This window comes from Nasonia vitripennis, chromosome 4, assembly GCF_009193385.2.
Source record: "Nasonia vitripennis strain AsymCx chromosome 4, Nvit_psr_1.1, whole genome shotgun sequence".
Taxonomy (NCBI): Eukaryota; Metazoa; Arthropoda; class Insecta; order Hymenoptera; family Pteromalidae; genus Nasonia; species Nasonia vitripennis.
This window is the reverse complement of record NC_045760.1, coordinates 33,008,190-33,071,199: the sequence shown is the minus strand read 5'-3', so window position 1 is coordinate 33,071,199 and position 63,010 is coordinate 33,008,190. Positions and strand designations below refer to the sequence as shown.

Genomic DNA, 63,010 nt, shown 5'->3' with positions numbered 1-63,010 from the left:
GTATTTTTGGGTTAATGGGTTATGGAAACTACCCAAAAATACGAGTATGATCCAATCGACTCTGAATTTGTTTGTAATCATTTAGGTATACTTTTGCGATACCTACTTTTTTCTGCATTTTTGGGTTAATGGTTTATTGGGTTATTGGGTTATGGAAACTACTCTAAAATACGATTATGGTCCAATCGACTCAGAATTCGTTTCTGATCATTTTGTTATACTTTTTCGGATACCTACTTTTTTCTGCATTTGTGGGTTATTTGGTTATTGAGTCATTGGGTTATGGAAACTACCCAAAAATACGAGTAGGGTCAAATCGACTTAGAATTCGTTTCTGATTATTTTATTATACTTTTTTCCGATACCTAGTTTTTCCTGCATTTTTGGGTTATTGGGTTATTGGGTTATTGGGTTATGGAAACGAGAGCAAATTTCACATGACATCTTTTTCAAATTTTTTCAAATTACCCAAAAATACGAGTATGGCCCAATCGACTCAGAATTCGTTTCTGATCATTTTGTTATACTTTTTCGGATACCTACGTTTTTCTGCATTTTTGGGTTATTGGGTTATTGGGTTATGGAAACTACCCAAAAATACGAGTCGGGTCAAATCGACTTAGAATTCGTTTCTTTATTTTCGTATACATAAGTATACGAAAATAAAGAAACGAATTCTAAGCATTTTTGGACACGAGCCAGTTTCAGATGACATCCGTCTCAAATCTTTTCTAAGTTCAAATTACCCAAAAATACGAGTAGGGTCAAATCGACTTAGAATTCGTTTCTGATTATTTCATATACTTTTTCCGATACCTAGTTTTTTCTGCATTTTTGTGTTATTGGGTTATTGGGTCATTGGGTTATGGAAACTACCCAAAAATACGAGTAGGTGAAATCGACTTAGAATTCGTTTCTGATCATTTTGTTATACTTTTTCGGATACCTACTTTTTCCTGCATTTTTGGGTTATTGGGTTATTGGGTTATGGAAACGAGAGCAAATTTCACATGATATCTTTTTCAAAATTTTCTATGTTCAAAATACCCAAACATACGAGCATGGTCCAATCGACTTAGATTTCGTTTCTGATCATTTTGATATACTTTTTCCGATACCTACTTTTTTCTGCATTTTTGGGTTATTGGGTTATGGAAACGAGAGCAAATTTCAGATGACATCTTTTTCAAATTTTTCTGTTCAAACCACCCAAAAATACGAGTAGGGTCAAATCGACTTAGAATTCGTTTCTGATCATTTGGGCATACTTTTTCCTATAACTAATTTTTTCTGCATTTTAGTGTTATTGGGTTATTGGGTTATTGGGTTATTGGGTTCTGGAAACTACCAAAAATACGAGTAGGGTGAAATCGACTTAGAATTCGTTTCTGATTATTTTCGTATACTTTTTTCCGATACCTACTTTTTTCTAAATTTTTGGAAACTGGAGCCAATTTCAGATGACATCTTTTCTAATTTTTTCTAAGGTCAAACCACCCAAAATTACGAGTAGGGTCAAATCGACTTAGAATTCGTTTCTGATTATTTTAGTATAATTTTTTCAGATACCTACTTTTTTCTGCATTTTTCGGTTATTGGGTTATTCGTTTATTGGGTTATTGGGTTCTGGAAACTACCCAAAAATACGAGTAGGGTCAAATCGACTTTGAATTCGTTTCTGATCATTTTGGTATACTTTTTCCGATAACTAATTTTTTCTGCATTTTTGGGTTATTGTGTTATTGGGTTATGGAAACTACCCAAAAATACGAGTAGGGTCAAATCGACTGAATTCGTTTCTGATAATTTTGGTATACTTTTTCCGATAACTAATTTTTTCTGCATTTTTGGATTATTGGGTTATTGGGTTCTGGAAACTACCCAAAAATACGAGTAGGGTGAAATCGACTTCGAATTCGTTTCGGATAATTTTGGTATACCTTTTCCGATAACTAATTTTTTCTGCATTTTTGGGTTATTGGGTTATTGGGTTATGGAAACTACCCAAAAATACGAGTAGGGTCAAATCGACTTAGAATTCGTTTCTGATTATTTTCGTATACTTTTTACCTATACCTACTTTTTCCTGCATTTTTGGGTTATTGGGTTATTGGTTTATTGGGTTATTGGGTTCTGGAAACTACCCAAAAATACGAGTATTGCCCAATCGACTAGAATTCGTTTCTGATCATTTTGATATACTTTTTCCGATACCTACTTTTTTCTGCATTTTTGGGTTATTGGGTTATGGAAACTACCCAAAAATACGAGTAGGGTCAAATCGACTTAGAATTCGTTTCTAATTATTTTCGTATACTTTTTTCCGGTACCTACTTTTTCCTGCATTTTTGGGTTATTGGGTTATTGGGTTATTGGGTTATGGAAACGAGAGCAAATTTCACATGACGTCTTGTTCAAATTTTTTCAAATTACCCAAAAATACGAGTAGGGGGAAATCGACTTAGTATTCGTTTCTGATTATTTTCGTATACTTTTTTCCGATACCTAGTTTTTCCTGCATTTTTGGGTTATTGGGTTATGGAAACGAGAGCAAATTTCACATGACATCTTTTTCAACTTTTTTCAAATTACCCAAAAATACGAGTATGGCCCAATCGACTCAGAATTCGTTTCTGATCATTTTGTTATACATTTTCGGATACCTACTTTTTTCTGCATTTTTCGGTTATTGGGTTATTGGTTTCTGGAAACTACCCAAAAATACGAGTAGGGTCAAATCGACTTTGAATTCGTTTCTGATAATTTTGGTATACTTTTTCCGATAACTAATTTTTTCTGCATTTTTGGGTTATTGGGTTATTGGGTTATGGAAACGAGAGCAAATTTCACATGACATCTTTTTCAAATTTTTTCTAAGTTCAAATAACCCAAAAATACGAGTATGGTCCACGACTCTGAATTCGTTTCTGATCATTTTGGTATACTTTTTGCGATACCTAGTTTTTTCTGCATTTTTGGGTTATTGGGTTATTGGGTTATTGGGTTATGGAAACTACCCAACAATACGAGTCGGGTCAAATCGACTTAGAATTCGTTTCTTTATTTTCGTATACTTATTCCGATACCTACATTTTTCTGCATTTTTGGACACGAGCCAGTTTCAGATGACATCCGTCTCAAATCTTTTCTAAGTTCAAATTACCCAAAAATACGAGTATGATCCAATCGACTCAGAATTCGTTACTGATCATTTCATATACTTTTTCCGATACCTACTTTTTTCTACTTTTTTCTGCATTTTGGGTTATTGGGTTATTGGGTTCTGGAAACTACCCAAAAATACGAGTAGGGTCAAATCCACTTAGAATTCGTTTCTGATTATTTTCGTATACTTTTTCAGATACCTACTTTTTCCTGCATTTTTGGGTTATTGGGTTATTGGGTTATGGAAACGAGAGCAAATTTCACATGATATCTTTTTCAAAATTTTCTGTTCAAACCACCCAAAAATACGAGTAGGGTCAAATCGACTTAGTATTCGTTTCTGATCATTTGGGCATACTTTTTCCTATAACTAATTTTTTCTGCATTTTAGTGTTATTGGGTTATTGGGTTATTGGGTTCTGGAAGCTACCAAAATTACGAGTAGGGTCAAATCGGCTTAGAATTCGTTTCTGATCATTTTGGTATACTTTTTCCGATAACTAATTTTTTCTGCATTTTTGGGTTATTGGGTTATGGAAACTACCCAAAAATACGAGTAGGGTCAAATCGACTTAGAATTCGTTTCTGATTATTTTCGTATACTTTTTCAGATACCTACTTTTTCCTGCATTTTTGGGTTATTGGGTTATTGGGTTATGGAAACGGGAGCAAATTTCAGATGACATCTTTTTCAAATTTTTTCATGTTCAAATTACCCAAAAATACGAGTATGGCCAAATCGACTAGAATTCGTTTCTGATCATTTTGGTATACTTTTTCCGATAACTAGTTTTTTCTGCATTTTTGGGTTAATGGTTTATTGGGTTATGGAAACTACTCGAAAATACGATTATGGTCCAATCGACTTAGAATTCGTTTTTGATCATTTTGGTGTATTTTTGTTTTATAACGTTTTTTTGGAAATTTTTGGAAACGAGCGAATTTCAGATGACATATTTTTCAAATTTTTTCCAAGTTCAAATAACCCAAACATACGAGTATGGACCAATCGACTTAGAATTCGGTACTGATTATTTTGTTATACTTTTTTCCGATACCTAGTTTTTCCTGCATTTTTGGGTTATTGGGTTATTGGGTTATGGAAACGAGAGCAAATTTCACATGACATCTTTTTCAAATTTTTTCAAATTACCCAAAAATACGAGTATGGCCCAATCGACTCAGAATTCGTTTCTGATCATTTTGTTATACTTTTTCGGATACCTACGTTTTTCTGCATTTTTGGGTTATTGGGTTATTGTGTTCTGGAAACTACCCAAAAATACGAGTAGGGTCAAATCGACTTAGAATTCGTTTCTGACTATTTTCGTATACTTTTTCCGATTCCTAGTTTTTTATGCATTTTTGGGTTATTGGGTTATTGGGTCATTGGGTTATGTGGTCATTTGGTTATTGGGTTATTGGGTTATTGGGTTCTGGAAACTACCCAAAAATACAAGTAGGGTCAAATCGACTTAGAATTCGTTTCTGATCATTTTGGTATACTTTTTCCGATACCTACTTTTTTCTGCATTTTTGGGTGTTTGGGTTATTGGGTTATTGGATTATTGGTTTATGGAAACTACCCAAAAATACGAGTAGGGTGAAATCGACTTAGAATTCGTTTCTGATTATTTTCTTATACTTTTTTCCGTTACCTAGTTTTTCCTGCATTTTTGGGTTATTGGGTTATTGGGTTATGGAAACGAGAGCAAATTTCACATGACATCTTTTTCAAATTTTTTCAAATTACCCAAAAATACGAGTATGGCCCAATCGACTCAGAATTCGTTTCTGATCATTTTGTTATACTTTTTCCGCTACCTACTTTTTCCTGCATTTTTGGGTTATCGAGTTATGGAAACTAAAGCGAATTTCAGATGACATCTTTTTCAAAATTTTCTATGTTCAAATCACCCAAAAATACGAGTAGGGTCAAATCGAATTAGAATTCGTTTCTGATCATTTGGGCATACTTTTTCCTATAACTAATTTTTTCTGCATTTTAGGGTTATTGGTTTATTGGGTTATTGGGTTATTGGGTTATTGGGTTCTGGAAACTACCCAAAAATACGAGTAGGGTGAAATCGACTTAGAATTCGTTTCTGATTATTTTCGTATATTTATTTCCGATACCTACTTTTTCTAAATTTTTGGAACTGGAGCCAATTTCAGATGACATCTTTTTAAAATTTTTTCTAACGTCAAATTACCCAAAAATACGAGTATGGCCCAATCGACTCAGAATTCGTTTCTGATCATTTTGTTATACTTTTTCCGCTACCTACTTTTTCCTGCATTTTTGGGTTATCGAGTTATGGAAACTAAAGCGAATTTCAGATGACATCTTTTTCAAAATTTTCTATGTTCAAATCACCCAAAAATACGAGTAGGGTCAAATCGAATTAGAATTCGTTTCTGATCATTTGGGCATACTTTTTCCTATAACTAATTTTTTCTGCATTTTTGGGTTATTTGGTTATTGAGTCATTGGGTTATGGAAACTACCCAAAAATACGAGTAGGGTCAAATCGACTTAGAATTCGTTTCTGACTATTTTCGTATACTATTTCCGATTCCTATTTTTTTCTGCATTTTAGGGTTATTGGGTTATTGGGTCATTGGGTTATTGGGTTATTGGGTTATTGGGTTCTGGAAACTACCCAAAAATACGAGTAGGGTGAAATCGACTTAGAATTCGTTTCTGATTATTTTCGTATACTTTTTTCCGATACCTAGTTTTTCCTGCATTTTAGGGTTATTGGGTTCTGGAAACTACCCAAAAATACGAGTAGGGTCCAATCGACTTAGAATTCGTTTTTGATCATTTTCATGTATTTTTGTTTTATAACGTTTTTTTGGGAAATTTTTGGAGACGAGCCAATGTCAGATGACATCTTTTTCAAATTTATTCCAAGTTCAAATAACCCAAAAATACGAGTATGGTCCAATCGACTCAGAATTCGTTTCTGATTATTTTCGTATACTTTTTTCCGATACCTACATTTTCCTGTATTTTTGGGTTATTGGGTTATTGGGTTATGGAAACGAGAGCAAATTTCAGATGACATCTTTTTCAAATTTTTTCCAAGTTCAAATAACCCAGAAATACGAGTATGATCCAATCGACTCTGAATTTGTTTGTGATCATTTAGTATACTTTTGCGATACCTACTTTTTTCTGCATTTTTGGGTTAATGGTTTATTGGGTTATGGAAACTACCCTAAAATACAAGTAGGGTCCAATCGACTTAGAATTCGTTTCTGATTATTTTCGTATACTTTTTTCCGATATCTACTTTTTTCTGCATTTTTCTGAATAGCGTCCAATCGACTCAGAATTCGTTTCTGATCATTTTGTTATACTTTTTCGGATACCTACTTTTTTCTGCATTTTTGGGTTATTTGGTTATTGAGTCATTGGGTTATGGAAACTACCCAAAAATACAAGTAGGGTCAAATCGACTTAGAATTCGTTTCTGATCATTTTGGTATACTTTTTCCGATACCTACTTTTTTCTGCATTTTTGGGTGTTTGGGTTATTGGGTTATTGGATTATTGGTTTATGGAAACTACCCAAAAATACGAGTAGGGTCAAATCGACTTAGAATTCGTTTCTGATTATTTTCGTATAATTTTTTCAGATACCTTCTTTTTTCTGCATTTTTGGGTGTTTGGGTTATTGGGTTATGGAAACTACCCAAACATACGAGTAGGGTGAAATCGACTTAGAATTCGTTTCTGATTATTTTCTTATACTTTTTTCCGATACCTAGTTTTTCCTGCATTTTTGGGTTATTGGGTTATTGGGTTATGGAAACGAGAGCAAATTTCACATGACATCTTTTTCAAATTTTTTCAAATTACCCAAAAATACGAGTATGGCCCAATCGACTCAGAATTCGTTTCTGATCATTTTGTTATACTTTTTCCGCTACCTACTTTTTCCTGCATTTTTGGGTTATCGAGTTATGGAAATTAAAGCGAATTTCAGATGACATCTTTTTCAAAATTTTCTATGTTCAAATCACCCAAAAATACGAGTAGGGTCAAATCGAATTAGAATTCGTTTCTGATCATTTGGGCATACTTTTTCCTATAACTAATTTTTTCTGCATTTTAGGGTTATTGGGTTATTTGGTTATTGAGTCATTGGGTTATGGAAACTACCCAAAAATACAAGTAGGGTCAAATCGACTTAGAATTCGTTTCTGATCATTTTGGTATACTTTTTCCGATACCTACTTTTTTCTGCATTTTTGGGTGTTTGGGTTATTGGGTTATTGGATTATTGGTTTATGGAAACTACCCAAAAATACGAGTATGGTCCAATCGACTCAGAATTCGTTTCTGATTATTTTCGTATACTTTTTTCCGATACCTACATTTTCCTGTATTTTTGGGTTATTGGGTTATTGGGTTATGGAAACGAGAGCAAATTTCAGATGACATCTTTTTCAAATTTTTTCCAAGTTCAAATAACCCAGAAATACGAGTATGATCCAATCGACTCTGAATTTGTTTGTGATCATTTAGTATACTTTTGCGATACCTACTTTTTTCTGCATTTTTGGGTTAATGGTTTATTGGGTTATGGAAACTACCCTAAAATACAAGTAGGGTCCAATCGACTTAGAATTCGTTTCTGATTATTTTCGTATACTTTTTTCCGATATCTACTTTTTTCTGCATTTTTCTGAATAGCGTCCAATCGACTCAGAATTCGTTTCTGATCATTTTGTTATACTTTTTCGGATACCTACTTTTTTCTGCATTTTTGGGTTATTTGGTTATTGAGTCATTGGGTTATGGAAACTACCCAAAAATACGAGTAGGGTCAAATCGACTTAGAATTCGTTTCTGACTATTTTCGTATACTATTTCCGATTCCTATTTTTTTCTGCATTTTTGGGTGTTTGGGTTATTGGGTTATTGGATTATTGGTTTATGGAAACTACCCAAAAATACGAGTAGGGTCAAATCGACTTAGAATTCGTTTCTGATTATTTTCGTATAATTTTTTCAGATACCTTCTTTTTTCTGCATTTTTGGGTGTTTGGGTTATTGGGTTATGGAAACTACCCAAACATACGAGTAGGGTGAAATCGACTTAGAATTCGTTTCTGATTATTTTCTTATACTTTTTTCCGATACCTAGTTTTTCCTGCATTTTTGGGTTATTGGGTTATTGGGTTATGGAAACGAGAGCAAATTTCACATGACATCTTTTTCAAATTTTTTCAAATTACCCAAAAATACGAGTATGGCCCAATCGACTCAGAATTCGTTTCTGATCATTTTGTTATACTTTTTCCGCTACCTACTTTTTCCTGCATTTTTGGGTTATCGAGTTATGGAAACTAAAGCGAATTTCAGATGACATCTTTTTCAAAATTTTCTATGTTCAAATCACCCAAAAATACGAGTAGGGTCAAATCGAATTAGAATTCGTTTCTGATCATTTGGGCATACTTTTTCCTATAACTAATTTTTTCTGCATTTTAGGGTTATTGGTTTATTGGGTTATTGGGTTATTGGGTTCTGGAAACTACCCAAAAATACGAGTAGAAATCGACTTAGAATTCGTTTCTGATTATTTTCGTATATTTATTTCCGATACCTACTTTTTCTAAATTTTTGGAAACTGGAGCCAATTTCAGATGACATCTTTTTCAAATTTTTTCTAACGTCAAATTACCCAGAAATACTAGTATGGCCCAATCGACTCAGAATTCGTTTCTGATGATTTTGTTATACTTTTTCGGATACCTACTTTTTTCTGCATTTTTGGGTTATTTGGTTATTGAGTCATTGGGTTATGGAAACTACCCAAAAATACGAGTAGGGTCAAATCGACTTAGAATTCGTTTCTGACTATTTTCGTATACTATTTCCGATTCCTATTTTTTTCTGCATTTTTGGGTGTTTGGGTTATTGGGTTATTGGATTATTGGTTTATGGAAACTACCCAAAAATACGAGTAGGGTCAAATCGACTTAGAATTCGTTTCTGATTATTTTCGTATAATTTTTTCAGATACCTTCTTTTTTCTGCATTTTTGGGTGTTTGGGTTATTGGGTTATGGAAACTACCCAAACATACGAGTAGGGTGAAATCGACTCAGAATTCGTTTCTGATCATTTTGGTATACTTTTCCGATACCTACTTTTTTGGGTTATTTGGTTATTGAGTCATTGGGTTATGGAAACTACCCAAAATACGAGTAGGGTGAAATCGACTTAGAATTCGATTCTGCTTATTTTCGTATACATTTTCCGATACCTAGTTTTTTCTGCATTTTTGGGTTATTGGGTTATTGGGTCATTGGGTTATTGGGTTATTGGGTCATTGGGTTATTTGGTTATTGAGTCATTGGGTTATGGAAACTACCCAAAAATACAAGTAGGGTCAAATCGAATAATACGAGTATGGTCCAATCGACTCAGAATTCGTTTCTGATCATTTTGTTATACTTTTTCGGATACCTACTTTTTTCTGCATTTTTGGGTTATTTGGTTATTGAGTCATTGGGTTATGGAAACTACCCAAAAATACGAGTAGGGTCAAATCGACTTAGAATTCGTTTCTGATTATTTTCGTATACTTTTTTCCGATACCTACATTTTCCTGTATTTTTGGGTTATTGGGTTATTGGGTTATGGAAACGAGAGCAAATTTCAGATGACATCTTTTTCAAATTTTTTCCAAGTTCAAATAACACAGAAATACGAGTATGGTCCACGACACTGAATTTGTTTCTGATCATTTTGGTATACTTTTTGCGATACCTACTTTTTTCTGCATTTTTGGGTTATTGGGTTATTGGGTTATGGAAACTACCCAAAAATACGAGTATGGTCCAATCGACTCAGAATTCGTTTCTGATCATTTTGGTATACTTTTTGCGATACCTACTTTTTTCTGTATTTTTGGGTTAATGGGTTATGGCAACTACCCAAAAATACGAGTATGATCCAATCGACTCTGAATTTGTTTGTGATCATTTAGGTATACTTTTGCGATACCTACTTTTTTCTGCATTTTTGGGTTAATGGTTTATTGGGTCATTGGGTTATGGAAACTACTCTAAAATACGATTATGGTCCAATCGACTTAGAATTCGTTTTTGATCATTTTGTTGTATTTTTGTTTTATAACGTTTTTTTGGAAATTTTTGGAAACGAGCGAATTTCAGATGACATATTCTTCAAATTTTTTCCAAGTTCAAATTACCCAAAAATACGAGTATGGTCCAATCGACTCAGAATTCGTTTCTGATCATTTTGTTATACTTTTTCGGATACCTACTTTTTTCTGCATTTTTGGGTTATTTGGTTATTGAGTCATTGGGTTATGGAAACTACCCAAAAATACGAGTAGGGTCAAATCGACTTAGAATTCGTTTCTGACTATTTTCGTATACTTTTTCCGATTCCTATTTTTTTCTGCATTTTTGGGTTATTGGGTCATTGGGTTATTGGGTTATTGGGTTATTGGGTCATTGGGTTCTGGAAACTACCCAAAAATACGAGTATGGTCCAATCGACTCAGAATTCGTTTCTGATCATTTTGTTATACTTTTTTCTGCATTTTTGGGTTATTTGGTTATTGAGTCATTGGGTTATGGAAACTACCCAAAAATACGAGTAGGGTCAAATCGACTTAGAATTCGTTTCTGACTATTTTCGTATACTTTTTCCGATTCCTATTTTTTTCTGCATTTTTGGGTTAATGGGTCATTGGGTTATTGGGTTATTGGGTCATTGGGTTATTGGGTTATTGGGTTCTGGAAACTACCCAAAAATACGATTAGGGTGAAATCGACTTAGAATTCGTTTCTGATTATTTTCGTATACTTTTTTCCGATACCTAGTTTTTCCTGCATTTTTGGGTTATTGGGTTATTGGGTTCTGGAAACTACCCAAAAATACGAGTAGGGTGAAATCGACTTAGAATTCGATTCTGCTTATTTTCGTATACATTTTCCGATACCTAGTTTTTTCTGCATTTTTGGGTTATTGGGTTATTGGGTCATTGGGTTATTGGGTTATTGGGTCATTGGGTTATTTGGTTATTGAGTCATTGGGTTATGGAAACTACCCAAAAATACAAGTAGGGTCAAATCGAATAATACGAGTATGGTCCAATCGACTCAGAATTCGTTTCTGATCATTTTGTTATACTTTTTCGGATACCTACTTTTTTCTGCATTTTTGGGTTATTTGGTTATTGAGTCATTGGGTTATGGAAACTACCCAAAAATACGAGTAGGGTCAAATCGACTTAGAATTCGTTTCTGATTATTTTCGTATACTTTTTTCCGATACCTACATTTTCCTGTATTTTTGGGTTATTGGGTTATTGGGTTATGGAAACGAGAGCAAATTTCAGATGACATCTTTTTCAAATTTTTTCCAAGTTCAAATAACACAGAAATACGAGTATGGTCCACGACACTGAATTTGTTTCTGATCATTTTGGTATACTTTTTGCGATACCTACTTTTTTCTGCATTTTTGGGTTATTGGGTTATTGGGTTATTGGGTTATTGGGTTATGGAAACTACCCAAAAATACGAGTATGGTCCAATCGACTCAGAATTCGTTTCTGATCATTTTGGTATACTTTTTGCGATACCTACTTTTTTCTGTATTTTTGGGTTAATGGGTTATTGGGTCATTGGGTTATGGAAACTACTCTAAAATACGATTATGGTCCAATCGACTTAGAATTCGTTTTTGATCATTTTGGTGTATTTTTGTTTTATAACGTTTTTTTGGAAATTTTTGGAAACGAGCGAATTTCAGATGACATATTCTTCAAATTTTTTCCAAGTTCAAATTACCCAAAAATACGAGTATGGTCCAATCGACTCAGAATTCGTTTCTGATCATTTTGTTATACTTTTTCGGATACCTACTTTTTTCTGCATTTTTGGGTTATTTGGTTATTGAGTCATTGGGTTATGGAAACTACCCAAAAATACGAGTAGGGTCAAATCGACTTAGAATTCGTTTCTGACTATTTTCGTATACTTTTTCCGATTCCTATTTTTTTCTGCATTTTTGGGTTATTGGGTCATTGGGTTATTGGGTTATTGGGTTATTGGGTCATTGGGTTCTGGAAACTACCCAAAAATACGAGTATGGTCCAATCGACTCAGAATTCGTTTCTGATCATTTTGTTATACTTTTTTCTGCATTTTTGGGTTATTTGGTTATTGAGTCATTGGGTTCTGGAAACTACCCAAAAATACGAGTAGGGTGAAATCGACTTAGAATTCGATTCTGCTTATTTTCGTATACATTTTCCGATACCTAGTTTTTTCTGCATTTTTGGGTTATTGGGTTATTGGGTCATTGGGTTATTGGGTTATTGGGTCATTGGGTTATTTGGTTATTGAGTCATTGGGTTATGGAAACTACCCAAAAATACAAGTAGGGTCAAATCGAATAATACGAGTATGGTCCAATCGACTCAGAATTCGTTTCTGATCATTTTGTTATACTTTTTCGGATACCTACTTTTTTCTGCATTTTTGGGTTATTTGGTTATTGAGTCATTGGGTTATGGAAACTACCCAAAAATACGAGTAGGGTCAAATCGACTTAGAATTCGTTTCTGATTATTTTCGTATACTTTTTTCCGATACCTACATTTTCCTGTATTTTTGGGTTATTGGGTTATTGGGTTATGGAAACGAGAGCAAATTTCAGATGACATCTTTTTCAAATTTTTTCCAAGTTCAAATAACACAGAAATACGAGTATGGTCCACGACACTGAATTTGTTTCTGATCATTTTGGTATACTTTTTGCGATACCTACTTTTTTCTGCATTTTTGGGTTATTGGGTTATTGGGTTATTGGGTTATTGGGTTATGGAAACTACCCAAAAATACGAGTATGGTCCAATCGACTCAGAATTCGTTTCTGATCATTTTGGTATACTTTTTGCGATACCTACTTTTTTCTGTATTTTTGGGTTAATGGGTTATTGGGTCATTGGGTTATGGAAACTACTCTAAAATACGATTATGGTCCAATCGACTTAGAATTCGTTTTTGATCATTTTGGTGTATTTTTGTTTTATAACGTTTTTTTGGAAATTTTTGGAAACGAGCGAATTTCAGATGACATATTCTTCAAATTTTTTCCAAGTTCAAATTACCCAAAAATACGAGTATGGTCCAATCGACTCAGAATTCGTTTCTGATCATTTTGTTATACTTTTTCGGATACCTACTTTTTTCTGCATTTTTGGGTTATTTGGTTATTGAGTCATTGGGTTATGGAAACTACCCAAAAATACGAGTAGGGTCAAATCGACTTAGAATTCGTTTCTGACTATTTTCGTATACTTTTTCCGATTCCTATTTTTTTCTGCATTTTTGGGTTATTGGGTCATTGGGTTATTGGGTTATTGGGTTATTGGGTCATTGGGTTCTGGAAACTACCCAAAAATACGAGTATGGTCCAATCGACTCAGAATTCGTTTCTGATCATTTTGTTATACTTTTTTCTGCATTTTTGGGTTATTTGGTTATTGAGTCATTGGGTTATGGAAACTACCCAAAAATACGAGTAGGGTCAAAGCGACTTAGAATTCGTTTCTGACTATTTTCGTATACTTTTTCCGATTCCTATTTTTTTCTGCATTTTTGGGTTAATGGGTCATTGGGTTATTGGGTTATTGGGTCATTGGGTTATTGGGTTATTGGGTTCTGGAAACTACCCAAAAATACGATTAGGGTGAAATCGACTTAGAATTCGTTTCTGATTATTTTCGTATACTTTTTTCCGATACCTAGTTTTTCCTGCATTTTTGGGTTATTGGGTTATTGGGTTCTGGAAACTACCCAAAAATACGAGTAGGGTGAAATCGACTTAGAATTCGATTCTGCTTATTTTCGTATACATTTTCCGATACCTAGTTTTTTCTGCATTTTTGGGTTATTGGGTTATTGGGTCATTGGGTTATTGGGTTATTGGGTCATTGGGTTATTTGGTTATTGAGTCATTGGGTTATGGAAACTACCCAAAAATACAAGTAGGGTCAAATCGAATAATACGAGTATGGTCCAATCGACTCAGAATTCGTTTCTGATCATTTTGTTATACTTTTTCGGATACCTACTTTTTTCTGCATTTTTGGGTTATTTGGTTATTGAGTCATTGGGTTATGGAAACTACCCAAAAATACGAGTAGGGTCAAATCGACTTAGAATTGGTTTCTGACTATTTTCGTATACTTTTTCCGATTCCTATTTTTTTCTGCATTTTTGGGTTATTGGGTCATTGGGTTATTGGGTTATTGGGTTATTGGGTTATTGGGTTATTGGGTTCTGGAAACTACCCAAAAATACGAGTATGGTCCAATCGACTCTGAATTCGTTTCTGATCATTTTCATGTATTTTTGTTTTATAACGTTTTTTTGGAAATTTTTGGAAACGAGCGAATTTCAGATGACATCTTTTTCAAATTTTTTCCAAGTTCAAATAACCCAAAAATACGAGTATGGTCCAATCGACTCTGAATTTGTTTGTGATCATTTAGGTATACTTTTGCGATACCTACTTTTTTCTACATTTTTGGGTTAATGGGTTATTGGGTTATGGAAACTACCCTAAAATACGAGTAGGGTCCAATCGACTTAGAATTCGTTTTTGATCATTTTGGTGTATTTTTGTTTTATAACGTTTTTTTGGAAATTTTTGGAAACGAGCGAATTTCAGATGACATCTTTTTCAAATTTTTTCCAAGTTCAAATTACCCAATAATACGAGTAGGGTCAAATCGACTTAGAATTCGTTTCTGATCATTTTGGTATACTTTTTTCCGATACCTACTTTTTTCTGCATTTTTGGGTTATTGGGTTATGGATACTAACCAAAAATACGAGTAGGGTCAAATGAAATCTCGCGGAGGAGAACCGTTTTAGACGGTTTAGAGCACTTTTAACTGATTATTCATTAAGAATTCAAATCACGCGGAGGAGAACCGTTTTAGACGGTTTAGAGCACTTTTAACCGATTATTCATTAAGAATTCATCTCGTAAAACTGGGTAGCTGAAACGCTAAATCTCGCGGAGGAGAACCGTTTGAGACGGTTTAGAGCACTTTTAACCGATTATTCATTAAGAATTCATCTCGCGGAGGAGAACCGTTTTAGACGGTTTAGAGCACTCTTAACCGATTATTCATTAAGAATTCAACTTTTCGTTTCCAGCAACAAAAACAACATCAACAACAAAAGCACCCCTTGCATGTCAAGCATCGTCGAAACGATAATTGACATACTTTATATTATGTACTCTCAGAGAGAGGTACTTACCCACGATCCCGCGATGTCCTCTGGTCCTTCTCCTGGTCCCGGTGTTCTGGTCCTCGTCCTAGACCGCCGCTGCCACCGATGTGATGTCCCGCTGGTACTTGATGATCCGGGTCGTCCGCCGCCTAGTCATCGATGATGCTGCTGCTGCTTGCCACTTCACTACACTATACTGCTTCAAACAATCCTTAGACTGAATGAAACAATGGGGAATATTTATACTCGCCCCTGCTCGAGTATCACTCACACGCGCACACACTCGCACGCTAGCTCCGGCAATCCGAAGACTGCCGATGATAGTTTGGGGAATGTTTATACCAGGCTCCAGTTTCCAAAAATGCAGAAAAAAGTAGGTATCGGAAAAAAGTATAGGAAAATAATCAGAAACGAATTCTAAGCCGATTGGACCATACTCGTATTTTTGGGTAATTTGAACTTAGAAAAACTTGAAATAGAGGTCATCTGAAATTCGCTCTAGTTTTCAAAAATGCAAAAAATAATTTTCAAGTCTGTTTTTCTTAATGAAAAAAAAGACTTAGGGAAAAATTTTTAAAACCAAAAATGTTTATTATTTTTTCCTCTTTCATTTATCATTATCAGATATATAGGAACCCAATTTTATTAGGTACCTAAACATAGAATTACAGTGTTTGGAGGGGGGAAAGGGGGAAGGGGGTATTGATTCGGAAAGGCCTTCGAGTACTGACCATTGATAGTAAATATGGTAGTATATATCGAGTAGTCGTATGCTGTATCTCGGAAACTTGAGGGCGAAGGGGTGGGTTGTTGGCTTCATTCGATCGGGCGGAAAAAGTTACCCAATAAAACCCAATAAGCCAATAGCCCTCCAGCCCAATGACCGAAGAACCCAATAACCCAATAACCCAATAACCCAATAACCCAATAACCCGATAACCCAATGACCCGATAACCCAATAACCCAATAACCAGATAACCCAATAACCCGATAACCAGATAACCCGATAACCCAATAACCCAATAACCCAATGACCCGATAACCCGATAACCCAATAACCCAATGACCCGATAACCCGATAACCCAATAACCCGATAACCCAATAACCCAATATTATAAAATTAACCCAACAATCTTAAATCCCGCCCAAATTGCTTCACTCAATTAAAAAGGGAGAAAAAGTATAAATGTTTCTTCATTTTCCGACAAATTTTCCGGATATTCAAAAATTTTCACCGTTAGCCGACAAGATACATTCAAACATGTCGTTACCAGCTCTCACGACGAGGACGTCGGTGATAGGTACGTGGAATATTCGTATTGACGCACTGTATTATTATTATTAAGCGTTAATACGTATATTCCTTTGAGAGCCACCCTACCTACCTACCCGGACGCGAGAAACGAAATGACACTGATAGATGATGATTACTATAAATTGTCTACCTGCCCGTAACCAACCGAACCTACAAAGGATCTACGTGAAAAGCAACGTCGGCTGTGTTACCTTCGCGTAGACGCACCCTACTTTGAGACCTAATCGTTGTTCGATGAGGCCGATCTTGTCTCACAAGACCTATCTACAAGATCGTTGTCGCGTGACGATGATTGGCTGGCGTTACTCCGGTGATAAGAATTCGATGGTTATAGGCAGTGATTTCAAGAATCGCCTGGTCTGATCACCAAACTTCTTATCCCAGGAGGAACCCTAATGGTTCCAACCGGCGCTGCCCTGTCATCCCCGCCGCAACACCTCTTAACCTCCTAAGCTACGTTCGAGATAGAGCGGGCGTTGGCGGGCCCTACCGACTCCATCCCTTCGCATACGTGGGGTGCCCTGGGCTTTGGCACTAAGAGAACCCACGTACACTTTCTAATGCCCTAGCTGTTTCGAGGCTCCATCTTGTTGTTGATGTTGTTTTCGTTTCCAGCAACAAAAAAAAACATCAACAACAAGAGCACCCCTTGCATGTCAAGCATCGTCGAAACGATAATTGACATACTTTATATTATGTACTCTCAGAGAGAGGTACTTACCCACGATCCCGCGATGTCCTCTGGTCCTTCTCCTGGTCCCGGTGTTCTGGTCCTCGTCCTAGACCGCCGCTGCCACCGATGTGATGTCCCGCTGGTACTTGATGATCCGGGTCGTCCGCCGCCTAGTCATCGATGATGCTGCTGCTGCTTGCCACTTCACTACACTATACTGCTTCAAACAATACTTAGACTGAATGAAACAATGGGGAATATTTATACTCGCCCCTGCTCGAGTATCACTCACACGCGCACACACTCGCACGCTACCTCCGGCAATCCGAAGACTGATGATGATAGTTTGTGGAATGTTTATACTCGCCCCTGCTCGAGTATCACTCACACGCGCACACACTCGCACACACTCGCACGCTACCTCCAGCAATCCGAAGACTGCTGAAAATAGATTTTCTTTTAAGTTTGCGCACATCTAAGAGGTGCGATGACTTCTGATACTTCTGTACAATATTAAGTTGTATACCTACAGCAATCATATAGACTGATTTGAAACAAAATCGGAAACAGTGTATATCATTAAATATTTAATATATTAATAAAAGGCTTAAAATAAAGCCAAAGCAAATTTTTTTTTATTCACAATTTATATTCTCCCCTCTCGCCAGCGTTCATTCCACATATCTTCGAGGCTTGACCAATCAATCGATCCTGAATTGTTGTCGGCAGCCTTGTCATCAGCCTGCTGCTGCTTCCATTGCCGATAGACGATATGTTCTCGGAAATGCCGGAAATCGATCTCGTCCTTGGTGGCTGCGGCTTCTGTGTCCACAGCATTTTCGAATTCCAAATAGGCGAGATATTCTCGAAACTCTTTGAAGACAATTTCCTCCTGCGTGGCTGCAGCTTCGACATCGACCTTCAACACGAGAGCCTGAAAATCTGAAACAAGAGAGAATTGGCAAAGCGAGGATTAGACAGCGTTCCACGAGCATACAAATTTTTAAACTTCCTTATATAGCGATCGACGAGATTGTTCATCGCTTGCGAGTTTTCCAAAAATACAGCAACCACTTTTTTCCAAGTTCAAATTACCCAAAAATACGAGTATGGTCAAATCGACTTAGAATTCGTTTCTGATCATTTTGGTATACTTTTTCCGATACCTACTTTTTTCTGCATTTTTGGGTGTTTGGGTTATTGGGTTATTGGATTATTGGTTTATGGAAACTACCCAAAAATACGAGTAGGGTCAAATCGACTTAGAATTCGTTTCTGATTATTTTCGTATAATTTTTTCAGATACCTACTTTTTTCTGCATTTTTGGGTGTTTGGGTTATTGGGTTATGGAAACTACCCAAAAATACGAGTAGGGTCAAATCGACTTAGAATTCGTTTCTGATTATTTTCGTATATTTTTTTCCGATATCTACTTTTTTCTGCATTTTTCTGAATAGCGTCCAATCGACTCAGAATTCGTTTCTGATCATTTTGTTATACTTTTTCGGATACCTACTTTTTTCTGCATTTTTGGGTTAATGGTTTATTGGGTTATTGGGTTATGGAAACTACTCTAAAATACGATTATGGTCCAATCGACTTAGAATTCGTTTTTGATCATTTTGGTGTATTTTTGTTTTATAACGTTTTTTTGGAAATTTTTGGAAACGAGCGAATTTCAGATGACATATTTTTCAAATTTTTTCCAAGTTCAAATAACCCAAAAATACGAGTATGGTCCAATCGACTCAGAATTCGTTTCTGATCATTTTGTTATACTTTTTCGGATACCTACTTTTTTCTGCATTTTTGGGTTATTTGGTTATTGAGTCATTGGGTTATGGAAACTACCCAAAAATACGAGTAGGGTCAAATCGACTTAGAATTCGTTTCTGACTGTTTTCGTATACTTTTTCCGATTCCTAGTTTTTTCTGCATTTTTGGGTTATTGGGTCATTGGGTTATTGGGTTATTAGGTTATTGGGTCATTGGGTTATTGGGCTATTGGGTTATTGGGTTCTGGAAACTACCCAAAAATACGAGTAGGGTGAAATCGACTTAGAATTCGTTTCTGATTATTTTCGTATACTTTTTTCCGATACCTAGTTTTTCCTGCATTTTTGGGTTATTGGGTTATTGGGTTATGGAAACGAGAGCAAATTTCACATGACACCTTTTTTAAATTTTTTCAAATTACCCTAAAATACGAGTAGGGTCCAATCGACTTAGAATTCGTTTTTGATCATTTTCATGTATTTTTGTTTTATAACGTTTTTTTGGGAAATTTTTGGAAACGAGCCAATTTCAGATGACATCTTTTTCAAATTTTTTCCAAGTTCAAATTACCCAAAAATACGAGTATGGACCAATCGACTCAGAATTCGTTTTTGATCATTTTGGTGTATTTTTGTTCTATAACGTTTTTTTGGAAATTTTTGGAAACGAGCGAATTTCAGATGACATCTTTTTCAAATTTTTTCCAAGTTCAAATAACCCAAAAATACGAGTATGGTCCAATCGACTTAGAATTCGTTTTTGATCATTTTGGTGTATTTTTGTTTTATAACGTTTTTTTGGAAATTTTTGGAAACGAGCGAATTTCAGATGACATCTTTTTCATATTTTTTCCAAATTCAAATAACCCAATAATTCGAGTATGGTCCAATCGACTGTGAATTCGTTTCTGATCATTTTGGTATACTTTTTTCCGATACCTACTTTTTTCTGCATTTTTGGGTTATTGGGTTATGGAAAGTACCCTAAAATTCGAGTAGGGTCAAATCGACTTAGAATTCGTTTCTGATTATTTTCGTATACTTTTTTCCGATACCTACTTTTTTCTGCATTTTTGGAAACTGGAGCCAATTTCAGATGACATCTTTTTCAAATTTTTTCCAAGTTCAAATTACCCAATAATACGAGTAGGGTCAAATCGACTTAGAATTCGTTTCTGATCATTTTGGTATACTTTTTTCCGATACCTACTTTTTTCTGCATTTTTGGGTTATTGGGTTATGGATACTAACCAAAAATACGAGTAGGGTCAAATGAAATCTCGCGGAGGAGAACCGTTTTAGACGGTTTAGAGCACTTTTAACTGATTATTCATTAAGAATTCAAATCACGCGGAGGAGAACCGTTTTAGACGGTTTAGAGCACTTTTAACCGATTATTCATTAAGAATTCATCTCGTAAAACTGGGTAGCTGAAACGCTAAATCTCGCGGAGGAGAACCGTTTGAGACGGTTTAGAGCACTTTTAACCGATTATTCATTAAGAATTCATCTCGCGGAGGAGAACCGTTTTAGACGGTTTAGAGCACTCTTAACCGATTATTCATTAAGAATTCAACTTGGGTTACTATTCAGCTTTGCTAGAGCGAGTCGCTGGCGGTGGAGTTGGGTTAGCTTGGGTTAACATTTCGGGTTATTGGGTTACACTGACCCCAGCTGTGCTAGAAAAGCGCGCGCTGCGCGAAATTTTTCGATTTTCACTTCGTTATCGAGTTGAGATTTTAGCTAATTTTAGCTTGTTGGGTTATTGGGTGAGTTAGTTTCTGCGGTTTTGTAGCCTCTTTTGGCGACTAAAATTGACCTAATTTGCATTATTCGCGTGCTTTTGTTGGTTTAGAATTAACCCAAGCTTTGCGCATTTTTGCAATTTTTGAGTAATTCGCAATTTCTAGGCTGCTATACTGATCTCCGAATAGTTTTTACTATTTTTTACGCGTCTTTCTAGATTTCTGTAATATTTTTTTAAGTAAATTGCCATTTTCCATGAATGAAGAATTTCTATGACTTTTTTGTGATTACTCAGGAATATTTGACGGTGTTTGCAATTTTTAAAATCGAAAATGAGATAATTCACTCATCCTCTTGGAATATTCAAGTAGGGTTGTTGGTGGGTCGGGGCGGAGAAGACAGAACACAACACGAGAGTTTCCGACAATGTGGCTTTTTGAACTAGAGTGCGTGCTGCGCTTTTCGACGACGTGCTGCATATAGTGGTGCGTGTTATGTTTTCGCGCGTGCATATAATTATGGCGGGAATCGAGTCGCGGACGGCTCATGATTTGAGGAATTGTTACAGGAGAATTATATAAAATTATATAAATATATATTAACTATATATATATATATATATATATATATATATTAAATTATATAAATCCAGTGATTTTAGAAATTCGAGGGGTTTTACGGAAGAAGAATTTTGCGGCGCGTCCATTCGGCCGTTGAAATGTATTTTTCCTCGGTTTTTTGCGATCCGGATCGGGCCCGAGCCAAGTAACCTTAGAAAAATACCACAGAAATCTAGGAAGACGTGTAAAAAATCTTAAAAAAAAATTTAGAAACCAGCAAAGGTGCTCCTAATAGTTCAGAAATAGCGAAACAACTGGAAAATATTCAAAAAATCAAGAAAAATGTTGGGTTAATTCTAAACCAACAAAAACACGCGAATAATGCAAAAAGCTGGGTCAATTTTAGCCCAACTGACGTTTCTCATAGTGAAACGCTAAATCTCGCGGAGGAGAACCGTTTTAGATGGTTTAGTGCACTTTTAACCGATTAAAAGTGAAGTTTTCATAAAATTATTATTATCATTGTTAAAATGATGTTATTAAAACCTTCACCGTTAGCCGACAAGATACATTCAAACGTGTCGTTACCAGCTCTCACGACGAGGACGTCGGTGATAGGTACGTGGAATATTCGTATTGACGCATTGTATTATTATTAAGCGTTAATACGTATATTCCTTTGAGAGCCACCCTACCTACCTACCCAGACGCGAGAAACGAAATGACACTGTTTGATGATGATTACTATAAATTTTTTGTAATAATGAAATTAAGCATGAATTCTTCACTTGTAGCGCCCTCGGAACTAACACCTCCTACCCCTTTAATCTGAAAATCACCCAAAGAACTAAATTTTTTTTATTTTGTAGTAATTAACATGGAAAACCCGAAAAATAACAAACAGCAGCACCCACTGCCAGCAGCAACAACAGCAGCAGCAGCAATAATAGCAGCGGCAGCAGCAACAGTAGCAGTGGCAGCAGCAGAAGCCGCCAAGTTTCTGCGAAGAAGGCTAGGCTGAGGTATTTTTTCTTTTTTTCCTTTTTATATTTTAGTTACTAAAATCATATTTTTATTGTTTGCGATAGCCCTTCATTGCTGTACTCGCCGATGCCCCGAACGCCAACATCCTCGTTGGAGAGGCCAATGACGCCACGAGCCGCGGTTACGCCACGGTCATCGGTTCTCCAACGGGTTGTTGGCTCCAACGGTTGCTCCAGCGCTCGTCGTGGTGCGAGGCGAAACTTGGCCGCCGAGTATGTCGGCGACCAAGAGAACGTAGACCCGACAGGTCCACCACCAGAATTGTATGTTCAATAATATCTAACTCTCAATTATTTATATTATTATTTTACCATTTAGAAAGGTTTTTATAGGAGACTTTATTTTTTACAGATTACTATTTGATGAATTGGAGGAATTTTTGGTTCTTGGGAATGCGTAAGTTTTTTCTCTGATTTCCTTTTGTGTTTTGCACATATTTTTATGTTCGATAATAATCATAATTAATTTTCAAGAAATTTAGTTCACTCTGTTCATTCACTTACAAATATATTTTGAAAGACTTGTTAATTTAAATAAATATCTATCTCTAAATTGCAGGATCACAGCAGGAGGAGCACAGCAACTAACGTCGATGCCGCGTTCGTCAGTCGGTGAGGATGTGTGCATTGATACCATCAGATCGTTCACGCGATACGGGTCGCGTCTTGCCTGCGAGTCGCAGTCGCAGTCGCGCTTTGGCCTTTGTCTGATGACTGTGCGGCGGCTTTCACGAGTGCTCACGTTTCGTTTTTGCAGGTTAACAACAGGCACAGACATAATGTACATTATCAGCGCCCAGAGCACGTCAGGGCTCATTCAATTTAACGCGAAGACCCTGCGAAACGCGCCCCTCGCCGCCCTCCGTATGACAGATGCCGCTCATTATCTGTTCGATTCTGACAAATATGTCCCCCTCGTGGAAGATACGTATTCCGAGGATTGGGATATATTACGCTACGCCTATGCGAGGCCGTTACATCGGGGCGATAATCGAGCAAGACGTGTCAAACCAAAAACCGATAGTGCACACTTGTTCATAAACAGCATCGCAGGAGCCGAAGTGCCATTATTGACCCCGGCAGTTTTCTCAACGGCGTACATAATCGCCCATTTTGCGCGTAAGGGAGCAAAACCACAACACCAACAACCACTACCACAACAGCAACAGCAACCACCAGAGCAAACATCCACCACAACATCACCAACCACCACAACACCAACAACCACCACAACACCAACAATGATGCGGCATATGGGAGCTACCTTAGGAGGAAAAATGATCCTACCCGAAGGGGTAGACGATAAAGTTTAGTTTGCACACATGCACGTAAATTACCCGATGTCCCAATAACCCATTTTGGGTTATATACCGATATCTCATAAAACTGGGTAGCTGAAACGCTAAATCTCGCGGAGGAGAACCGTTTTAGATGGTTTAGAGCACTTTGTTATAACCCACCCGCAGGCTCTCTCGCACAAGCCCCTAAACACGCGCAACCCGACATACCGTCACTATAGCGCACCGCGCCAGTAGTTCCGCGCCCGGCCGCTAGGCGGCGACGCCACCAGTTCGCCCTCCCTATAGTGGGAGAGCGTTCCGGAGGGCATATAGAGGCGCCGGGCCCGGCGCTAAGGCATCCTCCCCTCCGATCAGATTCCGGATCTAGTATTGGAGCACGGTGCCTAGGCAACCTGCACAGCTTACCAGAACACGGAAATAAATCTGATTTTTGTTTACGAATAAATTACTCTCGTAATTATTTCGCCTCCCCCTCCTTCTCGCATGCCGAGACCATCTTACGCAGCCTTACGGGCCGAATTGGAGCTCACTCGGCTCTATCTCACTCAGGCCCATCGGGCAGGAGTTTTGGAACGGCAACGTCGGCCTCCGCCAGGAGTCGACGCCGCCACTCAGACCGAGCCGACGAGCGCCCATCAAGACTGTGCTACCCAGGTGGATTGGCCTCCTCTCGCCCCTCCTCCGTCTCCGCCGCAACAGCCTGCTCCCGAGCCTGCAGTCGACGTCATCTGCGCCGAGTGGCCGGAGCACCTGGAACTGGTGGACGCGTCCGCTCGCCCTGCCTCTCCTGACTTCCGAGCGCTCTTGGCGGCTCCTCCGACAGACCCGCCCCTAGCCGCTCTTCCACGGCTGAGCATCATCAGCAGGAAGATAGCAGCGGGCCAAGCCGCTCGGCCAGAGCCCCGCAAGGTCTTGCTGGTCTCCCCGACCAAACGGAAAGCGTCGCCCTCGCCAGCCGTCAGGAAGCGGACCGCCCCGCAAAAGCCCGGGATCCCGAAGCCTAAGGTTGTCCGCAGCGAGCTCCTCAGGACTCCGCTGCGACTTCCACCGAGGAAGAAGGTGGCTCACGCCCCTCATCCTCCGGTGTCCTTGGCCGAGGGGAAGATGGCTGAGGCGGCCATTGATCTAACGATCACCGACTAAAGCGCTCCGCGCCTCTTAGTCATTTTTGAGTGGACCGATCCCTCTTTGGGATTGGCCCCGCAATAAATACAAACACAAAGCTCCTCGGAGCTTCCCCCTTCCCCTTATACGAAACTGGGTGGTGTAGCCTTCACCGGGTTGGGCGGCCCTCCCTCGTCCAGACTCGCTCCAAGAGTCGACCTAGAGAGGTCCGAGCAGTGTCCGCTCTCTAGGCAACGAAGAAGCCAAGGACAAGGAACCTCAGCAGGCCTCCTCGCCTGTCTACCTGCTGTCTCGCCGCCTGCCTGAGATCAGGCCCTCCTTCACTCCGCTCTTCAGAGAGAGAGAGAGCCTCACGACCACCAGCAGTTCTGCAGCAGCGCACACATCTCTCCCTCCGCTCGCCCGCTCTTTTGGGCCACCCCAACAAGCCCGCTTACATCAACTTTTAACCGAATTATTCATTCATCAAACAAACAACTCAACTCAACTCGCAGGCGGTGGGTAACGGAATCGATTCCTCTCGACACGCGCGTCCGGAAGAACCGATATACCGTCTTCTATCTCACGCAGAAGAAGAAAAATACATACAAGTTTACCGCTCGTGAGAAGACCGTGAGAAATGTATTTTGCTATAAATGCCAGCACGGCAAACGATCATTGGACAGCAATGCTACGGTGGCTAATGTTGTAAGAATGATAAACGAAGCGAGTGGATAGTGGATCGTTTCGATTTCTTCAACTTCATTTGGCGGCTGACATTGATGTCCCCAGCGGCAGCAACATAGTGCTGGATTACACTGAGCTTAGTAAAGCTATGTGTACTAATTAAGCTTTATTCAGTGTATGGCGTATTTCCTGCAGAAAATGGGTCATTTTTATCAGTTGAAGTCGACCAAGAACGACAAGTGGAAGAATCGATTGGTGTATGCTCACAGCTATGAGAGCATACAGCATCGTATCCGAAGCCGCGAAATGCGCCAATGCTCCGTAGCAAATGATATCTTGCTGAGCGGATATGGTAGGGATGCAACGACCCAAGCTCTGGAATTGGAGTCCTTGTTAAATGGCCATAAATCCAATCTCAATATGAGATTGGAGATTGTGCCAGGGTAAATTGTTTTACGTAACGTGTGTGTGGGTGGGTGCATGACTCTTTAAATAATAATATTTTCCTTTATTTTTAGATATACCAGTTTAGAGAGCTTGCGACAGAACCGTATTCCAGCAAGATGGGAGGCCTATGACCTTACCACGCATCAGTCTGAAGCCACCATTTTGCCGAAAATAGTTACGGCGATCTGGAAGCAAGGGGCGTTCATAAAATTAACCAACTGGTTAGATCATGTGACCCACCAGATTGGTCCGTCAGCTCATTTGGTAGCGGCATTGAGGAGGACCAGGTTGGCAATGCCGACCAAAGAATTAGTAACACTCGCATATTACCACGAGCAGAGGACGATTGCCTTCCTCGATGGCAAATACGATAGGTATGATTACCGATACATAGAATGCCATCGAGTCGAAGACAATCAACACGACTTGGTCGAATATGAGATGCCAAAATCTCTGCTGGAACGTAAGTTGTTGCTGTTGTTCAACTATAGCCCACTTATTATATTAATAACAAGATAATGAAAACAACAGTTCGGGATCAATTTAACAGTTTTTAATTGCTTACTAACGCTGCGAGATCGTTCGCGAGATTGGTTTCCGTGGCTAGGGTTTGTGAGGCCAAAGAAGAGCTTTGGTTTCCGTGGTCGAAAGAAAGTGATCGCGAAAGGGTAAGTGAAAACAAAGATTCGGGATCAATTCAACAGTTTATAACTGCTAACTTACTACTTACTTTGAGAGCCGTGGCGACTTTGTAGGTGCCATGGGGACATTCCCCGATTTGGAGGGCTACCCCACGGGCGCCCTGAAGAGAGGCGTCGCTCGTGAAGTGCGCGAAGCACTTTACATAGCGGCAAATTTTTTCAGGGTGACCCGTCAGCGTTTCCCTCCCAATACAGGACGCTTGAGGAAGACCCAGATGGCGTGGCGGCATCTAGTTGACCGCCACGTTAGCGAAATGGGGCCTCAAGCGTTCTCGAGGTATGGCCTCAGCCTGCAGGACGCTCAGGCTTTCTATGAGCAGGCGCTTGAAGCCTCCACGAGTCAGATGAATGATCCGACTCGTGGAGGAAAGAAGAAGGGCGGAAAAAAAATTAGTTTTAAGTTTGTTTATTTATTTGTTGATGATTGAACCTTTAAAAAAAAAGAAGAGGCATTGTATAGAAAAACCGGCCCGGATGCAAAAGCGCCTCTTACGTGGGGTAACAACGTGCTTTTAATCTGATGGCTTTTAAAAGTGCTTCAAAATATCAGGAAATGATGAATCTTTTTTATTTTTATATTCGTTCTTATTTTATCATCTATAAACAATATGCAACAAAAAAAGAGAATGTTGAAGCATAGAAGCATGACGTGAGTTTACACCTAATTTGGAAAAGCAATATTTACTGCACAAAATGTGATTGAAAATAATATCTGCATTCATCGAAAAATTCTATGAAATGTCTAAGAAATAAAAAAACAAAAAAAAAATATTCTAAAATTTAATGAAAATGGTTTGCTCTGACATTCCCTTAGGTATTTCAAGTGGTAATAACCTCAACAACTGAAAGTAAAGGAATTTACTGTTTAGACTGCAAATTTCTGGGCAATAGAACCTACCTACCCATATTCAAATCTCGCGGAGGATCAGCCCCTCGACGCCATCAATTCCGACAATGGTAATAATTATTTTCTTATTTATAATTCTGTATGTGCGTGTGTGTTAATTATCCATTTTTTTTTTTTTTTTTTTATTACAGACAGCGATCATTCGGCATACTCGCAGTTCCTGCACCATTACAAGCGGCGCCGAACTGATATCTCAGAGGACAGCAGCGACGACGAGAATGTCGGAGATAATGGCGCAGGAGGCCCAGAACAATCTGCGCCAAGAGCGCCTTGATTACAGCGTTTTCCTCGCACAAGGTGACAGTTAGTATCTCCATATTAAAATTTAGAATCTTCAATAATGCGCAAGCATTATTATTATGTTTATAATGAAATATTTTCAGCTGAATTGAATGACAAAGTACTGGTCAAGAACAAACAGTACAGCGTGCTGCGTGTCCCGTCGACGGAGGTGTACCCACAGTTCCCAAAAATAACCAATCGTTCGTTCGAAAACGAATTTAAAAGCAACGAACTGTGGGTCATCGCAAAACAAATTGTGGCGAACGTCCGGAGGAGGGGGAAAAAATCACTCTGAGGACATCACACCCTGCCGGAAAGATCGACAATGGGCGTACGGAAGTGTGCTAAGATGATAATTGCACACACAAATTTTTGATAGGCCTCGTTAGGTCTTGGAAGTCTGTTCCTGACAACGAATAGCCAGGACAACTCGCAGGCGGTGGGTAACGCTGGGTAACGGAATCGATTCCTCTCGATGCGTCGGAAAACGCAAAACTAATGGAAAACCTTATACATTTTTCCCTTACTTTAGAACAAATTTTCCAGATTTTCAAAAATTTTCCAAGATTTTAATTTTCAATTTTTTTCATTCATCTCCAACAACAATTTGACGTGGCCTCGGCCATGTTCTCCTTTCACTACTCATTCCTACATAAGAAAACAATTGTAACAGCAGCCCAAAATGTTTCGAATCACCTTCATAATAACGGATATTTCATAACTGCGATACCGAGTGCGTATATTATTATGCAAAGACGCGAAAAGAAAAATGTATCCAATTCATTGTATAGTATAACTTTTGTAAATACTTTTGTTTATAAATTTAAATTCAGCGATAGAGTTAATGACTGAGGAGCGACTTACAGATCCTAATAAATTCAATCCTACATGAAACAATACAATTTATATCTCGTACGAAAACTTAATTTCGTAGAATTTTTCAATCAAACCAAAAATCAGAATACACATTTAATTAATAAAATTATTTGTAGATTATCAAACGCAACATTTCAACGGTAACGTGTAAGGTCGTAGGCTCAGAAATTTGAGACAATTTAGAAGATCTGCGGTGGCGGCGGTCGAAGCGCCATCTATGGAAGAGCCTCCCATTGTTAAAATATTGAACCTAAATAAATCCTTTACGGAGGCGACTGACAAGAAAAATACATAACGATAACACGGAATTTAAAGGCAAACAGGACAGCCGTAATTCACTTCTGCCGGTTTCAGCAGTTCTCTTCTATAAGTACTTTTCTGGATCCAATTTGCTTGCGAGTTGTCGATGTATAGTGCTTCGCCAGCGCCGTGTCCACCTGGCGGTCAGATAAGGAAGTACAGTTTTAGTGCGATATGATATAAAGGTAAAGAATGAGACTAAATCGGTCCCGTATCCACGCGCTATAATTCGATTACCGATTCATTATTAAATTAAATTAAAATAAAAATTTGAAGCATTTGATATATTGTAACGTTTGGTTTTCGTAAATTTATTCTGGAGCTGTTACATTAATTCGTTGTAATAAATACAATAATCCTTTTATCGCATCGCGTCCAACAAATTCATGAGATCCGTGGCTTTGGTGCACGCGGGTGCAGCGACCTTGTTATCGTTTTCTGAAAACTCCGAGTTCACGTTCTTCACTAGATTTCGTTTGTATTCCGTAACCGATCGATTATTTCTGTCGTCGTTAAAATTTCCGTCTTGCATATCGTCGATACGATCGGCGTATCCGCAATTGTCGGGCGTGCAATCCATACTCCTGTCGTTGTCGTTTCCGAATAGATGCAGACTAAAGGGACGAACTGGTGCGGCTTCCTCTTTGCCAAGTTGAGCGGCCATGGTCTCGAGCTCCTTTCTCATTGACTTGTTACTGACAGCTACCACCTGGCTCAAATTTTGGCTCGACCTACTGCTGCTGCTGCTCTGCACTCGACCATAGGTCGAGGAATACCTGTAAGCAAGATTTACTTAATCGCTCATTGATTTCACGAGCATAGCTCATGTTTTCGCTTACACATTTTTTCCCAATAAAGTGACTCGATCTCCGCTAAACGCAAGCGAGCCCGCACTGCCCTCGTCGTCCGCGTAGTCTACGAGTTTAATATTTTCGAGCACCTCTCGTCTCTCCTCGTACTGTTCGTCATATCGCTGGACCAACCTATTAAAGCTCGCATCTTGATTCTGCATCCCCAAGCGCAGGAGTATCGAGACGCGCACATTGTGATTTCGAATCTGCCGCAGGCATTCTGTTCGTATCTGCCAAATCTCTTTGTGATTCATCTGACCGTATGTCTGAGATAATCAGAGATTTCGGAAAAAATATATTAGTTGCTTTCCAAAAGTGTGCAAGCAAGTGCGAAAGAGCAACTTACGTCGAGCAAGAGTTGGTAGGTGAAATCTATGTGTTTTCCGAGTGTCCTGTCAATGGCCGCCATGTCGCGGAGAGCGTCCAAATGATTGAGAGTCGAGAGAAAGACTTCTCGAGGCCCGCTGGCGGTAACCAATTGGTACTTGACCATCATTATCATTAAATCAAAGAGTTTGTTCATACTGTTGTCGTCGAGTCGCATTATCGACGATAGCACAACCCTTTCGAGAATTGCACGCAGCGACAGCAGGCTCATCAGCGGAACCTTATCAAATATCTCGTGCAGCTGCTGTGGATTAAGTAGGGCGTGTATCACATCGTTCATCACTGCGTGTTATGCAGAAAGTTATAAATTAATATTAATATCGATAATAGGTATGCTGTGCAGAAAAGGAAGTAACTACACTGGCCTTGAATAGTTTTATCGGAGCCGATTTTCTGAGTTTTCAGCCTCTGCTGCAACACGTACAGCATTTCTCCTCCCATGTTGAGATACAAAATTGGCGTCGCATAATACGACATTATCTTTGCTCTCGAGAATTATTATGTACAATATAAGAGTTTACTCAACCTCTGGCCTGCGAACGTTCGGTTCTCTACTGTCGATTGTTGCCTTATTAGCGTCACCATAGCGATGCGCTAGTGCGCAAGCTCGTTGCCCTTGTATGTGTTTAAATTGAATGAATAATTGTTCTGAATAAAAGCAGGTGCGCTACGTAAGAGAATCTTTATTCTTAAAAAAAATGTTATCAATTTCTTGAAAGTGAGAATAAATAACAACACAGTCATCGATCCTGGCCTCGATTCTTCTAAGTTTATTATGTGTGTCAATTAGGTATAGCTCCATAAGTGTTAGAAAGAGAGAGAGAGAGAGAGAGAGAGAGAGAGAGAGAGAGAGAGAGAGAGACGTAGACACAAAAGGAGGAACAACAAATGTAAATAATAGGCCACGATCGTCTATCATGTTTCGCGACACAGCAGCATAATAAGGCAATGTATGTATCGTCGTTTTCAGCGGAGACTAGGGCCAGTCTTCGTGCAAATTACTAGGAGAGGAGCGATAAAATTACAAGTAATAATAATAATAATAATCTTCACTTTTTTCTAGTTTTGTTCGTATAATGTCAAGTATCGCGTGCGTAAATAACTTGTCCCCGCGGCAACGCCAATCTGCTGCTACTGCTGATGGTGGTGCGATATCGGCGCGGCAGTATGAGGATTGAATAGTAGAGCTTTGTTCGTTGGTGCAATGCTGTTGTTGTTGTTGTTGTCGTTGTTGCTGTCGGTGTTTCGGAGAACTTCGACGGCTTAGTAGCCGGCCAACTCGGCGAAGGTGGAGTCCATCTCGTCGGCCAGGGACTTGTATCTGTCCTTGTTGATTCCGAGCTCGTCTGTAAAAAATTTAATAAAAAACGAATGTTGTTACAGATAAGTGAGAGTTCGGTATATGTTTAGAATGCTGACCTTCGAGCCTGTCGACTTCCTTCTGGAGCTTCTTGACTGTCTTCTCAGCGAATTCGGCGCGGGCCTCGGCCTCCTTTAGTTTGACTGTCAGGGTCTTCAGTTGTCGCTTGAATTCTTCGACTCTCTGGTTAGCCTGTAGAAAATGAGATAAAACGAGATGGATTAGATTCGCGAGTGTTATATTAATTTGAAATATCATTTAATAGCTTTCTCACTTTTTCTTCGGAGACTTCCAAAGATTTCAAGCTGTTTCCGACAACCTTCAGTTCCTCCTCCAACTCCATGATTTTGCTAAAGCCAGCAAAAAAAAGTAATGAGCATGGCAGCAGCCTTTCCGCGTTTGCGCGAGCAACACTTACGCTTCGCCGGATTTGACGCGGTCCTCGGCTACTTCAAGCTCGTCCTCAACGAAGGCCAGTTTGCGGGAGACCTCATCAGATTTGCCGTCGGCGTCTTCAGCCAAGAGACGTGCTTCCTTCAGCTGATTCGTAAGCTGGTCCATTCGCTCCTCATCTTGCTGGGCACGGTTTTCCAGGACTTTGCACATACTGCGGGAGCAATGAAAAACAAGGTATTTTTTAGAAGGCGAAACGATGATTTGTTAGGCAATCAGGGGCGTAAGCCTCACCGGAAAGATTCGTCAGCAGCCTGGGAGGCTTCGGCGAGCTTGGCAGTGGCGGTGTTCAGACGTTCCTCCGAGCGTTCCAAGTCCTCCTCGATGATCTGGACTTTCCTGTTCAAAGCAGCCACCTCCGACTCGGCCTGTGCGCGATAGTGACGAATTAGTCTGCGCGCAAATCATTGAGAGCTGCGCGAAGTAATGATTTGATTAAAATTAAAACTTGCGTTGGTGAGGGACTTTTCGCGCTCCTCCAGGTCCTTATTGGCCTGCTCGAGATTAGCCTTGTTCGTTATGAGATCATTCTCAACCTGGGAGAGCTTCTTGGTCAGATCCTGGACCTCCTCGTTGACCTTGTCAGCGCGCATATTGGCCTCTTTCGCCTGTCCCTCGCAGACATCGGCTTTGTCCTGCGCATTGTCCTTCTCAAGCTTCATCGCTTGCATCTTCTTCTTGATCGCGTCCATGGCGGCGGCTTTTGTTTTCTCTCTCGCTTTCTCAAAAAATTAACGGTATTCCTGCTGCTGTAGAAAACATGACAAGTACAATAGTAAGTATATCAAAGTACAATATAAGACGCGGTAAATAATCTTTTATAGCGAAAGCACCAAAAATAATTTTACTGATCCAAAGTGGTGTAAGCTTTGGCTGTTTAGAATGACTATTGGGAAATCGAGTAATCCAATCCGTGCGGCTGTTCGACCCAGACGTGGGCGTAATGAGTCGAGGGAAAGAAAGAATAGATATCTATACCGAAATAGCACCAGCTCTGGATTAACACGAGCCGCAAAACGAATTTAAGAGAGCACAATATAATATTTATTAAAGCATTTTATCTTCATCATCCAGGCTGTCGCGCGATATTTTCGCCTGCACAACATATCAGCTCTTTCCGGAAATTCGCTCTCGGTTTTTTCTAGCCCGCTGCTGCACGAGCCTCGATATTGCGCGCCCGCGTAAGAACGCACAGAACGGATATCTACGGAAATAGCATTGGAGCCGGAGTCTATTAATATGCCGCGGCGGCGCGCAGAGTCGAAGGGATGAGTATGCGTGCGCTCTCGCGGATCTCTCTCTCTCTCTCTCTCTCTCTCTCTCTCTCTCTCTCCCTCTCTCTCCCTCTCTCTTCCTCCAGCTTCATACGAGCGGCGGCTCGCGCGAGCTTTACTTGGTCCGCCGACACCCGATCTTCTCTCTCGTGTGAAAAGCGAGCGAGTGTGTTTGTGACTGTGTGAGTGTGTGTATGAGAAAGCGCGATTAGGAGGAGGCTTTATTTATAGAACTTCCAGGAGGGGTTTTAACATTTTGCAAAACAGTGAGAGAGAGGGGGGGGGGAAGGACGTTGGATATTATCAGTTTCACTCTTCCGATCGGCACTGAATCAAAGCATTGCTTTCTCTGAGAGTCACGCGTGAAGCTAAAAAGTCTGCTTGGAAGTACATATGAAGCGAAGACTACAAAATAAATTCAGATCAATCAGCAGGTAGCTGGCCACCTGTGCCCCAAGTGTCAATCCAACTGTCGTGGTCATCTCAAGCGCGCGAGATTCGAATACCTCTGACATGCCATCCCCTCCTGCTTACGCACCAAGTATCAGCTTAGTACACGAATACGCACCTCCAAGGCGTACGAAACAAAGGTTTGCGACCTTGATGGAGTCCCGCAACTCCCGCCGCGCCTTTTCGCCGGTTTTTCGTGGTCTGCAGCCGCGAGAGAGAGAGAGAGAGAGAGAAAGAGAGGGAGCTTGGGCGATAACGGCCGAAATAGAATTTGGCAAGAATGCGCGCATTCCGTCTCTGCGCAGCTCAAACACCGTGCGCGACGCGGGTATACGCGCCTTTTCTTTTCGCGGCTCTGACCTAATTCTTGGACCAAGATTTCACGTTTCCCGGATCAGGTTTTTTCCGAGAGACCTTGCTGCAGGGTTTTCGGGGTGGAACAATAGTTGGATATTCTTGTTAGTAGTTTCTCACACGCAGGTAAGCGATGCGTTATGTACGCGTATGCAAACTTGAACTTCCAGAAAAATACGATAAACCTTTCAATATACCTTATTGAAAAGTCAAGGCTACGAGCTTATCATGCACTTAGGGGGGATATAAAAAATCCAGCAGTGCACGCAAGCTTTCCGTAAAACCAGCAAAGCGCAGAGCTTTTAAAAATAGACGTCTGCTCTCGTCTTGAATTACTTGAGAATTATTATTAGACTCTCTCAGCCGCAACATAAATATGCGCTCTCTTTCCCGGAAAATCTACAAAACAGCGCATCATCGAACCGGAAATCCGTCTTTTTCCCTCTTTCCGACTTGACGTTTCAGCATCGCCATTCGTTCCAACAAGTGGATCAAAGACAATGATCAAAAATGATGATGAATTAATGGAAAAAAAGAGGCGCGGATGCGTGTTAAAAAGCTTTAGTACTTACTGCCCAACAAGTAAAAGTCTGTCATAGAAGCAAGAAGAAGTAGCAGTAGCATTAGAAGTAAAAAGCTCAGTTCTGTTCTTCTTTCTCCACATCCTGAGCTGAAGCTCCTCTGCTCTCACATTTACACAAAATCGCACAGCGCAAAGTAGAAAATATACAAACTGCAGCACGCGCACTTTGCGTTGTCGGCAAGAAAAGCTCTCTCCACGTCGCGAGGTGCCGCAAACTAGTAGTAGCGGCCACAGCAGCGAAAGCAAAGTTTTTCTCAAACAACTTACCTACCCGAGCGTTCAGAGCGACGCACGTCGAGTGTCGTGCTACTGGCAAAGCTTGCGACGTCGTATCCCTGCGGTCCCAGCAGCAGCAGAGGGCTGCGGGTGGGGAATCCAAAAATGGCGAGCAAGAGCCGAGAGAGAGAGAGAGAGAGTGGGTTTATTTTCACTGGACGAGGCAGAGAACTGCGCTGGGAAGATATCTTTTCGATATATTCTTTCGGCGACGAGGCTAGAGCTTTTTTTCTTCTACTGCCGCTCGTGGACCAAGACGAGCATCGCGAGCTTTTCGAGGGGGACTGAGTTCGCATGTAAGTGTCGAAGAACTTGGCTCTATCGTACTCTGTGTTCCACCGCGAGCTTTCGTTGATTTTTTAACTTGGATCCCTGGTATACGCCTGGTCTTCTGTGCTCAAGGGTGTTTTCCATAAAATAGAGTAGAAACAGCGCTGGTAGCTCAGACCTTTGGTACAGGGTGGCTTGAAGATGCGACAACGTGAGCGCTACTGTCTTTGTCGAAGATAGCAAACGAAAGTGATAAAATGTTAATGACGTCCCGACGATGTACATAGATACATATAGCTATATGTATATGCCAGGGCAAGAGCGACCCACTAACGTTATTGGGACGCGGATTGCTAAGAATAGAGCGCGAGAGAGAAAGGGAGAGCGCGCGACAGCAGCGAACCGAAAACCATCTCTCTATTTACAACGTGTTTATAATATCAGAGAAAAGAATACGATTATCAGGTCGACTCGTCGACAAAAAATTTCCGACCCTCCCGACCGTATAGCCTGTGTGCTGAAGCAGCGCCACCGATGGAGAGAAGTACAATGTTTACACTCGGCTAAATATAATCGAGTTTGCATTTATACGAGGCGTTGTGACGCGCAGAATTTTTTCAACTGCTACGGCGAATAGTTGTTGCAAACTCCAACGATTCATCCAACACCTAAATATTATTAACCACGCCTTCGATACATCAATACTTGAAGCGCGCGCTAACTGTCGCATTCCGCGCAACTGGAATTTCTTTTCTCTTTTCGATTAGGAAATCTTCGACGCGATTGACCGAATCCGTAAAAGAATATATAGTCTATGATTACATTCTGCGTGCCGCGTGCGTGTCGTGCGAGCGCGCGGAGGTGCGGGATTCACTATATGTATACGTGTCAAATTGGGAAAGGCAATGATGAATCTTTGAAAAATTTGAATTTTATTTTATTCCTTTCTTTAAAATGTCTTTGGCGTCTGTTATACACGAATCGATACAAAATATAAATTATCATTGTTATTCAAATGTGGTAAACAGAAAAATCATTGTTGGTATATTGTAAACTAAGAAAAAACATTCATGTGATAATTATACGCATCATTGGAATGATTGTTGATATTGCAGGCTAAGATAAAAAGATAAAGTGCACTACAAAGGCGAAATCCCCTACTTTCAAAGATCGCCTTATCTGCAAAAATTTGTTGCATGTATCCAACATATTACACAGGCAAGGTAGTGCGATCTCTGAAATTAATATTTCGTTCCTGTAGTGTGGAAGCTGGCAGCTATATATATATATATATAGCAGACCTGTTGTTCATAAAATTGTCCAAGAAGCGCACCCTCGTACATAATAATCCGCTTAAACTCCTACAAATCTCGTTGTAACGCGTACAATAATTCCTATTACATATCTCGCTCCGGATACAAAAGATTCTACACTAATTATATTTCCCTTTTTTTCTGCACGCTGCGCACGCGGCCCAAATTATATATTATAATACAAGCAAAGCACTTTGATGATCTTTAACTTTTATAAATCTGCATAACGGAAGCTGACAATCGTATGAATGACCTGCTCTACGCCATGCTTAATTATTTTTTATACATTATCTTTATTATTTTAGAGACAGACTTTGTTTTTATTCAAAGCAACGGTTCAGAACATTTGATGGCAATAATTGCATGGAAAGAGGCGCAAAATCAACCGATATTACATCCCATTTCTACCGTTTAGGATTCACACACACGTTTGATAACTAAAATTACACATGTATGCAAGTGTACATAATGTGTCGACTCTGGCCAAGTAGTTTTATTTTCGTTTCAGAAACGGTAGAAAAATTTACAGCGAAGCAATATGTCTGTTAAAAAATTAATTGACAAGGTATGCATCGATTAAAAATTATAATCGCATGAATCGAACGTTAACGAAAATTTGCCAGCACTCATCAGCCAGCGGCGGCGGCAATATCAACTTGTCCATCTCTGATGATTCTGGTCGGATAATATGCGCGATCTCCGTCACGCGATTAGCGTTCATACATCGCAATATGTAGGCAGTGCGTGCGTCTCTTAATTATTATTATTTCTTTTTTTCATTTCACTCCCGATCTTAATACTCATTTGTCATTTTTCGCCATTTATTTTGAACATTTATTTCGCGCAATGGTTATGAACGCTGATGACGATGTCGTCTCGGGTGAGCAACCTGCTGTAGTGATTAGTAACTGGCCAAATCGGCGAAGGTTTGGTCCATCTCCTCGGCAATTGCTTTGTACTTACTGCGCTCGTTTATCAGCTCGTCTGTAAGTAACACACAGAGAAAAGAAGAGTTTTGTTAGTAGAGAAAGACTTTTTCGATGGACGATTTTTGTTATATTGCTATAAGGCGATGAAATTTGAGAAGAACAGAAATTAATAAGAAGAGCCTTGTATGTTACTGTTGATTATTAACCGAGAAACAATTTGAGAAACCAGAATAGTTATCAGGAGAATAATAGGCTCTACAACTGCATCAGAAAAATTATTTATTCGATCACATAATAAAATGAAAATGTATTATTTTGCAAAAAGGTTTTATTATACAAAATCACTGTGTAACTGCATAGTTATATAATTTACAATCGATATTTATTGTATTTCTATTTATCAATTGAATATTGGAAGCTTTATAGACGTCTTGGTTAAATCCGCTATAGGCGTACGGCGATAAATAATACAACGATACTAAGGTGAGCGGTGGGAGCGGGGAAACATAGAGGACTTAAGGAAAGTTGATGGGACGTGTGTGTGTGTGTGTGTGTGTGTGTGTGACAAATCACGCAAATTCGTGCTTATTGTTTGAATAATATAAGTTATATTCTTATTACAAGTGATAATAATAATAAACAGAATTTAGCGACGGTCGATGCCGCTCGGCACTGTTTGTTCATCGTATAATGATTTGTTATTTCTCTTGATTGTTCTCTTATTTTTTTGGCGATTGATGTGCATTGTGGCGATATACATGTTGATGTGTTTTCTTCTTCTCTCGTTGTTTTGTCGTCGTCTGCGTCGTCTGCGTCGGATGTCCGGAGAATAAACTCCGCAATGCTGCACACGCGAGGCTTAACCAACCAATTCGGTGAAAGTGAGATCCAAATCGTCGCAGATGTATTTGTACTTCTCCTTCTCGTGGACGAGTTCGTCTGTAAATCATTTTTCGTTTTGGGTTTTCTATGTTCCTTGAGTGACCCCCCCCATTACAATTATCAAAAGTTCATCTCATTTGTTTCGAGTAAGTTTATAATAAACTTCTCGCTCTCTAGTCTAACTAGAACAAGATTTTTTACCATGACTCTATATAAGCAATTGCAGGAGCGTTGGATTCTTGAGGGTACATATGAAACTTACTGATGTTAAAAAGATAGTAATGAAGCGAAAAGTGTAAAAGCGATTATTCTTTACGAAGCGTTAGTGTTGTTGAAGCTAGTAAATCTGATTTATACGCCGTAGAGCTCAAAGAATGCATTGTCCAGGCCATCGCCAACCTCTTTGTACTTCTCCTTCTCCGCCACCATTTCATCTGCAAGCAGGTGCGAATTTAACGTTTAATGGGATTAATCGAAGCGCCAAGCATGATTCAATTGAAAAGCGCAGGATTTAGCGAATTCTTTCAACTTTTGATAAAGATACCGATTTTTCCATTTGACAAGAAGCAGGACACTTGAGCATACATTTGTGTAAATATCAAGAACACTGTACTTACCTTGCAAAGTTCAACGGCCTTATGTTGATCCGCGCTTATGTTTTGTTAGTTTGTTTTTTAAGAAAGCGCCAAGTTTTACATTTGGATTCTTAATTTTTTGTTGTTGATGTATTAGTGCTAGACACATTGGTGTGGTGGATTGAGTTTCACAAAGGTTTCGTGTTAGTAAAGGACTCGAGCGACAATTTTACAGACTATTGTGTTAATGAATGAAAAAAAAACAACGAAAATAAAATAAAAACAAAACACACACTTGAAAATCAAAATATATATTATAAACATATTTATAATAGCAATATATATATAATTATAATATTACAATATTAGTGTTATGATTATTCCAATCGTTTATCTGTTTTATTAAGTAAATTAATAGACTAACGATATACTTCGGGGCTCTCGTCGTCGTCGCGTCAGACACTTTTAATTCATTCATTTGCAATTAAGCGATTTAGAAAATAACTATATAACGCGCACCGTTTTCCCTACTTTTGATCATGTATACAGCATTTGATCTGTACGTACTCGACGCTTTTCTTTGTCAAGTCGTACACAATATGCAACCCATTAACAGTGATACGCGCTTTCGTCTGAAGAAAAAACGATTGACGACATAAGCTTGTAAGAGCCAGGAAAAAGATATAGTACAAAAAAGCCCCGGAATCATTTTGTGCTTGTAACGGAATGACATTTTTAACTTTAAAACGTAGAAGAAAAAGTATAGCTTAATAGATTTTTGCCAATTACAGTATTATACGTTCTAGCACACGTTGGACTTAGTCGCGTAACGGAATGTTTGAATCAAAATTGGTTGGCGTTAAATTTTATATAAGCTCTGTACTTGCGCGATTGACTGCAAATTGCGCTCCCGACACACAGCTTTCAAACAGTTTGCGTTCTCTCGTTAATTTGAAACCTTTATCAATGGTCGAAATGCAGCAGAAGCGCGAATTCGTCCCGCGAAATCAATTATTATCAGTCCACCGCGTTATAGCCTTATTTAATCTTCGTAACAGACAGACGATTGATGGACTTATTATTTCTGAATATTACATTTCAAGCGATACTCGCACGCAATTATAGAGGCTAGCCGAGTGCAGGAATCTTCTTTATCGGCACATACAGTCTTGTACAAATTAAAAATTGCCCCATTTTCTTTTTTTATTGATTACGCGCAAATAGGAAGTCGAAAATTTTGTATAACGGAATTTATAGATCGAAAAGTAGCCGATGTTTAAAAATTTGAAAACTTGATTTTGTTAGATACAACATACATTTGGCCCATAAGGCACTGCAAGACAAGACTCGTCCACAGCCTCTCGCGCGCTACACAATAATCGATTCGAAATCACTTTAATCTAAAAATAACGCAAGTATTGCATGTTTTATTGCCTATAGTTTAATAATTTTCTATTTGTCCAGCGTCGCAAAAAGCAAGTTTCGCTCGAAATGCCAATACATAAAAAGGCAGTTTTTTTCTATTCACTCTACACAGATTCGGCTCTTAATAATTACCACGATACTTTACTTCTTTTTTGCGCATTGACCAAAAGCCATTTTTTTTTGTGGCGAAAACCAAGCAAAAATGCTTGCGAAACCGTTTTTATAATGCCTTATATAAATGTTGCGTATATAAAAAAGTCTAACTCACGATCGTTTGAATATTTACTTTTTTTGTTTGTCGGACGGTTAAGTTACGTTCTTTGTTTCATTAAGAATTTTTTAATCCTCAAATCAAGCGTCATTCGATTAATTCCGTTATTTGTGTGCGTGCACCAATCTGGCTGAAAAGTTTTTCTCGCTTTTGCGATCGTAGAGGATATGCGTAGCAGTAAATACTAAGCCTAAAGTTTGCAGTGTTTTTTTCTGTTTCGTATCCCTTATTTAGGTATTTTGCACCACAATGTAACAGACCACGGCAGGGATAATCGGGAACGTGTTTTACATGTTTTGGAGGTCATGCAGGGTCGCCTCCATCTCGTCCTGCAGCAATTTGTTTTTCTCTCTCTCGGCAACAAGGTCGTCTGTAAAGATTACTGGTTAGGGCCACTCTCGCGAAAAAAAAATCGTTATAAGAAAAGCGTAACTTTTACGTGCTCTCCTTTCTGTTAAAGTCTGTTTCACGTTAATCGTAAAAAAAGAAAACATCAAAAACTCAAAAACTAAACATCAAACAAACTGAGCTTTTTTAGCTAATGTGCGTATGCACACAAGTATAAAAATGCAATCGACTAGATCCTTTTTAATTAGTTTCAAATTTTTGCCAATTTTTTTGCAAATAATAATTTATCCATTTATAATTTGCATTTATGTGTCATAAAGGATCTAACGATATTACGGGATAAGCTTTTTAGTTGCAACAATAATGTATATTATTATGTAATCACATTAAGGTTCAAAATGCTGGAGCACTATAATGGGATTTCTGGTCAACTTACTCTTGTAGCGGATCGCGGTATTGAGAAATTACTATCGAATTCTATCTAGATTCTATTTTTATGATATCGCTGAGCGCATCAGTAGATGTAGGCTGATAATAAACTTAACTTATATTTTCGCGAGAGCGCAATCGCAGTTAACTAAAATTTTGGATTATCAGCGTATATCCTTGTGCACTTGTGCAGGAATAATTATAAAATAATTATTGCTACTATTGTTGTTGTTGTTCTGAAGAAATACACACCTTCGAGCCTGTCGACCTCCTTCTGGAGCTTCTGCACGGATCTCTCAGCGAACTCAGCACGAGCTTCAGCCTGTAAAACACGAATTGACTGTAATTCAAAACGATTCGCTAAGTTTGTATGAGATATAAATAGCTTGACTGCAAGGCAGGTATCAATTTTCATTTTTCATCTATCAAATTCCGTGAACGCAGAGTAGCTATTTGTACCTCATTTATAGTCTTTAAAAGTTGAATGAAAACTCGAAAAAAAAAAAATTATTAGCGTTATCTCGATCACACTTCCATGCACATTCTTGTATTGTAAAATAATGATATAGTTTGTTAATAGGATGTATTGGCGGCGTGTGTAATCAAAACTCGGCACACGCATGCTTCGTACCTGATAGCTCAACGCGCACAGTCAGATTTCCTCTTTACCTCTACAAGTTGCGCCAGTATCACGCGGTATTCGACTTTTGTATGCTGTTAATTTAATATCCCTCATCCTTTGAAATTTCTAAATTACTCGGCATGTTCGTTGATCGAATTCGAAAGTTTATTTAAAAAAAATATTACTAATAAAATCAAAAAAATTTGATTGGAGCATTTAACATTTGCTACTTTGCTGCAGTTGATGCTGCTGCTGCTGCTGACAACGAGTGCAGAACGACTCACCTCTTTCAACTGACTGTCCAGAATCTTAACTTGACCCTCGAAGGACTCCTCCCTCTGCGTGGCCTGCGCGCAGATCGTAGCAGTAACAGCGGGTTGTAAGCAAAACACACAAAGGCAAAAAACATTTTGTTTAGTTCAGAGCACAGAAGAAAATCCAGGCAAAAAGCATTATTATAATATCAAATTTCATATTGTCCACAACATGCAGACACTTGCCGGTCATACCGCGTATTAATAAACTCAAGGATATATTTTGCATTTGAATCGTTAAACGGGTATTTTGTTAGTGCGTATTATGAACATAGAGAGAGCGCGCGCGCGACAAACAAAAACAAAAAACAACAAAGGCACTCCCAAACGACGCGCGGCGACAATTGTTGTCTAACCTCCTTTAGACGGGTGGTCAGAGTTTTAATTTGGTTCTTGTATTCTTCCTCCCTTTGGTTTGCCTGTTTACAACATTTTATAACATTATTCTTCCGGCACATACGCAGCTTTTTACGCTGTCATTCGCGTCGTTAACGATTTTGTGTTCTATAATACCTGGCTCATTTTCAAATAAACCAAAATATTTCTCGAAACGTTCGCGTCATCAATTACACGCTTGTAGAAAAATAACGATTTTAACGCAGCGCTAAATCGCTATAATAAAGTCTATGCAAGAAACAAACAGTCCCATACCTTCTCTTCTGAGACCTCGAGAGACTTGAGGTTGTTGCCGACGACGCGCAGCTCCTCCTCCAGTTCGACGATTTTCCTAAAAAATAGAGACGAACATTGAGTATGGACGTTTTCGTTCAATCCTCGCTTACGAAACCGCGCGCACGGTAAATAAGGGTGCGACTCCGAAAAAGCCTCGCGGCAAAGCGTGACTCAATCGGCCAGCGGTTGCTTTTTTTCGCTTTGCTATTCCGGTCGCGCAATGGAGCTCCAAGCGAGCAGCTCTGAATCCTCCACTTTTTTTACCAAAAGCGCTTTTTGGGAACTACGAAAGAATTTCTAGCTGAGAAGTCAACGTTGACTCTATACGTACTGTCGGAGATTTCAGAGCTGTGTATAGCAAGGCGCTGCTTCCGCGAAAACTCGAAGAAAACCCCGTAAAATGTAATACGTGCAGCGGTATAAAAACATGCTAAAGGAGCTTGTGCTGCTAGCCGTGCAGGAGGGAAAAACTTACGTCTCGGACAGCTCAGCCTTCTCCTCGGCGCGTTCGAGGTCCTGTTCCATCATGACTAGCTTTCTGGCGGCCTGCGAGCAATAGCCAACACAAAAATCATGCTAAATGCCAATAACTGCAAGCCCGTGGATGGACTACATAATTTTTATTCGTCTGTATGATATATGGGACTGGCGGTGGCTAATTAAGTATGGGGGAGCAAATCAATATAGCAGAAAAACGCATGCTAAGGTTAAAGTCGTGTCGTCGGCCCTCTCGCTGGATCCTCCACTGCTGCAGCTGCGTCCTGCAATGCTCATCAGCTCTGATTTGCGCATAATCATTCGTCGGCGTAAAAAAATTAAAAAAAAAAAAAAATTAGTATCAACTAAAAAAAATTAAACACCACAACGGGGGTTATGCACGCTATCTAGCGGCTGAGGTGCGATAGCATAAAAGGATAAAAGTAAAACAGTGCTGCAGCGCGCGCGCAAACAAACACACACGCTTATAGAGGAGAGTATGATGCTTACGACTCGCCAGCCTCGGCACGCTCCTCGGCACGCTCCAGATCAGCTTCGACCATGGCCAATTTACGGGCGACCTACATTAAGGACATAACGAGTGTTGAACTATCACTGAATCTTCATCTTCGCCATCTCTCGTGAGATTACCTCCTCTTTTTTCGCGCGCACGTATGTCCGCCGCGTCGAGTTAATAATTGCGTCAAGAGAGAAACGAGCGATTCCGGCAGCAGCCGCAGCAGCAGAGTACCAATGCTTGTATGAACGTTTATCAACGCGATTTGATCGTGGATCAGTTTGCACTTATTATTGTCTATTAAACGATCGGCTGCTGCTGCTGCTGCTCAACTTCAATTTTAGTCGCAGAGGTATGCGCGACGGCATCCCCTGTGCGACAAGAGACTCGAAAACCGGTGAAATTAACGCCAGTTATGATACTGGACGACAATGCATAACTGTTGAGTTGCTTTAATCTCAGCTTTTGTTTAAACTCGGTTCTCTCTTCCTCTCGCTCGCTCTGAAGATGTATGCTCTGTACTTGTCTTGATATTTCGAAAGTGTACTTTGTTTGCCACAGATTACGACCGCGCAAGTGGTTAAAAACATACAGCCTCGAACGATCAATCAAAGAGAGGTATCAAAATTATAGATATAATTGTATTAACGGCAAAAACACTAGGACAAGACGTGCGTAAATGTGGAAATCCAAACGGCAATCGATTATGGTTAGTCGGATCACACTGCAATCGTCAGGAGTTACGCATGTAAGGCTCATAAAATAAATTGTTAATTTCGCTGCAATCGTCCAGCAGCAGACTTCAGCAGCGGTTAGTCAGCGATGCACATCAGAAACAAAAACCTCGAACTTCGTAAAATTTTTTTGTCCAGCTTTTCAAAGAGTTCTGTCTCCCTCTGTTAAAAAGCACACAAAAAATAAACTCGCATCTTAGCGCAAAGAATTCGTCACCGCGGTAATTTCAATTTGGAATCATCTCGAGTGTACACTTAGAAATCCTTAAGAGCCTTTGGGAGCATACATATAGTAGCAGGTATATTGCAGTATAACATGTAAATTAGAGCGGCAAACCTCGCATGCCAACTTTTGTCTTATAATTTACAGAGACTAAGGAAGCTTCATAAGCTTATCACAGAAAGGGCGATCGAATAACAAACTGTGTTATTTGGTCGGTGTCATCAGTGCAACGGATGATACGCAGAAGTGGGGATGCAGGGTTCGTCTCGATTCTCCACTTTTACTTTATTGATGTATACCTGTATCTATAGGCTCCCGTGGTAGGTCCTTAGGAACGCGTTCAAAAACTTTCGATTAAAAATGCGCACGAGTAATCCGGTGACCAATTCTCACTGGCGCTCAGTATGCGCCGAACGCGAGAGACATCGCGCGGTTACGTTGATTTTCCCAGCATACCCCATACGCGTGTAAGTGGGCTCTCGCCGCACGTGGATTCCGCTTATTGAGAATCTACGCGCGACGTCGCGTTCTTTCTTACTGTACTTTACTCGCTTAGCAACTACAGGAACAATGGGCAGTGCCGCTTTCGAAATAGTCAAAATCCAGACGTCAGACATTCAGCAGCAAACGTGTCTTAATTTTGAAAATTTCAAAAGCAGGCGATCCCTCTACTGTGTGCAATCTTTAACTTGCCTCTTGTTTCCCGGCCCCAAAACGATTCTGTGACCATCGATTTTGCGGAGTAGTGCGCACGAATGACGCGCGTTATAGTCAAAACGCAGAGCAGCCGAAACAGAAACACGGACAGTTCGCGCACAATGTTTTAATGAAACTACAGAGTTACTCGATTCTTCGGCACCGATTTTTCTAATAAAACAGTTTTTCACCCTTAACTCATTTTAAAAGTTTTACATCTATATACCCAATTAATAACCCGAAAATTCTTACAGCGTAGCACCATTTTCCTAAGCCCGTCATTACTTTACGATCTTTGCTTTTCTTTTTTATCACAACGTTTCTCGGTTAATATCACTCGCGCTTCTGGTATCATTTCCGCGCGAACAGCAGCGTGTATATACGTACACGGCAACGGAATAAACTTTTCGAGCACCAAACACTTTTTTTCATTTTTCCTTCTCTCTCCAGTGTCATCCGCTGCTGCTGCTGCTGCTGCTGCTCTAGAGGGGCAGCGGACTGACGAGAGAATTGCCATCAATAACAACCAACAAATTTCTGCACGTGTACGTACAAACATTTTTCTTATGTACACACAGAGCACCATCGCGATCGACAGCAGCAGAATACGCGTTAGCTGTCGTAATAATCGAAAACAAAAAAATTCTAACAAAAAGCGCGCGCGCGCTCGAATGACCGCGTAAATTGTAATGACAATAATTATAGTAATTAACTCCCACAGTTTGACACACAAATCAACATCTCTCGTTTTGTTATTATAGGCACTTTTTCATCTTTTTCAGCTTGACGCTCACTCTCTGTAGGCGCGCAGTCGTTCTGCTGACTATCGACTACTACTACTACTAGGAACCATCGTTGTTATTATCATTATTATTTTTCACAACAACAACAACACCACCACAAGCACTGGCAGCAGTTCCCGAAGGTTCGCAAACCTCATCGTATTTCTTGTCGGCCTCTTCTGCGAGGAAACGAGCTTCCTTCAGCTGATTTTCCAGGGCATCCATGCGCTCCTCGTCCGCCAAGCTGCGGTTCTCGAGGATCTTGCGGGCGCTTTATACGATAGAATAAAAATATTAATAAAATTCTAAGATATTAAAACTGCTTTTGTTATTCAGATGACTGCTCAGCTACGTACTGCGTGAAAATCGGCACCTAAAGTTTCTATACATTAGTTGCAGGATCGCAACGTCGATCGATTCGCGCGCCTCAATCGCAGCAATGTCAATGCGAGTAAATAGAGCCGTCGAGCAAGTTCTTGTGAGACTTGCAGTGTAATACTGTCGACCAGCGTTTATTGAAAAGTTTTCGAAAGCGGAGTGACGAATCGATCGACCAGCAACTGTGTGGGGTTGGGGGGGGGGGAGTGTACTGTGTTTTTTCTTATCGTTCGTTCTTATCGTGACGTTGGTAACCCACCTCTTCGTATTTTTTGTCCGCCTCCTCGGCAATAAGTTTGGCCTGCGCCAATTGCTGCTCCAGCGACGCCACCCGATCGTCTTCCATGTTTGTGCGATTTTCAAGAGCCTTGCGTATCCTGTTTTTTTTTTTTTTTTCAAAGATAAAGGCAATTGTTTTGGTTTCGGTAACGACGTTTTTGTGGATTGATAAATATGGTGGAATGAAAAAAAATGAGCTTGTTCAAGAATAGAAGTAGGATACGGTTTTCTTGTGTTCCTTGGCTACGCGACTTTTCGAGGAATTGCGAAGAAGGATTTTTCGCGAATAGCCTGTGTTTTGAGTGACCGTTTATTACACGAATAAAGTAAATTAAAGTATGTTTTTTCTCAATTCCAGAAACTTAAAGTAATGCTCGGTACAGGCTCATTGCTGCTGATGTTTGATACGACAGTGCGAGCTTTTTTATCATAGATAAATTAGACAGTTTCCAACGTCATCAAATTTATAAATAAATAAGAACACAGTGAATGACATTGCATCGCGATCAAGAGAGAAATTCGGAAATTATAATAATAAAGAGTTCAACCCAAAGGCTTTTCGAAATGGGAGAATAGGAAACGCTTATCAACTAAATCGACATACTAAATTCAAAAAATTGTTTAGTATTTTGCAACACCACTGTGACGGAGGGCACTCGTGTTGTGCGTTAAAAAATATATTAATAAAATTCAATCAAACAATTTTCTGGACTCTCAGCCTTAAAGTGCGGAGTCATCGCATCGCCTTGCGAAAAAAAGAGCAAACCCTCAAGAAACCGTTCTTCCCTACAACGCGCATAGTAAACGTTTATTAATATTCATAATGGTGTTATATATATTCATGAACACATTTTTTTTGCTTCGCGATGCATAAATAGATAATAGCTTCAAATACAAAATCACGATATATATTTGCTGACAATTCAAAGTTCCGCTATCGGCAAATTTTGCGCGAAGCTACGCAGGCGCGCAAGTATCACGCATGACTAAATCAGCTATAGTAGCTCATAGTGATACACAGTGCACGTCACACACGTCACGATCCTGGAATGCGAAGAAGAGATGCGATGACTCGCGCGAGCCTGCGAAGCGAGAAACCATATAAAGCACGTAGATGGGCAAACAATTAGTCGACAACTGCGCGCGGCGCACAGTTTACAATTGTGAGACTGATAAGAAGCCGCGATTCACTTTGCCCACCCAGACTTATGGCTTCTGCTGCAGTAACCGATGCTGCTGGGGAAATGAAGAAAACAGAGTTGCGTGTCTGCTGTCTGTCGACAGATCCGAGAAAATCTATCTTGATATTTTTTTTCATTTTAACCTCGTTGGTTACAATTGTTGTGAAAAACTGGCGAATCTAATTTTTTGCTTGATGTAATATGCCGATAAAGAGAATTTATTTATTGCGTAGGTCGCAATTCAGAGTTGCAGGTAATACATAAATGTTTACATCACGCACTAATAAGTGTTTAAGATGAATATACATGTACATGTAAAAGTTAAAATTTATGGACCGATGACTGTGAAAAAGCAACTAATGATAATCTCGGATCGTCGAAGCATTATAGATAAGATCGGAGCTTTACGACTTTTCCAATTAAACACAAATTTATGCTATAATATAACTTTGAAATTTGAGTGGAACGAGTGTGGATCAACATTTAAATCGTTTAAACAGAATATCCGCGCGAGCAGGCTTTTCAATTACAATGAAATATGTGCTTGTGGAAAAACAAATAAAATTGAATGATTGACTATTGATATCTATACTTGATTTACAGAAACTTCATTTATTGAAAAGTCGCAAGAGCTCTTTCCTACGTTCTTTCTTGCTATCCTGCGTACACACGAAAAGAATTAAAGCGAAAATTTCTCAACCTTGCTTTAATTCTTTTCCTCTGGCCCAACGGCAGCAGGGGCAGCAGATGATCACACATCTAATCTAGCAAAGAGAAAAGAAGAAGAAGAAGAACAATCTTGTCATCTAGGTACAGCTTACCGTTCGCTCTCATCGGCAGCCTGAGAGGCTTCGGCGAGCTTGGCGGTGGCAGTAGCCAAACGCTCCTCGGATCTCTCGAGGTCCTCCTCGAGCAGCTGGATGCGCCGGTTGAGAGCGGCAACCTCGGACTCAGCCTAAAACAATCGAGCAAACGCTTTCATTATTTTACTTTTCTTTCCTGTTTTATTATTATTTTATTGTTCCTATGATTCAGATTTTTTCGCGTAATTTCGTGGATGCATGCGATAACGTATGTTACGCACGTGTCGGTATTTTTAGAGCCGAATATCATTGACTGTAGCGCTTTGTTCGGCGAGACAGGAACTGTTGCGACTGGTATGGCAACTCTAGTGTGCGATTACAAATTTGCAAGTAAGTGCGGCGCGAGAAAGGAACATCATGAAAGGAAGCGCACATGACCAGAAAAAGGGGACCTATAGACTGCTGCAAAAGCTTGAGCCAGCTCGAGCAGTCGAAAATCGCGAGTAACGCGGAAATGGTGTAAACAATCGCTATCAACCAACTCTGCATGCGCATTCCATTCGCGCGCAGTATACAGAGCGAGGACTTGGTCATTAGATGAGATTTAAATGCTCTGAGTGCAAGTGGCGTTCAATTAACGCGATTGAAAGCAGCGCGGCCGGCAGCAGCACGTTATACTGCGCAACGGCCGCACGAGCTCAATCGGCCATGCCCCACTGGCGCGCGCACTCTTCTAACGCACAAGAGCGGACCGCTAGCGTAACGCGCTTCCTCCTTCTCCGCTATTACTCCCTTATTGTATTTATCCAATATGTCGTACGTGTATGCGTAAGAATCGATCGAAATAAACTTCAAGTCAGCAGCAGCAGAGGTAGCTGTACGACTCGATTGTGACGAGCGCATTATAGTGAAAGCAAGTCGGATACAAAGCAGTAAAAACGCGCGCGGGGACGTTTAAAAATAAATCTACACACATAGATCAATAGGAGTGCATGCGTAATGCGTACACCGCGCATCCTTTGCCGAGATCCCATGAAATCGGTAACGCTAACAACCGCAAAATGTATCTCGTGGCCAGGCAGCAGTAAGTATAGTCGTTGCTCAAAACAACGAGCCGCATTTATTCATATCACCGAAAGTCTGCAAGCTCTCAGCCCTAATTGAAGTTTTACGAGAAAATCGACGAGTTATTTTGTACGCTCATTAGGCGCGAGAGGAGAGGCCGGCGGCCTTTCTATCTGCACGCACCATCGATTTTTTCGACTCCGGATATCCGCACGCGCGCGTATATAGAGCTCTGTTCCCATCCTTGGTCGCGACACTCGCCTGCGAGCGGTTCGAGTTTTCTTTTTTTTGCCCACCCTCCCATACTGGTCCCGCACGCGCATCGTTACGCGCGGTAAAAAGACGAGCTCTGTGTATTTGAATACATATTATGGGTAGGTCTCCCCCCCCCCCCCCACCCATTCCTACCGCGCGCCAGGTTTTATCCATTCCACTCGTGTCGCGTGCATCAAACGATGAAATGTCATGAAGAAGAATGTTTTATCGCTGGACAGAAATGCATCGCAAGCGAGCGATAAAGAGCGCTCCTCTACTCTATAACGGAAAGCGGTGTTATACGTGGGTGTGACTCAACGCGTCGCGCTTCCTCCCTCTCCTCCTCTAGACCGCGTGTGCAAGGCCTTGTGGCCTATAGAGCTGCTACAAAACCTATGCGATTTAATGGAATCTGGTATGAGTGAGTCGGACTGAGTACCGGAACACTAACAGTCGCACGCTCGCATCGATTAGGGACGATTGTATTATACGGAGACTGCAGCAGCAGCAGGCAGGTGCACACTTTATTTGGGCACGTGAAGCTTTGCAAGTTTGATTACGAATTTAGCTGTCGTCGGTCTGTGCCTTTGTTATTTCAATACCAAATTCATATCTCGTAACTTTAAAGGCGAAAGTTTTTTACATTCATCCAACTGTGGAATACAAGTCATTGGCGGTCAAAGCCAGTCAAAACGCGTATTTTTTTGTTCTCGTTATCAATTTGAAACCTTTTCCTCTCCTACGCGATAAAGACAGCGCACCATCACAGGGCCTTTTTTCATTGTCTTCTTCCTTGCGCGCGATACCTATTGTTCTTGCCACGACGAAGAGGTAGAACAAAATTGCTTCGTCCTTGACGAGTAAAAAAAAGACCACGCATGCCCTTCCTCGTAAAAAACTTGCATCTTGATGTGCAGCAGCGGACGTTGAGAGAGAGAGAGAGAGAGACGGGGAACAGTGCCTTATAAGCATATTGAATTAAAGTCGCTGCTATGCACGACGCGGCAGAGGGAACACATTACTGCTGTATAAGAGCATCGCGAGACACGGGGGCCAAGACTTTTTTTAATTACAGCGCGGACAAGTGAACATTGCGACGATTGTCAACCCCAGAGCGCAAATGGGAGCTCGCGAGTGACTCTCGTTATACTCGAGGCTCTCTATAGGTATTATTGTCGATCCTTCCCGCGAGTGCTAATGACTCATGCCCGTGTGCCGAAAAAGCGTGACAAAACTCATAATAGTCGGCGCGGCGCGCGGTCTGATGCCCGGAATTCTTTATACATGCGTGACACGCATCGCATTACCGTGTACTACACAATATGTGCGCGAACAAAGCGCTTTTTTCAACCAGCCTAGTTTAGAGTGGAATTTTTTCTTTCCTCTTTTTTCTTTCTTTGTCGCAACGAAATTTGACCAAGCGTTCATAAGTATAGAATCAAAAGTTGGATGATTGAGTCGCAACTTCTTTTATCGCGACAATTGAGAAAAGGTTTGCATGAACTGACAAGAAATTTCGCGCATAACGGTCGTAAAGCGTGCTAGAATGCCTTTCCGCACGTAGCAAATGTAACGTGAAACTTTACAAATATATAAAATATATATATAAACGGCGCACCGTAAACGCTATTTTTATCGGCCGTCAATTTGTATATGTAAGCCGTGTAACCATGTACAGTGACCCGATCAATAGCGAATCACCCCCACAGAGCGAGAATATCCCCCGCACGCGAAACAGCGACGACACACATCTGTTCAGTTGGTCCGACGGGCGCGCTCCTCGGTTTTTCGAAAGTCCGCCGCGGCCGCCAGGGAAGGAAGAAAAAGGAGATAAGAGAGCGCCGCTCTCTCGCACTGTAACCGCTTTTAATAAAATCCAGAAGAACGGCGTTAGCGCGGCATCAGCGCCATCGATCGCTCCAGTTCGCGAAAGAGAACGCTGTACGGAGAGAGAGAGAGAGAGAGAGAGAGAGAGAGAGAGAGAGAGAGAAAACATGCTGTGCGAAGGTGTGAGTCACAAGTCGACAATGATGGTGATGAGACTCGAGTGATTTCTCGACTCGACTCGCGGCTTCGAATAGCGCCGTCACAGTCAGACGTTGGTGTACAAGGATTTTTGAGAGATCGGAAAGTGTATGATTCACTGCAGGCGATGAACGCCAGAATTAGAAGCGGAGTAATTGTTTTTTGAGTGGCTGTTGAGAAAAGCTGAGCTAATTGCTCAACGCGCGTCTGCTTTTTTGCCGTTAGAAAGTGCCGAGAATTTAGAGCGAGTAATTAAATAATGAAAATCGGGAGAGAAATACAAACCAAAGAACCTGAGTAATTAGTAAGGATCATCCGACTAATGCTTGCATTAGCGTCGGTTAAAGATCGGCTAAACGTTTTGTAGCACTTTTCTTTTCTTATCTCTCCCCCTCTCGCGCGCCCGCAAGTACAGAGAACAAAACAAGTGACTATATTCGCGTAGATAAGCAGTTACTCACCCCCCCCCCCCTCTGCCAACCACCTCTTTCTCTAACTTACGTACGCTTACAACCCTCCTGCAATGAGGAATACAAAAATTAGCGTGACTCCCGCGCTCTCTTCGTCTCCGAGCGCGGTTAGCAACAAATCGCAATCGATAACAGTCCCCTCCTCCCTCACTATCTCGCGCGCTCTCTCTCTCTCTCTCTCTCTCTCTCTCTCTCTCTCTCTCTCGCTCTCTCTCGCTCTCTCGCTCTATCCCGACATTAAAAATATCTATTACCACGCATTTCCTCGACGGCTACAATCGCGTGCACGCGACGAGTCTCGCATCGATCGACGGTACACAAGTACAGTGAGCCCGAGCACACGAAGCACACAACAGGAGAAAGAGATCGGCGCCGGCAGCCGCAACAGCAGCAGCTCAGGTTCAAGAACGCACGCGTACGGTTTTTTTCCTCGGCGCTGCTGCTGCTGCTGCATCGTCGGAGAGGAAGCGGCATACAGGTATGCGAGCGAGTCGCGATCCGACCGAGTTGCTGGAGTAGTTCTCGGCTTCTCCTTTTATGTAGCTACGGAGCACTTTGAGAATGTGATATGACGCGATGCTTGTGCTCTATTTCGAGTGCTTCGAGACAAAAGTATCGTATTTATCAGAAGCCTCTATGTGACAATCGATACTTGGGCACAGGTGCAAAAAGGCCGACACTCGCCGATTCGGAGGAATAATCTCTCCACACAGATATAGGCTACTCCAGCAGTCCGCCGAGGAGACCGTCAGACCGGAGAGCAGAGGCAAAGCTTATAGGTACGTTCGCGTGACGCGGCTCCGAGGAAAGCTGACGTCCCGGCGGTCAGGAGGCAGGTCAAGCGGCGTCTCCCCCCGTGCCCCGTGCCTGCGAAAATCCGCCGAATTTCCTCTCCGGAGACTAGCTGCCAAGAACATGTGCGTGTACGCGATATTACGTGTGGCAGCGCGGAATGATTCACCCGCACGCACAGTCGCACAAGTCGAGAAGAGTATGGACATGGAGCGAGAGCGCGGCAGCTCGCCATAACCTAAATCGATCGGCCGCGGCGGCCTACACCCACTAGTGACGTGTTTGGGGAAGATGAAGCGCGCACGCACACACACACACAGGTATGGAGAGGCAGAGAGAGAGACAGCGGGAGAGAGAGAGAGAGAGACCGGTGCGTAGGTGTGTAGCATCGATATAACGACTCACTTCCTCGCGTCGGAGCACCTCGACCTGGAGCCGCTTGTGGTAATCCTCGCACTCGTCCTTGTACTTCTCCATCTCCTCCTTGGTTTGGCGCATCTTCTTCTTCAGAACGTCCAGCAGCGTGCCCTGCACTTGGCTCGACATCTTCTCTGCTGTTCTGTGCGTGTGTCTTATCAACTCGACTCGAAAAACGACAGGCTGCACAAGCTGCCTCTTCTTCGGGCTCTCTGCGTATGAAACGCACTCGTTCAAGCACAAACACACGACGCGGCGGTGAAAAAACGGCTCGAGTGCGATGCCTCCGCGGATCGAGTTAGTTCGTTCGGTCGCGACCACTGACTGCTGTGCTCTCGCTCGTTCTCTCTCTCTCTCTCTCTCTCTCTCTCTCTCTCTCTCTCTCTCTCACTCCTCTCTCTCCGCTCGGCGCTTGTGCTGCTCTCCGCTCGCTTATAGGTACTTTCTGTCCCTGTCGCTCTGCAGAAGCGCGTACGTGGGCCCGTCCTTGTCGCGGCTCGCGGCAAGCGCGTTTCAAGATGGCCGAGTGAGCGAGAGAGAGAGAGAGAGAGGCTCAGCCACTGGACAGAGTCAGCACACTCGCAGTGTGTCTAAAGCAGGCTAAAGGGGAGCGAACAACGCATGCGCAAAGGACTAGAGACTGTACATACTATACATACGTATACGCCGTGTGCGTTATGGGTGTAGGCCAGGCCACCTGCGCTGCTGCTACACGGTGTGGTGCGTGGCTTTTATTTTGTTAAACTGTTTTTCTCGCACATGTGTGGCTGTGCACGGGAGAGCCGGGCGCGATACTTAATTATGCAGCTAATTCGATTGATCGGTCGGAGGGGCTTTTTGAATGAGAGTTTTGGATCGAGCTCAACCGCGCGGTGTAGTAAGTACTTATACGTTATGAACGCACGATCAAATTTGATTGGGTGCGTTCGATAAGGGTATAATGCTTATGCAATCGAGAATTTTATTTGGCATTGGATGTAGTAAGTATAACAGCAGATAGACCAAGAGTATAACACAAAAACAAAATAGACGCATTACTTGTTACAATATTGGGTGCGGTTCACGCAATTGTGCAGGCGAGGAAAAACCGGAGTAGTTGATAATCGAAATTGGCGCCAAGTGCTCGGCGGACAAAAGTTGGATTAACTTTTTTCCCTTCAACTGCATAGTCGTGTAATAAATTGATCAGCAATAAATGCTGTTCCGTCACCGAATTTCTCTCCCAAGCAATGCATGAGAAGACGGAAAAACTTTCACAGGTCATTATAACTATATATATATAAAGCCAGCAACGCGTCTATAATATAACATATGCCCACCCCGCGAGCAATCAAGTACTACTTAACGCGCATGAAATTAAGTACGGAGCAACAGCACAAGGTAAAATAACAGCTATCGCGCGGAGACGACAGTGTGGAGACCGCGTGACGTTTGAGCTCCAAAAATCGTCGCACGGGCCAGATGCAGAAAAAGGATTGTTAAGTGAAATAAAAAGAGAACGATCCTTTGAGTTAGGAGGGGATCGATTGGTCGCTACCGGTAATGTCGCTGAAGCCTGTCTTTATAGTCGACTCTCACGGCCGGCGCGAGGATAATAATGGAAAGCCCGGAAATAGCGCGCCCAGCCTACAGCAGCCTATACTATGACTCTTGTTGAATCGACAGAGAGACGAGAGAGCCGCTCCGTTCCGGTTTTCTGTTCGCAGGTTGCGTGCGCGCCCGGGATCTGATGACGACGATAAATAAAAAAAGTGCTTACTTTATTTGTGTTTCCGCAGAAAGGGGGAAGGGGAGATTATTCGGCCGGAAATCGATGCGCGTTTACGGTCCATTCTGCACAGGAGTTACGTTATTCATTTGGCTTTATATTGATGTGTTTATAAGAGACTGTCCGGTTGTCTGTACCGTTTGATCGACTGGAAAGTTTGTATTAAATTCGCAAATTGAAAAAGTTTCGATGACATTAAAAGCTTCGGTATATTTAATAAAATTACAAAATTATAATATTGTATGGCCAATGCATGAATCTAAAGATTGGTGAAGATACAAATAATTGAAATAAACAATACTCGTGTATGAAGAGGTAGCACAAGTTTTATAATTTTATTTCAAAGTGCGGCATTGAGAAGACTTTGGATTTTTTTATCACAAGATAAAAAGTTTATAGGCCTCTAAGATACTTTTGTGTAGTCTTGGAAGATGCATTAGCCATGATAAGATAGTGTTTTATCGATAATGATGAACTGAATCCATTATTGAAGTAATCCATATTGAATTTATTGAAAACCACAACAGCTTGCATGATATTTGAATATGTAAAATGTATGGAATGCAAAATAAAAATTTATCAATAAGGTGAAAATGAAATCATGAAGTATAACGCAAGGAATTTTTTAGCATAAAAAATAAGATTGGCAAGGAGGAGTGAATAAAACTTTTTTCCATTGGGAAATTGTTGCAGCAATGTTGAATCGCGAGATATTTCCCAGTAAACAAATATAAACAATGATGCCAAGAATGTGCAGCAAAACTGTTATTGGAGAAATAAAATAAACATGTAAACAGGAAAACATTTTGCTTTGATGCCTAAGATTAAGCAGTTGTGCTTGCGCAATACCTTTATCCCATTGAAATCAAACTTGGGCGTGCGGATAGCAGTCAAACGAAAGTATTTATAGAATGTTGGCAATACTACGTCATACTTGGTAACTTTTGCCTGTTGCTTGTTGAACTAAAACAAGCACTGTGTTTAAAATAAAATTCCCTACGTTTTTGCAAGAGCAAAAAATAAGCAGAGATTATCTTTTAAGAGCATTGCGATAACTGTAGTTCTCCAGCTTGATACGAAGAAACTCAATTCAGCGCAATTCAGGCTAGATGGAATGAGGCTCGCGAATGAGATGTAACTAAAAGAGATTATTAAATTTTGCTTCGTTGTAGCAATACAGTACATTAAAGTTAAATCAAGAGAAAGCATATCTGCATGATTTTTCTTTCAAAAAGTCTAGCACACTAGTACCGAGGTGTGCTACCCTAAATAATCACCTGCTAACATACTGCTGATCTCTAGACCAAAATACTGACCCTTTTCAGCTGATTGCCCATAATATTTTGCAACTCGTTCCTTATCAGACTGAACTTGATCATGGTATCGCTGGAGAATATGGAGCAGCCAAACGCCAGGCCAGGATAGTCAGCGCAACGTTTTCTTCTCCTAGCTTCTCTCGCAGCCTGCACTTCGGTCTGTTCGCTGGAGCAGCGAAGCTTAGCCAGCTCGGCTATCTCCGGATCCTCCTCGAGCGTGAGAGACTCCTCGTCCGAATTGCCATCACCCCGAGCTCTTGCGTCCGCGTGCTCGAGCTCGGGGCTGTCGCCCAGGTAATCGTCCTCCTCATCGGAGAAGTGCTTGCTGAGCAGATCTAGTTTGCTGCTTGCTGCCTGCGCATCGTCATCCAGCTGACCACACTGCGCGGGTCTTTGATCCTGGATGACGATTAGTTCGCCGCTACTATCACAGTTGGACTTGTCGGCCGAGGGCCGCGAGGCCCCAGGAATTCGCCTGGGCGAGCCCAGCAGCAGGTCGAGGTTGAGGTTAGGTCCGGCCTGTAGCCTGCTGTTGGGGCTCTCCTGCTGCTGCTGCTGCTGAGCAGCGCAGGATTGCTTGCTGTTGATTGCGCTGGCATCATTCGTAACCCCGACAGGGCCACACTGCGCGGGTCCTCTGTCGGGGGCCGAGGAGTTTGGGGTCAAGGAGGAGCTGCTGCTCACTACTGTCTGCTGCTGCTGCTGCTGCTGCTGCAGGTCCAGACGACGTCTCGTCGCGTGCCGCGGGTGATGCTGGTGCCCGCGACGTCTGGTCGTCGTCGACAGTACGGGCGGCTGCTCCATGTGTGCAGACCGGGATGCTCCTGTGCTGCGTGAAATTCCGTTCGGGCGCTGACTCGCTATCTCTCCCTCTCGAGACTGATTTGATTTCCCTTTCACGCTGTCATCGCGGACTCGCTAAGTCGCTAACTCGCTACTACTGCGCTCGCTCGCATTCTGCAGTTCCGCATACTCATTGCTCTCGCACGACGACCGTCCTCCGTAGAGGTTAGGTTCTCGCTGCGCGCAGCATCCCCGCTCGCGCGAGAGTCGAGGATCGCGGTGCAGGATAAACAGCCTCTGGCCCTGCGCGATGTTCAGCAGCAGCTGTTGTTGTTGTCGTCCTGCTGCTGCTGCTGCTGCTGCTGCTGCTGCTGCCGCGGCAGGGAGGATGAGTCGACGGAGACGGCAAGGAGCGCCATGTTGGCCTGAACTGCCGACCGCGCGGCGCGACGGACACGCCGCACACGCCCCGCGGCTCTGCAGAGAGTCGGCGCGATTGGCGCGAGATGACGCGGGCAGCGCGCGCCTGCGCCGCGGATCGGCCTCGCCGCGCGGGAAGCTTCGAAGGCGGCCGGTGCGGTGCAGAGCCCGCGCGACGGAAAACTGGGCCGATGGAATTGGGCTGTGCCGAGTGCGTATGCGATGAGCTTGGTGCGCGCGGCACGACTGCGGATCGCCCGGCGAAGGAGACTTGGATAGCTACGCCTGAGCTACGCGCAAAATCGGGGGAGAGAGAGGAGGAGGCGTCGAGGCGAAGGTCGTTTCCGAGACGTCGGATACGAATTTGGACGACGACCGCGCGCTCGCCTGTGCGCTCGCTCCGCCTCGACTTCCTTCTCTGCGCGCGCTGCTGCTGAAGCTTTATCGCTCTCGTTCTCGGTTTGTACAACTGTGCCACTCGGTTGGTAGCTATGGGCTCAGTCGTACGGTAAGACGATACCGGCTGGCAGTAGCGAGTCGCGGCGTCGTGACATTCTCTCTTATGTCTATGGTCGTACACGGCAAGATATCGAGGCTCGCACAGTGTGTATAAACAACTGCCGAAGCTCGCGCGCGCTGTATTTGTGTATTATTTGTGTATACGCCCTGCGCGGTGTAAGGTTCTTTGTCGTCGGCTGTTTTGCAAACGGTTTTCGCTCCTGCTGCTCGGCATGCGCCGACGCTGCACGTTGCGAGGTCGCAATCGACATTGATATTCAGGTCGAATCGGTGTCGGGTGTAATTAGTATCGCGACGCGACTCGCTGATTCGGCGAAAAGAAAGAGAGAAGCGAACTCACGTTCTGGAGGGCCTTGTCCTTCTCCTCGAGCTTGGCGTTGACCTGCATGAGCGCCTCCTGGGTCTGGTCGAGCTCATTTTCGATGGTCTGGATCTTCTTCTGGAGTGCGCGGGCCTCCTCCTCGGCCTGCAGATCGCAGAGGAGAAATGGTTAAAGCACTGGCGGGTGGCGCAACCGCGAGCGGAAACTGCCTTGCTTATTTATTGTCGATAGTGGTGTTTGCGAACCGAAACTTTGGAAACGTACCTTTTCAGCGCGCGCGTTGGCGTCGCGGGCTTGCTGTTCGCAAAGCAATGCGCGGTCCATCGCATTGTCCTTCTCCAGCTTCATTCCCTGCATCTTCTTCTTGATCGCGTCCATGTTGCTGGCTTTTTTTCTCTCCTACGGGCGACAAACTGCAACACAAGCGAGACGTGCCACTGTACCGTAATCTCTCTCTCTCTCTCTCTCTCTGAATTCTCCTTAAATTCGAGTATACAAGTCGCAACTCACGCAAGAAAGTTGTTATGAAAGTCGCGGCAAGGGAGTCGAGCCATTAATTATGATTCAATGCAGACGCTCGCGCGGGCCCCCCGTTTACAAAGTCCTTGCGTTCTGGATCTCTCAGTCTTAAAATATCCGCTGTTGCGCAGCGGAGTTCGACAACTGACGCAAATATTTTCTCAGTTGCTGCTGACTAACAAGTAATTCGACGCGTTTAAATCCTTTGAAATCCTATTGCGATTTTAGTTTACCTAAACTCCTCTCCTTTTCTCCCGCTTCCCGAAGAGTGTATAATTAGTATAAGCGACCGGCTGCTTGAACGCGCGCGAGCTTTATTTATAGCGGAAGGTCTGAGCTGCCGACGACGATCAGCCTGGACACCAAGTCGAGGAATAGCCCATAGGTGGGTGCGTTGCTGTGCTGGCCGCTCCAGTTTCGAGGTGCAATCGAGACGGGATTTTTTATTTTTAACGGGCGCCGAGAACTCTCATGTCGGAATAACGAAAGCTCCGCCTCGCTGCTATTATAACGCGCTGACATAATGATCCGACAGACGTGGCCGGTTAATTTCAAACATTCCGCAGGCCTGATGGAATCGGCTTGCAATCCTCGGAGCGAAAAAATCTGCCAGCGAGCCTCCTCGTCATGCGACAATCATCGGTCAGCATTATCGCAGCCGAGAAAAATAAACATCGAAACCCGATCCTCCGTACGTAAATAACGCGTTCCGCCGGCGCTTTTCTGCGGCCAAATCGAAGGCAGAAAAAGAAAATTAGAATGAAGCAGCGGCGCTGGCGGAAAGGGATATTTTTACACGCGCGCGCGCAGATGAGGAAGAGGGGAAGAGAGCGGAGGAGGCTGCTGCTATGACTACTACTTCTTCTTCGGACCATTTCGGGTGAGCGCGGTGTCCTCTTACATTCGCCCCGGAAAAATCTGCTGCCGACGAGCTTTTGCAGAAATCGGACTTGCTGCTTCTTGGCCCCTCTTCGCCGCTCGAGCGCTGCACAGAAGTCGAAGCCGCGATTGCGTATTCTCGAACTTTCGCGTAATTACTTTGCAGCTGCATAGCTAGATATTCCGAAGACGGCCGGCGGGGTGTAGAGTTTCCGCGCCAAGTATGCAGGGTGCTCGTTTATTTTTAAATGCGCGAGCCGATCGATCGGTTTTCCGAAAACTACTTGGGTTTATTTGCGATGAGCGCCCGATTTTCGAAACTAGCAATGACGGTGTGATAGCAGCCGCGCGCGCTGCAGCCGTCCGCGCACAATACCGATTTCAGCAACTAAGAGCCTTTTTCCTTTTGGCACCGAAACGGGGTTAAGGCTTCTGCTACGAGGACTCGAGAATAAATCGCAACAACCAAATTCCACCATCGCATACCGATCTCTCTCGCTCTCGCACTATGTAAACAGCAGCGGCACACAGCGTCGCTGAAAATGTCCGATACCCAAGCACACTTGCCTTGCTCTGCTGATCCGCGGTGTACCTCGCACACGTGTTCGCCGTCGAACGTCGGAATCTCACTCTGCCGAATTTTCATGCGGCTCTCGGAGTCGAGGCGCATGAAACGGAGGGAGAGAGAGAGAGAGAGAGAGAGGATCGCTAAAAATAACCGGCAGGCGAGCGCCCTCATCGCGGTCCACGAAGAATCCAAAAAAGACCAGATGTAGCTACCGTAGGATCTTGCGCGCGCACCGAAAGAAACGCACGTATCGGTGTTTGAAAATCGTTATCGCGTTCGTACGTTTAATTGCACCTCTCTCTCTCTCTCTCTCTCTCTCTCTCTCTCTCTCTCTCTCTCTCTCTTTCTCCCTCGGGGGCAGCTCATAAAGCTAATCACGCGGTGGCTACTCACGTTTCGAGTCAAAGTGGAGCGTCGTGCGCGTGTGTGTGTGGCAGCAGCAGCAGCAGCAGCAGTCCCCCGTTGACGTTGTCGGTGCGCGCTCAACTGGCGAGTTAACCGCGACTGGCTGAGACGTCGTGCGGCCGAAAAGCTCGCGACGCTCTCCCACCTTTGCCTTGGGAGAGGGTGTGAGCCGCGAGGCTCCGAGAGAGAGAGAGAGAGACAGAGAGAGAGAGAGAGTTTCTTCGTCCTTCGCTTCGTCTCTCTCGCACTCGCGCCGCTATATCGGTGTGATACCCCACGTCTCGCGCTTTTCTGCGACGCCGTTCAGAATGTGCGCCCGAGAGAGAGAGAGAGAGAGAGAGAATAAGTAGGTGAATATCGCGCTCATATGTTTGCTCATGTGCAATCGAGGAATTTCTTTTCTTCCTTTCTTCGGTTTCGCCTTGTTTGGATATATATGCGACAGAGCAGATATGCGCGCGGCTCCACTTCAGGAGAGAACACACATCTATAATACGATTGTTTACTCTAATCATTCATCTCTCAATCGTGGTATACTCTCATCTTGAAGTGTGAAAATGCACTTCCTTTGTGCAACTCTTAAATTCGCATACATTGTGACCTGCTCTCTTTACTCTCTCCACAAATGCATCGTTAGCTCATCCACAGACACAGGCGCGCGAGGAGAGCCAAGAGAGAGAGTAGAGTCGTAAAGATGACGAAAAGAAGAAGAAAGCTAGAGAAGAGGCGGGGAATCGAGCATAGGAATCGAATGGGAAACGTTATACGGCCGGAGGCACACTTTTTCTTCTCTTTTCCGCTGGTTATAGATAGGAGCTTTGAATAGATCGGGCTTCGCGAGATTCTGCGGGCGTTGGCTGCGCTCGGCGTGCGAGGAGAACGCTATGGACGAAGAGCTGAGCTTGCTGTTGCTTTGGAGTTGCGCGCGAATTTTGCCTACTTTTTTACCAACGGATGACCGCGCAGGGCTGGTTATTTCGGTCTGAAAGAGAAGCATCCGCGCGACCTTCCGACGTCCGCGCCTCGGATCAGTATCGAAAAGAGACCGATGATGCCATCTGCTGCCATTCGACTGGACTCGCGCAAGCTCAAGTTTTGTAAACAGCTATTTTCGTCAGATATTTCGGGTTTTATAGAGTATCCCGGAGTGCGTGCACAGGCGATGTAGCAATCCGCTAACGAAAGA

General features: G+C 41.8%; 2 protein-coding genes across 59 annotated transcripts; both read right to left on the bottom strand.

Annotated features, from left to right (window-relative positions):
* Positions 1–29,476: 29,476 nt before the first annotated feature.
* LOC100113505 (tropomyosin-1) lies at positions 29,477–35,729 on the bottom strand. 9 transcript variants are annotated; one of them, XM_032598875.1, is made up of 8 exons: positions 32,479–32,612; positions 32,210–32,398; positions 32,066–32,141; positions 31,851–31,983; positions 30,797–31,777; positions 30,391–30,713; positions 30,033–30,310; positions 29,477–29,969 (listed from the first exon to the last, which is right to left on the bottom strand). In XM_032598875.1, exons 5-8 carry the CDS (start codon positions 30,906–30,908, stop codon positions 29,555–29,557), a joined length of 1,128 nt encoding a protein of 375 aa, XP_032454766.1. In that variant the 5' UTR covers positions 30,909–31,777; positions 31,851–31,983; positions 32,066–32,141; positions 32,210–32,398; positions 32,479–32,612; the 3' UTR covers positions 29,477–29,554. The 9 variants fall into 9 exon arrangements, with proteins under 9 accessions (XP_032454766.1, XP_008214565.1, XP_032454768.1 ...); XM_008216343.4 differs by lacking the exons at positions 29,477–29,969; positions 30,033–30,310; positions 30,391–30,713 and adding exons at positions 32,697–32,993; positions 35,177–35,729 and having other exon boundaries at positions 31,100–31,777; XM_032598877.1 differs by lacking the exons at positions 29,477–29,969; positions 30,033–30,310; positions 30,391–30,713 and adding exons at positions 32,697–32,993; positions 34,895–35,462 and having other exon boundaries at positions 31,100–31,777.
* A 642-nt stretch (positions 35,730–36,371) lies between these two features.
* Tm1 (tropomyosin 1) lies at positions 36,372–62,138 on the bottom strand. 50 transcript variants are annotated; one of them, XM_008216314.4, is made up of 10 exons: positions 61,813–62,138; positions 59,718–59,866; positions 59,472–59,597; positions 49,320–49,453; positions 46,814–46,931; positions 44,219–44,289; positions 43,211–43,286; positions 42,916–42,978; positions 41,876–41,945; positions 36,372–37,748 (listed from the first exon to the last, which is right to left on the bottom strand). In XM_008216314.4, the coding sequence occupies exons 2-10, from the start codon at positions 59,829–59,831 to the stop codon at positions 37,666–37,668; spliced, it is 855 nt and encodes a 284-aa protein (XP_008214536.1). In that variant the 5' UTR covers positions 59,832–59,866; positions 61,813–62,138; the 3' UTR covers positions 36,372–37,665. The 50 variants fall into 50 exon arrangements, 46 of the variants coding, with proteins under 46 accessions (XP_008214536.1, XP_032454672.1, XP_031786093.1 ...); XM_031930244.2 differs by lacking the exons at positions 36,372–37,748; positions 46,814–46,931 and adding exons at positions 37,956–39,009; positions 47,298–47,415 and having other exon boundaries at positions 61,813–61,977; XM_031930245.2 differs by lacking the exons at positions 36,372–37,748; positions 44,219–44,289; positions 46,814–46,931 and adding exons at positions 37,956–39,009; positions 43,707–43,777; positions 47,298–47,415 and having other exon boundaries at positions 61,813–61,977.
* Between the last annotated feature and the right edge of the window lie 872 nt (positions 62,139–63,010).

Bases quoted from the DNA above. Each gene is read 5' to 3' on its own strand.
- LOC100113505 (XM_032598875.1), bottom strand. From the start codon at position 30,908: ATGTCGTATTATGCGACGCCAATTTTGTATCTCAACATGGGAGGAGAA. The intron at 30,714-30,796 runs GCCAGTGTAGTT...CATAACACGCAG, and splicing joins CTCCGATAAAACTATTCAAG to TGATGAACGATGTGATACAC. The intron at 29,970-30,032 runs GTAAGCGAAAAC...TCTTGCTTACAG, and splicing joins ACTTTATTGGGAAAAAATGT to GTATTCCTCGACCTATGGTC.
- Tm1 (XM_032598781.1), bottom strand. From the start codon at position 58,213: ATGGAGCAGCCGCCCGTACTGTCGACGACGACCAGACGTCGCGGGCAC. The intron at 43,287-44,218 runs GTAAGCATCATA...TCTATTTTTTAG, and splicing joins CGTGCCGAGGCTGGCGAGTC to GAAAATCGTCGAACTGGAGG. The intron at 42,593-43,210 runs GTATGGGACTGT...ATCTGCGCGCAG, and splicing joins TCGAGGTCTCAGAAGAGAAG to GCCACGCAGAGGGAGGAGTC.